At 35.1% G+C, this 72,089-nt stretch overlaps 4 protein-coding genes across 5 annotated transcripts; 1 reads left to right on the top strand and 3 right to left on the bottom strand.

Moving 5' to 3' along the window:
• Positions 1-28,127: 28,127 nt before the first annotated feature.
• On the bottom strand, positions 28,128-29,185 carry LOC145596907 (protein FAR1-RELATED SEQUENCE 5-like). The gene is made up of 2 exons (XM_081653100.1): positions 28,661-29,185; positions 28,128-28,472 (listed from the first exon to the last, which is right to left on the bottom strand). The coding sequence occupies exons 1-2, from the start codon at positions 29,183-29,185 to the stop codon at positions 28,128-28,130; spliced, it is 870 nt and encodes a 289-aa protein (XP_081509226.1).
• A 7,059-nt stretch (positions 29,186-36,244) lies between these two features.
• On the bottom strand, positions 36,245-37,336 carry LOC145596906 (protein FAR-RED IMPAIRED RESPONSE 1-like). The gene has a single exon (XM_081653099.1). It carries the CDS (start codon positions 37,334-37,336, stop codon positions 36,245-36,247), a length of 1,092 nt encoding a protein of 363 aa, XP_081509225.1.
• Positions 36,347-39,019, bottom strand: LOC145598939 (protein FAR1-RELATED SEQUENCE 6-like). The gene is made up of 2 exons (XM_081655339.1): positions 38,312-39,019; positions 36,347-37,480 (listed from the first exon to the last, which is right to left on the bottom strand). The coding sequence occupies exons 1-2, from the start codon at positions 38,956-38,958 to the stop codon at positions 37,360-37,362; spliced, it is 768 nt and encodes a 255-aa protein (XP_081511465.1). The 5' UTR covers positions 38,959-39,019; the 3' UTR covers positions 36,347-37,359.
• A 3,629-nt stretch (positions 39,020-42,648) lies between these two features.
• Positions 42,649-63,908, top strand: LOC145599377 (putative serine/threonine-protein kinase SIS8). 2 transcript variants are annotated; one of them, XM_081655766.1, is made up of 13 exons: positions 42,649-43,702; positions 47,584-48,021; positions 50,558-50,661; positions 51,909-53,230; positions 53,321-53,361; positions 55,509-55,577; positions 56,777-56,877; positions 57,787-57,865; positions 57,956-58,054; positions 58,157-58,225; positions 62,024-62,073; positions 62,342-62,518; positions 63,581-63,908. In XM_081655766.1, exons 1-13 carry the CDS (start codon positions 43,184-43,186, stop codon positions 63,690-63,692), a joined length of 3,180 nt encoding a protein of 1,059 aa, XP_081511892.1. In that variant the 5' UTR covers positions 42,649-43,183; the 3' UTR covers positions 63,693-63,908. The 2 variants fall into 2 exon arrangements, with proteins under 2 accessions (XP_081511892.1, XP_081511893.1); XM_081655767.1 differs by having other exon boundaries at positions 43,598-43,702; positions 47,565-48,021.
• Positions 63,909-72,089: the final 8,181 nt, after the last annotated feature.

The raw sequence follows: 72,089 nt of genomic DNA, 5'->3' as shown, positions 1-72,089 counted from the left end.
ATTTGAAAACTTTGAATTCGCAAGTTTTATTTTTCACATATTTTTTGCTTTGAAATTCTTCTTTCTTTCTTTTTTGAATCAATGTAGGCAATCCCGGATCATGCGGTTCATCACTCACTTAGCATTCATGTTTCTCAGGCATGGTACCAAGCACTCGATGAGAGACGCAATTCGAGACGTGTTCATATCAAAGACAATGGAACACTTGCCTTTAGACATTGTTTTTTTTTTATTTGAACTTGCTTTCTTATTGTTACACAAATTGCACATCTTTCCATCCCTAGGTTAAGTGAATGTGGGTTGAAGAAATAAAGGCCAAACATTAGACGAGGCTCAAAGTGGTTGATGAAAAATGGAAATGTGATTGAAATGGTTTAAGGGGAATGACAGGGTTGCAAAGGTGCCTCAAATCATTGGTGTACCTTGTGTTTAGTTCGGCAATTGTTTTTTTTTATGCTTATTGATGGAACATGACATAGAGACATAAGGATAAGGAGAACCTATGCTAGACTTATTAGGGAAAAAGGGTTGGAACAAAAGATTAAAAAAAAAGCATGAAATCTTGTATGGAAACTTGTCTTGTGCTTCGTCTTCATGGATGCTTATGAATTACTTGCTACTGCCAAGAGAGACAAGAAATTTGTTATTGCTGATGCTTTGATTGGAAGAAAAGAAGGAAGGAATGACGTTCCCCTTATTCTTCCAACTCTTGCCTAGTGAATCTTGAACTCGAGTACTATGGAACAAAATGAGCTCACTTAATGCATTGACTCAATACTCGGATTGGAAAGGAAGAGTATATGAAAGAATTTTCAAAACCAATGGGAAATACTCAACTCATTCCTATTACGACGGAAAACGACGCATGCATGGTCCTAGTATACGATATAAGCAATATATTGCATTACTCGAAGACAAAGTATGTGCAATGACTCAACATGTATGATTAGGTGAGTTTATAAGACTCGTGGTATGATCGTATGGCTAGACATGAGGATGTTGTGAAAAACAAAGGACCTAAGGACCAAATAGCACGGAAGACTAAAAGACAAACTAACTTGATTAATTTTGTCCAATTTTAATGTTTATGCTATTTACTAGGCAAAATGGTCAGTTGGCAATCATTAGTCATAAATAAAGATCAACCACAATCAAAGACAAAGAACACAAGTTAAGATTAGCACAAAAAATCACAAGAAACTAGAAATACGAGTAGAATTCTAGAAGATTTAGGACTCATGGGTATAAAAGAATAAATAAATAAATAAAAATCTATAATACTATGTTCTATGAGTTGACACGGATTAAAGGACTTGGCTAAGACTAGCTTGACACTAAAAGATATTTAAAAAAATAAAAAAAAAAAGAAAGAAAGTTGACGCTAAAAAGACACCTAAAATAGACAGGCTGTAGTATATCAGTTATAACTTTTGATATGTGACTCTGATTGTGGCGACACCAACTCCAAATAAAATATAAAACTCGGGGCTACAGATCCATAGGTAGCACGACACGTAACTCTTTCTAGAACTCCAGCTATGACCAAAACAAGTTGACTCTTATGCAGGATACGGGAATAAAAATTCGGGTTGAATCAAAATAAAAAAAAAATAAAAAAAAATACTATGACTCGACTCTAATAAAAAAAAAAAAAAGAGGGTTAGATAAGAAGGAAAAAAAAAAGAGAGAAAAAAATACATAAAAATATGCACATATAAGCACATTGTCACGATTGATGCAATGAAGTTCGCAACCTAAAGTCAAGATCTATGTTCCACTATGGTCAAGCTTATTCGGGTGTCAAAGGGTACCATGGTTAAGAGTTTGGACGCGTTAACAAGGCAGCCTCCCTTGAGGGTGTATGCCAATGGGCGGCTCCGCGAGTTCGTGATGAAATCGAACTCGACTCCATGGTTTGGGTGGATTTAAAAACTCGGATGAACCCTTATTGCCATGAGCGTTTTTGGGTTGATAGAGCATAAATCCCCCGGGCTAGCCACGTACGTAGAACACGTACTATTGTGGAAAAATAGGTAACCTAATATGCATATGCATATGTGACAATGCCAATTAAATCGCAGGAATACAATTCAAGAATCTTTCAAGTCTCATCCACTCATCTCAATTAAATACCGATCACTCAAATCGATAAATAACCAAGAATCCTCCCCAGTGGAGTCGCCAAATTGTAGGCGTCGTTCGAAGTGCGCCTACTTAAAAGCATGGTGTGAATATGCTTGGCACTCATAGGAAGTGGGAATTGACATATACGATTAGGGACACGATTAGGGACAAAAAAAGTAGGGAGCCGCCAACAAGTTTTTAAGGAACTTGTAAACCGTTCACGGATCATAAAAGGCAACCACGATTAAGGGACAACGATAGGCAACAACGATTGACCCGTGAAGGTTACACCCCATTCATAATCCATGAGATTACTAACTCCATATGGTTTGGAACCACGAAAGGAGGATCGGGGATGATGGTACGAAGTGAGTCATGGAGTCACATTCGCCCGTATTGGCCTCTACTCGATTCTTATTATGAAAAGTATTCCTGCAAACTCAAAGGCATGCAAACAAAGATTCAATTCGCTCCAAACTATTATTAAGCTAAATTGGTTGAATATTAATGCAACATATAATTCTAAAATATTTGTGACCACTTGATTAAATAACAAGATTAAAGGAACCTAAACCAGTTGTCCAAATTATCTTATTAGGCGTGATTTTCAAATGATAATAATAATCATGATATTAGCAATATAAATAATATAAGTAATTAAATTAATTACTCGATCACACTCCGCGCGTTCCTTTAAATTGCTACATCATGAATAAATTGTTAGTAACTTCAATAAAAATATAAATCAAATGGAAATTAAATTAAATAAAAGGTAGAGTTGATTTGGTCCAAATCCTCAGTTAATTATACCTTTCACGCCTTGGTTTAAGGACGGAACCTCGAGTTAAATATGGACTCCTTGGAGTGCTTATGGGAAGAATGATGTAATTAGGAATATAGGTTTGAGGCTTCGAATATAAGAGAAAGAGAAGAGAATGATTTTTGGTAGAAAAGAGAGGAAGAGAGAATGATTAGGTGATCAAGCTTGTTGATGATTGAAAAGGGGGAGATATGACCTCTATTTATAGGGAAAAAAAGAGGGGTTGAATCATGAAAAGATAAGAATTCGAATCGGATAAAACTCTTGCGATAGACAGCAGTTTTTGCGGTTTTTTTTTTATCATATCTTTTGATCCAGAAATTAGAATAAGATGAATAAGATATCGTTGGAAAGCTCTTGAAGTGTACTTTCTAACCCAATTAGAATAATATCTGTCAATCTTTGAACGTTTTTCAATTCGAATCGAATTACTAGAGGAGTTTTATTCCATTTTAAACTCTTTAATCTTATCTTTTCAAAAAGGATAATTAAGATCTTTTAGAAGCTTATAGAAGCTTCCAATTAATCCTAATTGGATTAGGAATGGGATTTAAGACTTTGGACCCTCCACATGATCATTGGGTCGTAGGTAAGGTGGACTTAGGTTCGATTTAGACTCAGATTAGTATTTTGGCCATAACTTATTCGTTTTAACTCGGATTTGGGCTTATAATATATCGTTGGAAAGCTATTTTCAAACCCCATCCAACCATTTAACAATTAGACCCAGAATATGGACCAAAATAAACTGATCTAAAAATTTTTATAAAAAAGGACACGAAATGAATGATTTTAATGGACACGAAATGAATTATTTTGGGTTTAAAGGCACGAAAAAGAGGAAAATAAGTTATGGTTTGGTGAAATGGGTTAGGAATTGGGTTAGTTTATGAAATGTATTAGGATTGAGCATCGATTTAAGCATTCCAAAGATTACATACTCAACCCGACCAATAATGGCGGTGAAAGGTTGTTCATCATCGGGTTTGGTTTTGGGGAGACATTTTTAGGTGTCTACAGTAGTACGTTATTTAGACGATGGCTTAACATATTATTGTCTTTTGTTTTTATCTTGATCGCGCTCTATTACTCGTATGAAATGGAATCTTAAGTTTTTATGGGAGATAATATAGCCTATGTGGCTAGGTTGGAGATGTTGCGTTTAAGTGGCCTCTAAATTCTATCCTATTTGTTGCTTGATCTCGATCACTTAAGGGATATAATTTATATTTTATGAAGATAAATAATCTAATTAATTTTATACATGCTAAGAGTGCAATAAATAAAAAATTAGAAGGAAAAAAAAGAAATTAACTAATGCCTGCCATCAACCTAGAATCACTTTATAAAAAAATAACCATATGTAATAGTAGGAGTTGTGAAACTAGATAAAATGTTTACTAAAAACATGAGAAAGAAAGAATAACTAAAAAACCATATGTTTCGGGGTTTTTTGTGTCCCTCGGGAGAGTTACAATACTAAGACTGGATGCTCAACTTGGATGCCTATACCTGCAAAACAACGGAGCACCGAATGGTCGGTGGTCCGCCTCCGAAGCTTAAGTTAGTAAAGATCCGAAGAGTAAACGTGCGGAATGAAAAGGTTATCTGCTCGGATTCCGAGCTCAGGTGTACTGTTCTCCTGAGAGTGACAGCTAAGACAATGATTGGTATTCAATCACTGAATATTCCTTGAAAAGTGTGCTCGTAAAGAATATCGTACCCCATAAATGAGGGGAATGTTCCCTATTTATAGGGTCCTAGAAAAGTGTGGCCTCCCTAGGGTTTCGTGCCCTAGGGAAGGACACGCAGCTTTTTGAAGGGCCATGGGATTTGGGCCTGAAAGCCGCCAATCCCAGGGTCCTTTATCTGCCTGCCACATGTCGCGCCCTGGAAGGTCCAAAGTGGCGCCCCTTCCAGTGACACGTGGCGGACTCTGATTGGGCCAACTGGCCAGGGTATTTTTACCCAAATCATTTGCCCCTCACAGGTGGCACCCGCTTGCCACGTGTTGCCTGTGACAGGTGTCAGCGTCCAAGTGGACGGATTTCAAAAAGTTACTGTGCAGGGGAAAAATTAGTGTTTTACCCCCCTATAAATAGTAAGTTTTCACCCCCCCCCCTTAGATTCACACCTTTGCGAATATTTGGAGAATCTTGGACTTTTTTACTCAAAGAATCTCAAAATTCCTTAAGTGTTTTGACTTTTACAAGCATCCGACACTCGGCCAACTGTCCGACTGTTCTTCAGCCAACCAAGTGTCTCTCAACCTTCTTCTAAGGTAACGCCTGTTTTCTATTACTTTTCATTTTTCCTTTGTTTTCGAAATAATGGTTTCCCAATCGCATGCGGCACGACATAGGATAGTGATCAGCCGGTCACCGGGGACGGCTGAATCTAGAACTAGCAGTGCCGGATGCATGGTCAAAGATCCTGCTTTAAGAACTTCTCCGAATCTGACCGTTTCCGTGTCTGTGCAAGACACTATGGCCAGAACAAAAAGAACAGCAAGAACATATAACTCAGATGGAACTTTCTACCATTCGGATGGGTCGACTGTTTATTCAGACGGCTCCATAAGGGCGCCTATGAGCGAGGTGTCTGAGCACCCTGACAGCCCTTCCTATCTTCCTCCAACCCCCACTTATTACCATTCGCCCACATCTAGTGGCACTCCCAGTGATGGAATCCTGGGGGAGGCGGATGAACAATATCAACCCGGGCCTTCTAGACAGGCGCCGGAGGAGAGTCTGGGGGAGGACCCCGCTGGCACCAATCGGCGGTCCCCCAGCTCTGATGAGAGCTCTGATGACGAGTCCGCCTCGTCATCTTCTTCAGAAAATGCCTCCATAACTTCGGAGGAGGCAAGAACCAAAATAGATTCTGCCAGGGAGTTCCTGGCAGTGGATAAGGGGGATAGCTGGGCCGAGCCGAGCGCTTCCAGGTGTTCGGAGAAAGCCCCCTACTATCATCATGTTCCGCCCAGCAGGCGGAGCTCCATGGAATCCGGCCTTGCCAATTTTAGGCGCAAGGTCGTTTTGGGCCATGGCTATTCTCTGTCGATCCCTAAAAAGGATGACACCATTACTTGGCCGAGCCTAGCAAGCTACCAGGACAAAGCATTCGGCTGTTATGAAGCGGCCTTCCAGGCAGGCCTTCGTTTCCCTCTCCATCCGGTCATGGAGAGGATCTTGGATGGATACCAACTTGTGCCCAACTCTTGGATAAATATTCTTGGATACGTTGCCGCCTGTGAGATGCTGCAGGTGGAGGCGAGCTTTGAAGCATTCGCCCACTTGCATTATCTGAGCAGGGCGCCTGCTAGAGGAGGTGAGGGCTGGTACACCTTGACCACTTGCAAGGGGTACATGATGGCTGTTGGCAAAGAGAACAAGTGGAAAGATTGGAGGACTAAGTTTTACATAGTCCATTCTGCCGACAGCAACCTGAACCAAAAGTATAACAGGTGGAATAAGAATCCACCTCTCCTAGTAGGCAGGAGTGCGTTACCGCCTCTTCCTAGACGGGCACGGGAGGAAATCATGGACAAGGGGTTGTTTACCGTGTCCATGTGGACGAATGATGAGGGGGACAAGGAGGTCACCCCTCAATGCTATATCCCCTTGTACAAATGGTTCGAAGAGGGAGTGTTCTTAGCCGCCTGTGGGCTAAGCTTTGAAATGCCAAGAGGTAGTCGGCCGTCTGTTTAATAAGCAATTTCATTTTGCTTTTCAATACTTGTTTTGATGGTGCTAACACTTGTTCTTTTTTGCAGACAAAGCAATGGAAAAGCTTTCGGCATCAAGGAAGTCGGCTGTATCTGCTGCTCGATACAGATCAAACGTCCTCAACAAAGCTGAGGCAACCACCCACACCAAGGTGGGGGATGAGCAGAAACTTGTCGGCACCCCCAAGGTAAAGACTTGCTTTACATAGCATTTTTTACTAATGCTGAATTTGTCCAAATGGTTTCTGACTTGTTTTCTCTTTTGTGTTGATGTAGGGTGCCCCTACCAGATCTCCTTCAAAACCATCCAACCCAAAACTCCAAAAGACCAGGGCGGGTGATGTGAACGCATCCGGCAAGGGCGGCCGGAAGCACATAGCTCACAAACCAAAGAAAGGCACAGACGCCCCTCCTCCTGAAGTTGAAAAGGAGATCAACAAACCGGATGTCCAGAGGACATCGAAGGGTGGCTTTAAGCAACCCACCACTGCTGTCGGCTTAGCAGTAGAGAGGAGGAGTCTGGGGAAAGAGGAGGATGCACATGACGAGGGTAAAAACCGCGTCTTTTGTTCTTCCATTTAGATAAACTTGTAATTTTTTCTAACTTCCTTTCCTTTTACTTCTGTGCAGAGGCCGACTGTAATCCAGATGGCCACGTCCATGTTGAAGGCGGTTGATCCTGATGACAAGGCGTCTGTCAAAGGAGTTGGCACCTTGGACTTGGATGGCATCCTGGTGAACCTCTACGAGGTATAAATTTTAACTTAAGAATTTTTTTTTATCCGCCTGGTTTTAACCATTCGGCTCTTTTGCAGGCCATGTTGCGCGTCCATGGGCTCAGGCAACCCCTCAAGGACAAATCCAAAGAGGTAATAGCCGCTAATGTTCGAGCCGAGTCCGCCTTGGATCGAACTCAATTTGATATTGCTCAGAATGAGCTTCTGACGCTTGATATGATGTATTCCCAGGCGGAAGCCAATCTGCAGGTGAAGAAGGACCTGGACTCGGCCCGCCTGCAAATCACTTCCCTTAAGAAAGAAATCAAAAGTCTTAACGAGAAGCTTGAGCCTCTTCAAGAGGCCAAGGAGGAGGCCGAGAGGGCCAAGCAGAGGGTGAGCCGCTGGAGCAGCTCCTCACCAACCAGGAGCATCAGCTGAAGACCAAGTATGAGTCCGTAGCTGAACAAGAGAAAGAAGCTCTCGTTCAGCAAATGATGAGTGACTATGATGCCATCATGCGGGCTACTTGGGCAGTTGTACAGCCGGACTCGGACTATCAGGCTTGGAAATCCAAGTTTGATGAGGCCAGCAAAGCATTCGACGCTCGCCTTCTTGAAGAGGCTGAGAATGCGGCTAAGGCTGCTGCTGAGGCCGAAGAAGGCTCCGGGTCCGACTCTTTTGGGATTCGTCCTCCAGTGGGGAGGAAGGAGATCAGGCGGAGGGAGGAGAGAAAAATGATGAAGAGCAGCCGAAGGACAACAGGCCGGCTGCCAATGATGAGACCCTCCCTTGATCAATTAAGCTTTAAGTTCTTTCTGCGGCCGAATGGCCATGTATTTGCTTTTCCGGCCTGCGTGCCGAGTATTTGTGTATCTTTACCGACCATGGGGTCGGATACTTTAACAATTTCCCTTGCTTTACCAGAAAACAACCTTTAACCAGTCGTCTAATGGCGATTGGTCTTTTTAATTGAAATCATTCGGCCATTTGGCTGAAGTTATTCATATTGTTGTCCTTTGAATTTTGAATTTTTTATTGCATGTTTTTTTGGCTAAGTATTATAACCTGTATACCATGCGAATGTTCTTGCCCTTGGACGGATGTCGAGTGGTTTCGGTTGATAGGATTGATTGACTTAGAAATTATTGATACATAGAAGAGTATGCATGGTTTCTAAGTCAATCAATCACTATGGTGATTGCCCAAAACCACGCGATAGACGGCCATCCAGAATTAGCAAATTTATATTTTCATTCGGCCATTGGCTCAAACGAAACTCAAACTTCTAACTTAGCAAATTTTGCTAAGGGGTAAACCTCCGCCTGTTTTGCCCCATGAGCTAAAAACAGGCGCATCCGCCCATAGGCCTCGATGAGATAAGATGCTAAGTTTATAACTTAGCCAATATTCTTAAAAAGAATTGTCCGCCTGTCTTGCCCCAAGAGCAAGGAACAGGCGTCATCCGGCCAAAAGCCTCATTAGGTGCTAAGTAGTTAACTTAACTCGTAAATTAATAAGAATTTCCGCCCGCTTTGCCCCAGAGCGAAAACAGGCGCATCCGGCTTAATGCCTCAATAGCCTCTACTTATGAAACAATGACCCTTTTCAAACCGTGCTAGAACAGTTAGAAAATTCTAGCCTTTTAGATTTCACTTTCGATTAAAACAAACGACTGCGAATGCTGTCTTAGTGTTCGGTAGGGCCGCTTGATATATTCGTAGAGCAATGTGCCACCCAAATGGGAGATGCTTCTCCTCGACGAATTCGCCCGAATGGACGTCGTCGGTTATCTGACTCATGTTGGAGCAGACGGTCATACTTATGTTGGAGCAGACTATGACCATTCGGTCTCTTTTTGTTTATTAATATCCGGCCATGGGCCTCATCATGATTTTATCTGGCCTTAGGCCTCTTAGGTAATTAAGTAAATATTCGTTAAGTGTCAATATAAACTTAATGGATTTCGTAGGAAAGACTGTTTTTAAACAATCGACTCCTTCAGAAAGATTGGTGCGTCTACTGTTGGGACAGACGCTTTCCAAATGCATCGGCCGTCTTTATTTTGTACAGGCGACACTAAGAAACTTAAATAAAAAAGACAAGTTGGGAAATGAAGGCATATTCTCATTAACAAAACTTGAGATAACAAAATTTGAGGTATTTACATTGCCCCTGCGCTCTAGAAGTGAGTCCAATGCTAGACGCATGGCCTCCCAGTTCACCTCTTCGTCATACAACATGATTCGAAGAGTCTGCTCATAGTGCTCAATGGGCAGGAAAGCTTCTGCACCATACACTATAAGGAATGGGGTTTCTCCAGTTGCCCCTTTAGCAGTCGTTCTGATGGACCAGAGGACGTGTGGTAATTCATCCGCCCAAAGGCCACCAGCCTGTTCAATTTTCTTCTTAATCCCGTTTAAGATTAACTTGTTGAAGGCTTCGACCTGGCCGTTTGCTTGAGGCCGGCCGACTGATACAAAGAAGCTTGAGACCCCTTGGTCTCCCAGCCAAGTCTTGAGTTGAGGCGTCTCAAATTGAGGACCATTGTCAAAAACCATAGACATGGGCACCCCAAAACGAGTGATTATGTTCCTCTAGATGAAGGAAATGACATCTTTTGTCTTGATGTTTTTGACTGGCTCTACCTCTACCCACTTGGTAAAGTAATCCACAGCCACCAATATGTAGCGCTTGCCACCTGGTGCGGCTGTGTATGGCCCCAGAATGTCCATGCCCCATTTGGCAAAGGGTATTGGGATGTGGATCGCCGTCAGGTCTGTAGTCGGACGATGGATGAGCTTGCCAAATTTTTGGCACTTGACACATTTTTTCACCATTTCCATTGCATTCGACTCCAGAGTCAGCCAGAAGTAAAGCCGCCTGGCCTTGGTAGTGAGAGATCTGCCGCCTATATGGGAGGCGTAGAATCCCAAATGCAACTCTTTGAGGACTTCCTTACCCTTCTCAGGGGTAACAGACTTCAACAGGGGTTTCAGAAAACCAGCCTTGAAGAGTTCTCCTTGTCGCAACTCGAAGTTAGCCGCTCGTTTTTTCAGAACAGCCGCCTCTTGTAGTGAGTCAAGAAGCATGTCGTCTGCAAGATAGGCCCGGATGCTGTCCATCCAGGTTGAGCTTCGATCAAGAATTCCAATGGGGTCTTCTTCTGATATGCTTCTTTTTTCCATGACCTCCCAGAAGACTGACCGAGGCGTTTCAGAGGAGGCAGATGATGCCAGCTTGGACAGAGCATCCGCCTGATTGTTTGAAGACCTGGGCACTTGACTTAGGTTGAATTCTTCAAGTGTCCTTACTTCATCCTTGACCGCCTGCAAGTATTTAATCATGGCCGGATGAGTGGCCTCGTACGTTCCATTGACTTGGAGTACGACCAGTTGTGAATCAGAGCATGCGTCAATTTTCTTCGCCTCTGCTGCCTTACAGTACTGAATGCCGGTAAGCAGGGCTTCATACTCGGCCTCATTGTTAGAGACTTGGAACTTTACCGTAGTGCATACTCATACTTGTCTCCTTCAGGAGACTGACAGATAATTCCTGCACCACAGATAATTCCTGCACCACCTCATGAACCTTCTTGATCCTGAGCCAACCATAGACATTGATCACTCTCCTTATAACATCAAAACAGAAACTGAAACCCTTAAACTGTCTATGGCTTCCTACTCCAATGGTTTCCAACTTCTCAAGCTACCCAGAGTTCATCATGTACTTCATATCCAAATATATAGGCAGCTAGCCGAGGTAATTCCCGAACACCTAACCGTTGTTATTAACCCATATAGCAAAAAATATATTCCACAAGTAGCCAACATTCCCCCAGTGCCACCCGGTGCTATTCTCGTGTGCTGGAACGTGTGTGGTGTGGCTAGACACTCTTTTATTATATTATTTAAAGCTTTGTATGAACTCCACAAACCATCAATTAGCGTTCTCCTTGAGATTAGGAACAGTGTTCCTAATTTAAGCGAGATTGTTACTAAACTTCCCGGGAAGTACTCCTTCTTACATTCCCCGGTTGAAAATCACTCAGGTGGAGCTGCGTTGTTATGGGGAATGGAAAGGGTGTATTGTTGCGACAAGGTAGTAGCCTTAGGATCATGGAATGGAAAGGATCATGGACGATATGGTTCAGGTAAGCTGCAATATGGTGTTAGTGACTAATTGATTTCTCTGACCCTTTTTTATTTTAATGTAAAATTGCTGTTGTATTGCACTAAGTATGTGTTGATCTTTGCCATCGCCTAGGGTCGTCCTCATGGTCAGAGGGGTAGAAACAGACGAGCTTGAAGGTTGCAAGGTGTGCTTGTTGCGGATTATGGCTACTTTATCAGCGCTAGTTGTCCTTTTGGTTGCAGTTGGAGTACGAACTAACTATGTGTTTCTAAGTGTTTTAAGTTGGTTGGTAAACACTTTTGTATGACCTTGATGAATTAAAATGTACTAGGTTTTTAATTAGGTTAATACTAGTTGGTCATATATGCGTAGCTTGTGGTAATCTATCATCGTGTAGTTTTTATTTTGTTGTTATGTAAGTGTTGTTATTGTGATCATGTTAATTTGACGCTCTTAATCCCTCTATTTTGAAATATGCTCTCTAGTTATCTTTCGTTATTTACCTGTAATTAGGTGAATGATGCATTCTTAGTCTTTTGTGTTGTTTGACCTTTAAAAAATCAGGCACATTAATTTGTTTCGCGAAAAAAATTTTCCTTGTCTATGCTGACGATGAAGTATATTTCATATAAAATTTTGTGTAAATATTTCGTCTATCTCAATTTATTTTATTCTTTGGGAAAACATAACAATAGGTCGAGGGAAAAATCCACATAAAGTTAGAGGAACTCAACTCCCATTATGTGGCTTAACATAAATAAATCGAGAATGTTGTACATATAATGAGTCATTTGTATGTTGAATTAAAACTCCTAATTATGATGACATATAATAATGAAGTCTAAATCCCATAGGTTTTTGGATGACATTATAAAATTTAAATAAAAAATGAGGACACCAACTCCAACTGTGTGGCTGAGCTAGGAAAAATATCAACACTCGAGTGCATGAAAAATTAATAGGACCTTATATCATAGAATTGTTACCATATTGTATTGTTACTCTAGGAAGATATACTGTAAGCCGTGAAAGAATGTATTCGGATATTCATGAGTCATTTGTATCTTTAATTATAACGCCTAAATATGTTGAATTAATAAAACCGGATAAAACTGTAAATCCTACAAATTAATGGTAGACTTAATAAGACATAGTAATGAAGTATAAATCCTATAAATCTTTTGTTGAATTAATAACACTGAATATAAATATTTAAGACACTATATCCTAGTGTAGTTACAAAATTATATTCTCATCATATATTGAATTAAAACTCCTAATTATGATGACATATAATAATGAAGTGTACATCCCATAGGTTTTTGGATGAAATTATGAAACTGAATAAAAATTGAGGACACCAACTACAACTATGTGGGTGAGCTGAAAAAATATCAACACTCAAGTTCATGAAAATTAATAGTACATTATATCATAGTATTTTTACCATATTGTATTGTTATTCTAGGAAGATATAGTGTAACCGTGAAAGATTGTATTCGGATATTCATGAGTCATTTGTATCTTTAATTACAACGCCTAAATATGTTGAACGAATAAAACTTAATAAAAATATAAATCCTATAATTTTATTGATGACTTATTAAGACATATTGTAATGAAGTATAAATCCTATAAATATTATGTTGAATTAATAACACTAAATAAAAATATTTAAGACACGATATCCCAGTGTAGTTACAAAATTATATTGTTAGGCGAAAAAGAAGTAATGAAAGATTGGTTTCGTATATTTTCTATCATTTCTTTGGAAGTATAAGTGAGTGTCCTAAAGGGTTTTAGTTGGTAAATATCTTCTTTGGCTTCTAGAGGAGGAATTGTATGAATACATATGATCTTAGTGTAATATGATAGAATCCCTTTTGTAAAAAAATGTAGCTTAATGCATTAGAGCGTTTGATTAAAATGGAGGACACATTAAATTTTTAAACTCAATTTGTAGCGCTTTCATAGATGCTATTGTTAAGGTTCAATTCAGTGATGATAAATATTATATTTGATTTCCATATTACTAATGTATATGTATTTCAATTTTTGTTCTTGGAGTAGTTTCTGTAAAGATAGTTGTTAATTGTTACATTAATTTATGTGCGCAGGTTAAAGTGACATGTAACTAGTTAGGGTTAGGGCACCTTTTCAAGGAAGCACATCTTCAAATAAACAAAGTAATACTTCGAGTAACAGCGTAGGGTTCGTCTACTTTGTTGTATTTACCACGTTCCTCAAATAGCTAGGAAGTCTATAGTTAATGTGTCATATATCCTATTGACATTTGACATAAGTACATCAAAATATTTGCAAATCTTATTGGATATATGTACAATTTGACATCATGTTATTTCATTATGCACTGTACAGTTCGTTTTTGGGCGCAAATAACTATTGACACTTGATTTCCTGACTTTGGTTAACGTATAATCCATTCTGAAAAATACAATTATCCACCATATCCGAGTAATGTACTTTTATTCAGAAAAGTACGGGACTTAATCTAAAATGAAAGCCATGAGATACATCCTTTAAATCTGCCCGAACATTGGATTAGTCATGGTCTCTTTGTTATCAAAATTGTAAAATATGTGTAGTTGATGGTCTCTTACTTTGGATAATTAAATTGAAATGCATTTTAGAAAGGGATTATTTGAGGTATCAAATGTATGACAAACTTTTAATAAGACCGGGTTTTCACTAATTTACTGAAAATCACAACAAGGAAGTGCAAATTGGGTTGCCCAATTTAGGCTCACACGTGTAAAAGAAAAAAGAACAAAAAAAACTTTCTTATTTTCTCTTTCCTCTTCATTCTACTTCTCTTTCTCTGATCTTTTTCTCTCTCTTCTACTTCTCTTCTTCTCTTGCTTTTGGCGATTTGCAGAAATTCGTTGTTGCTACTTCAATTTCTCTCTCTTCGATCTTTAATTTCTTCACTTTGAAGTTGATTGTTGCTGATTTCAGGTTTGTTTACTCAATTTTATTTCATTTTATATAGTTTTAAGTGTTTTGATTTTTAGGTTTTCGTTGTTTTGGATTTTTTTGTAGTTTTTTCAATGGTGAAGAAGAAGAGTTTGGTTTCTGGTGATGATAATGTTGCTCTAGGTTAGTATTTGTTCTCCTTTTTGCATTTTTTTTTTGTTCAGTTTGTGCTATGTTTGTTTGATTGTGCGTTTTGATTGCTACTAGGTGTTTGTAAAAATGTCCAAATGAAAAACGGCATGTTCATAGTAGTACAATTAGTCATTTATTGTGAGGGCTTGAAGAATCATGTTGAAATGTGAGGGCTCGTTAGTACTCTTATGTTGCTGTGTTGCTAGCTATTTAGCCTTTTGAGCTATCTTGTAGGCTATTTACTGATTTGGTAGTAGACAACCTTAATCATTTTGAGCTACTCGTATAGATTGTAAAGAGTAGCATTTATTGTGATGAAACACAGATTCAAGAGTCATGGCCCATGAACTCCCTTATTGTGTTCACATCTCAGACTTTAGAGTGAAATATTAGTAAGTGTATCCATATAATATGGCTTCTTTGTTATAGAGTTTATGTTGGGTATCTCTCCCCACTCTACATCCCCTGACACATCCATTATTTACCCTAAAACCTTTCTCTCAGCCGGATTAGCATTACTTAACTAATAGCTATTTTCTTTGAAGCACTCTCCCTAATTTTTGTGTGTCTATACACATTAGTGTGTCTTACTAATTGTATTATGCCAGATTAAAAAAATTTCTGTTGTGATGTTTTTTTTTAATTAATTGGTAGGATCTATCAAAGGTTTTCGTTATAGTAGAGCTGAGAAAACAGTAAATAAAATGGATGCAGGAGGAAAAAAGAAGTTGAAAGGTGAAGGAAGTACATCCAAGGGTAATATAAGGAAGAGGCATGAAAAAGAGGATGACGAGTAAGATTTTATGTTTTAGAATATTGTATATTTGCTATACTTTTGTAAATGGAATTGTGACTTTTGTAAGAGTATAGGTAACTTTGATTAATTATGTTTTTATGTGATTTTTGTGTCAATATATTAAGTGTTACTTTTGTGAGTATATCTTTCACTTTTGTATGTATCAATGTCACTTTTGTGAGTGCAAGTATCATTTTGTGAAAGTTTTGATAGTAATCACTTTTTTTTAGTATTATATCCCTTTAATGAGTGTCATGAGTATCATTTTTTGTGATTATGATTGTCACTTTTGTGAGAATAAGTATAAAAATTTATATAAATGTTCATAATTCATGTTTAATTTTATATGATAATTTAAATTTCAGTATATAATTATGTTATAATATTTTTTTTTTTTGTTTTTTCAAGCCTGATAGGAAAATTACCTGTCGTTGTAGACCTTCTTCATTAGCTAAGGTTGTAAGTGGGCTTTCTCCGACTCAAAAAAAACATGTAGAAGAGGTTGGATTCGGTGGTTTGTTGTCTTTACGTGTAGAGAGTATGGTTGGAGGTATACTTCCTTGGCTTGTTGAGAATTTTAATGGATATAATTGTATGTTTTGTGTGGCCGAAGGTAAGGAGTTTGTTGTGACTAAGGATGATGTGTGTGATGTTTTTAGTTTGCCTAAGGTAGAAGGTCGTGAGGTTCCTGAAATGAAGGGTAGTTACAAAGGTCAATCTCAAGATGATAGTGCGTTGAAAAATAAATGGAGAGTTGCTTTTGATGTTGGTGTTAAGGAGTTGATACCTTTGGCTAGATTAGAAACTAGGATCAAGGAGTTGGTGAATGGAGGTGATGAATTTAAGAGGTTATTTGTTATGCATGCTCTTAGTAGTATGCTTGTTCCTACCGCTAATAGGACGGTTAATTTTAGGTTAGTTAATGCTGTGGATGATGTTGATCAGATTAAAAATCTTGATTGGTGTTCATTTGTTTTGAGAAAGTTGATGAATTCTGTTGTTAGTTACAAAAATTCTGAGGCTAAAGATAGTATTAGTGGATGTTTGTTGTTGCTTAAGATTATGTATTTTCATCGTTTGAATTTCCAAGGTGTAGTAGAGAACTCCACTATTCCTCTTATCCAACACTGGACAGATAAAAAAGTGAGAAACAGGGTGTCCTTGGAGATGAAGGCCGATGGATTTGGTCAGGGGGTTTTGAATGAATTGACTTATCCAGTTTCTGCTAAGGGTGTTGATTCAAATGTTAACAACTTAAGTAAGGGTGAAGTTGGTGCAGCTCCTATTGATGATGGTAGAAGATGTGTGACTTTCAACTTGCCTGAAGGAGTATTAACTAATTCTGAGATCAAAAGTGCTGCAACTGGTGTATGTTCTTTCTTTTTCTTTTTTTCTTTTTTTTTCTTTCTTTTTTTTTTTTTTTTTTTTTTGTTTTTTGGCAGAACTCTATCTTGCATTTTAGTTTTAATGTACTGTCGGATATGAGAATGAAGCATCGGTCAGTAAGGACAATTTCTGCCAGATGGTAGTCATCGTGTGGAACTTTATAGATGCTCCATTTTGGTGCAGTCTGAGCTGCTGGATCGAACTCAGTGTCGAAGAATTTCACCATCTTATCGATTTGAGAGTGTCTTGTTGACTTATCAATATGTCTTCTTGATGCCTTTCGGTTCAGCATTGTTTTGCTTTTTTCTAAGGAATGAATCACCATTCTTCAACAAAACTTAGCATTTAATTTTTAATTAATTTTTTTTTTGTTCTATTCTGATATAATTGTTTGTTAACGTGTAGGATTTGCATGAGGCGTTTCTTTTTATGAAAAGGAACATGGAGTTGTTTTCATCTGTGAATTCCAATTGTTTTTAGTACTTTGCAACGGTTGGTGCATAGTCGTTTTGTTGAACATTTTGTTGCTTTGGATGCTGATTCTATTGAGTTGTCTCAAACACAACAACTTTTGTAACACCCCAATAATTCTCCCTTTTTCAAACCACTTACTTTAAATAAAATAGTGGAGAACCATTGACATGTTACCGCCACGTATTAAAACGTTAAGGCTTTATCAAAGTATCGCAGCGGAAAAACAAACTTAAGTATTTAAAATAACACAATTTAGAAAACGAATAAGTCAAAGCTTACAAATTGGAACCATATAAGGCCCTTATTTAAAACCAAACCAATATTAAAAATCCAAAACATAAATGAAATTGCAAAGCATAAATAATTTCAAAGAACGAATACACTCAATCACACCATCCCTTGACAATGCGATTGTCAAATCCCGAACTGCACATCATCAAGCTAACCTGTGCAATACTGCTCCCCAATAATACAAGTGTAATAATTGGATCATCACAGGGTCATTGAAAGGCGAAGGCCATGACCAAAAGAAAACACACACAAAAGCACGCAATCAGCAAAGCTGAGTACATACAAGCTACAACATACCAAACCTAGCATGCTCAATTAATTAAAGTAAATAAACATACAACACGAATTCATTAATCAAGACTCCACACTTAGACAATTTAATTGACTCAACATACTTACTAAATTCCAAACACTTGACTCATCATATTCAATTTAATTAATTTAATTTAGTTTGGAGTAAGCAATAGACCAGGTTGTCCAATCCAGGTCCCAAATGACCATTTGAAACAAAAGTTTAGCGCGATGCAAGAATGGGCGCGACTCCATTCTCACAAAGTTAGTCTAGGATCCCATCTAACTTTCATTATAAAATAAAATGTAAATACCAAAAGAGAAGAGGACATGTTGATCAAACAAGCCTCGAAAAGCCACGGGCTACCACCGTGTACCCCAACCCATAATTGTCAATACTCTAGAAGTGCACGCTTTCCAGAGTTTTATTGCTCATCCATGTTTCACTTTACGTGATTACAATTTTAATTAATAGCCGACTCAATCAAGAAGACCATACATAACAATCATACATCAATTCGTTTTTAATCTTATTTAAGACAATGGTGATCACATCACAAATTAACCTTTAATTCCATTAAACTTCCAAATTATCCAAAATTGTTGAACATACTCAACTCACCTAGCCATTTCGGCTTAATCCACCTTTACTCAACATACTAACAAGTTATGATTGAGTAATAAATAAATAATAATAACCTTGTGGAATAATTAATAAATTCATTCCACTTAAATCATTCAATTCCAATCCTTTAATAAATCAAATGTGGTTGACAAACCAATCCAATAAAATTATGCTTGTATCAACATTCCATACAAACATTTTATCCAATATAATTCAACATGTTTGCATCCATGATTCCATACAAACATAATCAATTCACCAAAACATGTTTCATAAACATAAGCACATGAATTAAATCAATGCGTAACCAAACAATTTTCATCCAAATGTTCCCTAATCATGAAACTAAGTTCTTTCCTTTTTGGTACCTAACACGATACTACTTATAACGAAGTAGACATGTACGTACCTCGTACAAACAATCCTTTGAGCCACTTTTAATCACTTAAAATTCTCCTAGGGAATAATCATCACTTCCTAGAAAACAACCAACAATTAATATTACTATCCCAAGTAATTTCCAACAATATAATATGATGAAAAACTTATTAAAATAAAAAAACACATATTTATATGCTTAATTAACTTTAAACATAATTAATTTTATTAATCAAACTCAAGGATAAAATTTTAAAAATAAAAACTTCGTTAAAAATGAAAAACTGCCCGAAAATCATATTTAGAGGCAGAATTTGGCCACGAGAGGGTGGTGCTCACTACCAAAGGTAGTGAGTCTTTCTTAAAACATCGTTTCCACATGGAAAACACTACTTTTTTTGTCAAAATCGGATGAGTTCAGAACCTAACCGGGATTAAAACGGGATTAATATTAACGAACCGAAATCTAAACATTAAAACACGAATTTACGTGTTCAAAATAATCTGGAAACTAATTAGTAGTATAATCACCAAAATTTCAAAACATCATTACTATAAAAGCCCTAAATCAATTGTTCATAAAAACCCTAAAATCATGATTTTCAATAATTAAAAACCCTAGGTTATTAAATTTACAAAATCTGAAAATTATAACATTTATAAAATCTGAAATTATAAAGTTGAATCATCAAAATACAATTTGATACCAATTAAATTGATTCAAACAATAAAATCAAAACCCATAAATAATTATAATTACACAAATTAATAAAACAAAAGAGAAAGGAAATAAAACTAACCTTTTGTGTGGGGAAATTTTGGGGATGTATGGGGTATTTATAGGAGAGAGAGTGGTGTAGGGTTAGTTTTAAGATTGGGCCTCATAAAATTAATGGGCCAATTAAGAAAAGAAAGTGGGTTTGGTTTGTTTGCTGGATATAAATTAGTGAAGAAAGGTTCATAAAAAGTTCTTTGTAATAAAATCGTTCATCAAACCCAAAAATAATTTGAAACTTTTGAAATTAAATCCGAAAAAAATACAAATAAATATTATGAATAAAATATAATTTCATTAATAATATATTTAAAAATACGGGGGATTACAATCTACCCCTCTTAAAAGAAGTTTCGTCCCGAAACTTAGCACAAAATCCCATAAATTGCAAAACTTTTGCATAAAGCCATTTCAAAAATTACAAAATTATATCCCAATTGTGTCATAATATCGACACTAATACTTTATCACCATTCCAATTTACGCACTTCACTAGATGCGTAAACAAATAAAATCGCTATGAAAAGCATGAAAACACCATAAAATAGCATAAAATAGGGTAAAAAGCGTGAAATTATACGCATTCTACCCCCCTTAAAGAACAAGAGTTACGCCCTCGTAACTCACCTCATTAAACAACTTAGGTTATCTCTTTCTCATATCATCCTCGGCCTCCCAATGGCTCATGTTTTCCTCACTTTTCGAGTACACCAAAATATCATCAATAAAAACAACTACAAACTTGTTCATGGAATACTCGATTCATCAAGTCTATAAAAATTGCAAGTGCATTGGTCAACTCAAAAGACAAAACTGTAAACTCGTAGTGCCCATATCTAATCCTAAAAGCAGTCTTAGGTATATCCTTATCAGCCACTCTTAATTGATGATACCCCGAACGTAAATCAATCTTGAAAAACACACTAGCTCCCTTCAATTGATCAAACAAATCATCGATCTTGGGTAGTGGGTACTTATTCTTTATTGTGACATTATTTCAACTCTCTATAATCGATCCACAATCTCATGCTACCATATTTCTTCTTCACAAAATACATCCAAAACTCATTCACAATTGGCACATCTTCCACATTCACTTACTACTCATTTCCAAGTCTTGCACACAACAAATGAACAAAGGATGCCCCTTACGTACAAGTTTTGACAACTTTAACGCAGAAATAATCCCAATACCATTTGGTTTCCCAAAACGTCTGTAATACACAATCTCCCCCAAAGAACTCCTTAAGTAAACATTCTTTATCTCACAATCAATCTTATATTAGCTTATAAGTGGCTAACCAATCTATTCCCAAAATGACATCAAGGTCATCCAACTCAAATTCTATAAGATCAGATGGAAAATCAGTCTCTCCAATCCTCAAAGGTAAACCCTTATGTATCTTGGTGCACCTCACAACCTCACTAGTAGGCAAACTAATAAGCAAGTCAATCGAATTTGGTTCAACTAGTCCTAATAGCAGCAGCTAAAGCATCATTGTTAGCCATCCTCCTTCTCTACCTAGAAAGGTAACACACTCTTAGGCTGACATCAGCGCGAAAAAAAACTCTTCTTGCTTAATAAATCACATTCATAATCATCAAATATATATATTAAGGTAGAAAGGTGGACATGGCCACACAATCGCCCCTAATAAGTCACTTTCAAAGGAAATGATTATTTATTTTTAATCATTCCTACGCACACGAAAATTAAATAAAATAATTCCCTTGATTCAATTCCACCAAAATTCATGCATCAAGTGCATAACATCATTAAATTAACACACATTAGTAGACACATAATTACATGCTTCACACAAATAAATTAAATCATTTAAACATTTCACATTACACAAAGAATCTCATTCCATTCCATTCCATATGACATGCTTTAATCCTTAAACATGATACTAAGTGATCACTCAAGTTTGCACCATTACATGAACATACACAATTAAATAACTTGCATGATCACTTCATACAATATAAAAGCATTAAGTAATTAATTACAATGCATAAAGAAATAAATAATCTATTCTATACGCCCTTTCTAATGCTACCCAAATCTCACCAATAAGCAAAATAAGCACACAAGTTAGGAATAAAAATAAATAATTAAATTCATTTTATTTCAAAATAACAAAAATACTTTGAAAATATATAAAACAAATAAATAAACTTTTTTTATTAAATGCCGAAATAAATATATTAGAATAGAATAATTTTTGAAAATCTAAGTTAACTTTAAATAAGGTAGTCGAATAAACTCATTAGATTTAAAACGTTAGGCGCCTAAAAACTTTAAATTAATTTTAGTGGTAATTAAATCGAACCTAAGCTCACAGATACCACTTTGTAACACCCCAATAATTCTCCCTTTTTCAAACCACTTACTTTAAATAAAATAGTGGAGAACCATTGACATGTTACCGCCACGTATTAAAACGTTAAGGCTTTATCAAAGTATCGCAGCGGAAAAACAAACTTAAGTATTTAAAATAACACAATTTAGAAAACGAATAAGTCAAAGCTTACAAATTGGAACCATATAAGGCCCTTATTTAAAACCAAACCAATATTAAAAATCCAAAACATAAATGAAATTGCAAAGCATAAATAATTTCAAAGAACGAATACACTCAATCACACCATCCCTTGACAATGCGATTGTCAAATCCCGAACTGCACATCATCAAGCTAACCTGTGCAATACTGCTCCCCAATAATACAAGTGTAATAATTGGATCATCACAGGGTCATTGAAAGGCGAAGGCCATGACCAAAAGAAAACACACACAAAAGCACGCAATCAGCAAAGCTGAGTACATACAAGCTACAACATACCAAACCTAGCATGCTCAATTAATTAAAGTAAATAAACATACAACACGAATTCATTAATCAAGACTCCACACTTAGACAATTTAATTGACTCAACATACTTACTAAATTCCAAACACTTGACTCATCATATTCAATTTAATTAATTTAATTTAGTTTGGAGTAAGCAATAGACCAGGTTGTCCAATCCAGGTCCCAAATGACCATTTGAAACAAAAGTTTAGCGCGATGCAAGAATGGGCGCGACTCCATTCTCACAAAGTTAGTCTAGGATCCCATCTAACTTTCATTATAAAATAAAATGTAAATACCAAAAGAGAAGAGGACATGTTGATCAAACAAGCCTCGAAAAGCCACGGGCTACCACCGTGTACCCCAACCCATAATTGTCAATACTCTAGAAGTGCACGCTTTCCAGAGTTTTATTGCTCATCCATGTTTCACTTTACGTGATTACAATTTTAATTAATAGCCGACTCAATCAAGAAGACCATACATAACAATCATACATCAATTCGTTTTTAATCTTATTTAAGACAATGGTGATCACATCACAAATTAACCTTTAATTCCATTAAACTTCCAAATTATCCAAAATTGTTGAACATACTCAACTCACCTAGCCATTTCGGCTTAATCCACCTTTACTCAACATACTAACAAGTTATGATTGAGTAATAAATAAATAATAATAACCTTGTGGAATAATTAATAAATTCATTCCACTTAAATCATTCAATTCCAATCCTTTAATAAATCAAATGTGGTTGACAAACCAATCCAATAAAATTATGCTTGTATCAACATTCCATACAAACATTTTATCCAATATAATTCAACATGTTTGCATCCATGATTCCATACAAACATAATCAATTCACCAAAACATGTTTCATAAACATAAGCACATGAATTAAATCAATGCGTAACCAAACAATTTTCATCCAAATGTTCCCTAATCATGAAACTAAGTTCTTTCCTTTTTGGTACCTAACACGATACTACTTATAACGAAGTAGACATGTACGTACCTCGTACAAACAATCCTTTGAGCCACTTTTAATCACTTAAAATTCTCCTAGGGAATAATCATCACTTCCTAGAAAACAACCAACAATTAATATTACTATCCCAAGTAATTTCCAACAATATAATATGATGAAAAACTTATTAAAATAAAAAAACACATATTTATATGCTTAATTAACTTTAAACATAATTAATTTTATTAATCAAACTCAAGGATAAAATTTTAAAAATAAAAACTTCGTTAAAAATGAAAAACTGCCCGAAAATCATATTTAGAGGCAGAATTTGGCCACGAGAGGGTGGTGCTCACTACCAAAGGTAGTGAGTCTTTCTTAAAACATCGTTTCCACATGGAAAACACTACTTTTTTTGTCAAAATCGGATGAGTTCAGAACCTAACCGGGATTAAAACGGGATTAATATTAACGAACCGAAATCTAAACATTAAAACACGAATTTACGTGTTCAAAATAATCTGGAAACTAATTAGTAGTATAATCACCAAAATTTCAAAACATCATTACTATAAAAGCCCTAAATCAATTGTTCATAAAAACCCTAAAATCATGATTTTCAATAATTAAAAACCCTAGGTTATTAAATTTACAAAATCTGAAAATTATAACATTTATAAAATCTGAAATTATAAAGTTGAATCATCAAAATACAATTTGATACCAATTAAATTGATTCAAACAATAAAATCAAAACCCATAAATAATTATAATTACACAAATTAATAAAACAAAAGAGAAAGGAAATAAAACTAACCTTTTGTGTGGGGAAATTTTGGGGATGTATGGGGTATTTATAGGAGAGAGAGTGGTGTAGGGTTAGTTTTAAGATTGGGCCTCATAAAATTAATGGGCCAATTAAGAAAAGAAAGTGGGTTTGGTTTGTTTGCTGGATATAAATTAGTGAAGAAAGGTTCATAAAAAGTTCTTTGTAATAAAATCGTTCATCAAACCCAAAAATAATTTGAAACTTTTGAAATTAAATCCGAAAAAAATACAAATAAATATTATGAATAAAATATAATTTCATTAATAATATATTTAAAAATACGGGGGATTACAACTTTTGTCTAACCCGTATTATCATAAGCTTCTTGATGGCTTAATTGATGAGTTTATAAAAATGAAGTCAGTGGATGAGTTGTTTAAAGTTGATGCAAGTACTTCATCAAAGTCTACCCTACAAGATGATGGAGATGGTAGAGGTGGAGGAGATGGTGGTGGTGGTGGTGGTGGTGGAGATGGTGGTGGTGGCAGAGGTCGTGGTCCAGTCATGAGAACAAATAAAAGTTTGTGTTCTTTGTACTGTGGTGAAATTGGTGGTCAGAGTGTAGTGTTTGTTACGCCATTTATGAAAAGTAATTCTCGTGCTTTTAGTGAAAAATTACCTCGATTATATTTAGAAGCTCTTGATATTGTCTGGTGGATCACTTATTTAATAATAAGTAAGTTCTTTTTTAATTGTCATATTTTTTGAAACTTTTTTTTTCTTTTTCTTTTTGTTTTTATATTAATAATATTGTTTGACCTTGCAGTGAGAATCTTGTTACTTATGGATTGCATTTTCTCATTCCAAGAGAGGATATGGTGTCTTTGGTGCATCCTAATTTGGTTCGTTGGTCAGTAGTTGATTGCTACTGCATTTATCTAAATGAATCGTGTTTTTATGATACTTGTGGTCCTCACAGATTCTTTTTTGGTGCAAGGCAAAGTGTAAGAAACTTTCTGTTTTGAGTTATTTGTTTTCTTACACTTTTCATTTATTTATTTTTTCCTTTTAGTTTGCTTTTTTGCATGTATCGGAGGGGAACGAAGATAGTTCTGCTAGTTCTGCTGTCTCCGATTTGCACGAAATTTGGGATGAATGGCTTACATATGAAAATTCTGGTTGTGATGTTATTGGTGCAGACTTGGTATATATCTTAATTTTTTATATATATTAACTGTTTGATGGTTGTGCTTTATGCTTACTTTTGTTCTATTTTTTCAGGTTTATTTTCCTGTTCTTGTTGATGAACATTATGTGCTGTTGTTATTGATCATGGCAATGAATTGGTTCGTTATGTTGATAATATCATTTGGAGTGATGAGACGATTACATATTTTCAAAATTTGACTTTTTATCTGGTATGTTATTGTCTATTTTAAAGCATGTTTCTATTTTAATCTGATTTTTTTTATTGTTTTCAATATTCTGTTTTTTTTTTCAGTGTTCGGAATTTGGTGATTTTCTTGCACGAAGAAATCATCCAAAGAGTGAAAAAGTCCCTTTTTACAAGTTCAAAATTGTCGATTTAGTGTGGCGGAAGAGTAAGGTTGATAATAATGACTGTGGTGTGTTTATGATGTGTCATATGGAGCATTTTGTTGGTGATACATCGTTTTTTGTAGATGAACTTAGAACAGTGAGTGATCTTGAAACTGATCTGAATTAATTCATTTGTTATTGTTTATGCTAATGTTTTATACATATTAATGCGCCTTTTATTTTCTTGTTGTGAGGTTGCTGGGAGGAAATTTTTACGTGCTAAGATTTGTGCGAAACTTGTGTTGTGTGACATGAACGAATCAAGATCTGAAGTCTTAGCAGAAGTTGAAAAATTTAATGAGAAGAAGAGCGATCTTGCGTATGTTGCTGAAATTGAAGAAAGGAGGAAGGCTGCAGCAGCGGAGAAGAAAAAGAAGAAATCTGAAACTGCTCCTGCCGTTGACACTGCTCCGAAAGCAAAACGGACTACAAAGGCTACACAGAAGTACACTCCTTCTAAATTTTAGCTAATTTTGGAAGTTGTTATTAGTTAACTACTTTTGGAAGTTGTCATTAGTTAACTACTTTTGGAAGTTGAAACTAGTGATAAATCTTGACACTTAAACTAGTGTTTATATTTTCAAAATGTTTGTACAAATTTTATATATATATATATATATATATATATATATATATATATATATATATATATATATATATATATATATATATATATATGTGATTAAATGTTGGTAATATATTGTTCTTATTTTTATTTATTTATATTTCTAATTATAATTTTATAAGTGTATCATATATCATCATTCAAAAATATTGTTGATTCAAATGAAAATTTAAAGTTTATCATATATATTTATTACCATTTTATTCATTTTAAAAACAGACACTTTTGTGATTATTATTGTCACTTTTGTGAATATAAATATCACTTTTGTGAGTGACATATTTCTTTTGTGAGTAAAAAGTATCACTTTCGTGAGCAGATGCATCACTTTTGTGAGTATTATTGTTACTTTTGCGAGTATTAGTGTTACTTTTCTGTAAATGCATCACTTTTGTAAGTGTTAGTGTCACTTTTGTTAGTAAATTCATCACTTTTGCCAGTATATGCATCACTTTTGCGAGTATATGCATTACTTTTTCAAGTATCAGTGTAACATTATATAAATGCTCATAATTCATGAGCAATTCCATATCACAAAAATAAACTCACTACAAAATATTCTGTATGAAAGTCAATAGTAGCATAAAACAAAAATAAACTCACTACAAAAAAGTTTGCAATTGTGTTTCATCCAAACTCACTACAAGTTCAAAAAAGTCGCACATTAGGTGTCTTCAATCCAAACTCTGAATTTGGATCTGGTAATGGTTTTTGCTTTGATTTCTTCCATTTTTCAAGTGTTCCTTTTGCTCTCTTGCTTCTCCCCTTTGTTACAGCTCTCTTAGGGTCTAATATAGTGGGTATGGTTGTACTTGTTGATGAAGAAGCAGTAGTATTATTGTTACTCTGAGCACTCTCTGCCACATTAGAATTGTCATCACTTGCAGCAACCTCCTCTGTAAAAGCATCAGCCGCAAGTAAGTCTTCCACCATTTTCATACAGCTTTTGAAGTTTTCCTTCATGAATGCTCTTGCCTTTTCATTTTCTTGACTCTTTAAGATTAAGTTATAATATTTTCTCATCATTGTATGTCTCCATGGTGTATATGGGAGTTTTGGATCCTTTTTTTCCATTCTATTCCATACTTTAGACTTTGCAAGCTTTGTCCATCTTTTGCTAATGTACTTCTCTGGAATTTTTGTAATAGAATGTAGATGTAAAATTCTGAGGCAGTGATAGCATAGCCAACCAGAAGCTTCAAAATTCCTGCAAGTGCACCATATAGTTTGGCTCTCATGTATGTAACTTACCTGTTGGGAAGACCATGGCTTTTCTTCTAGAGATACTTCATAAAGAATAATGTTTTCTTCAGTTCTCCCTAGAATTTGGACTGTGGTCGCCATTGAGTATCCAAATTCCTCTTCGAAGTCTCTAAACAGAGACAATGTGTAAACTTGTACATTAGAGCAATAACTTACTACCAGTCATGTTCTTTTACATGTATCATTTTTATATTTGCTTATGTTTTTTGTTTTCAGGTCTTAGATATATGTAATAAAGGAATATAGAAGTACCTGTGCAGCATGCTTTAGCATTCCGGATAGTGGCAATGAAGTAAAGGCTATTGATTTGCTGCAGGTAAACTCATTATACTTCTCATCACTTCTCCATCTTTTTATGGTTCTTACAAAGATGCCATAGAATTATGTCAGTGTTGTTGATTTATTAGCTCTGAATCCTACTGCATGGTTCGTACTTTCACTTTTTTGTGATGAAAGAATTCCTGCCGAGAAGAAATCTTTACTGAGTGCTGGACACCACTTTTCCTTTAGATCATACACCCTTTGGTACCATGCATGATTAACCAAATCAAATTTTTGTATCATTTCTTTCCATCTTTCTTCAAATTCTGTTTCTGTCACACATCCCTTCAAGCATTTGTTGAATATTTTTTTGAACTCATTATCTCTTTTAAGGGCTCCAAAGCGTGTTATTGCATTTTGTTCTAAGTGCCATATGCATAGCCTATGCCTTGTGTCTGGCAATACCTGCATTCAGAATGTGTATGTCATTAAACTTGAACACTTATTCTCACAACAGTGATATTTTTACTCACAAAAGTAACGTTTATACTCACATAAGTGATACTTATATTCATAAAAGTTATGAACACAAAAATGACTCAAAATGAGACTGGAATCAGTGAATATGATATTCAAATAGAAAAAAGTAGTACCTGCTCAATTGCAAGAGCCATAGCCTGGTCTTGGTCAGTGAATATGGAGGTTGGAATTTTATTCTCCATAGATTTTTTAAAGGTTTCAAGCAACCACACAAACGACTCTGTTTTTTCATTGCATATGAATGCACATGCAAACATACAATTTTTCCAATGGTTATCTATTCCAACAAAAGGAGCACATATAAGGTTATACCAATTTGTTCTGTATGTTGTATCAAATACAAGAACATCTCCGTATATTTTGTAATCCTCTAACATCATTGCATCTCTCCAAAAAATGTTGGAAATTCTACCTTCTGTGTCGAATTTCACTCTAAAATAGAAGTTAGGATCTTCTTTTTGTTCTTCGATCAGAATGTTCACTAATGTCTGAGCATCTCCGGCCTCTATTTGTTCCATTCTTAGTCTTGAGCAGAAATTGAGGTGATCTACAACATTATGCCCCAAGTTTTCTTCTCCATTAGCTTCTGTACACATGTAATTATATGTGTCCATTGTTGAAAGTCCAGCAGATTTCATTGTTTTAATTGCTTCTGCCTTTTCTATTGTTACTTCTCTCTCAGATCGATGCAAATAATGCCACTACTTTCTTGTTAGTTCATGATTATGTTGTAACACATGTGACACCACCTTAAATTTTCCATCATCATTCATTTTTGCTCTTAGGCTTGCCTTGCAGTTAGTTCTTGTAATGGAGACTTGTCGTGGTTTTCTTTGTTTTAAATCCTTGTTATCTTCATCAACCATTAGAACCATATTTGTCTTCTTTGCAGCAGTATGTCTTTTTCCTTCCCCAGAACACACATAGTATTTCTCTGTGACTATACGTGTGTGTAAGCGGTACCTTGTTGTATGCTTTCTTATTGAAAATCCCACTGTAGAAGCATGTAGACTGTACAAGTCATAAATTTCTTGATAAGTGTCTCTTTCCACTCCAACTAATGATCCTTCCATATCTAAACCAGTGGTATCTATTGGTTTTGGATTTGTATCTGTGCATTAGTAGAATAAGAGATATTTAGCATTTTCTAGTAACAATTGTAACCAAAATCACAATTACAGCATGAACAAAATCGCAAACAAGTACCTAGAGGCATGAGAACATGGGAGCATAGTGTTATAAATATAGGTTATGCACTTAAGCATATGCATAAAGAATAAGTTATTTAGTACAGGGGTACATACTCAAAAATTGGTGTAACATTTCTTATATACTACCAACTTTCGTAATTAACCATCTAGAAGCTAAATTTTTACTGTTTGATAAATTGTACTTCGTATATTACAGGATTCTTCATCTTGCTATGTTTATAACAATTAATAAGGCCTTCAAATTACTGCAAAATCAGGGAGCAATATTGTTCAGCCTATACAGAATCCTAGTTTTACCTCTGCTTTCTGGTATTCCACTGCCAAAGCTGGTATTCCACTGCCAAAGCATAGGTCAGACTGCCAGACACACTACTAATCTAAGGACCCTACTAACTTGCATCATTTAAAGATCCCCTCAACTTTTGAATATCTCATCAAAAATGTTTTGGACCTCCACTAAACATTTGGTTGCGCTTTCAATCACCTCACAGAGCAGTAGCAATCGGTACAAAAATTGACTCGTAAATGATAAAATTGGTAATATCCATCTCATTGTCCAGTGTCCACAGGCCACGGTAGGGCTAAAGCCTCCAAATTGAATGCACTACTAGAAGGTTGAACAAGTGTTTGTAAGACCATCTAGAGCATTGGCCTTCACCCTGCTCCTGCTCACGATACATTCACTTGTACGATAGGTTCTATTTCAAAGCTGCAAGGTTAGCCACCCTTTACTGAAGAAAAAAGGAAATGTCCTTATTACTCTGGTTAACTACCTCCTGACTCTGTTCCAATAAGATTTCTACTCCCACTCTCTTCTATTTCTGCTCTTCTCATAAAAAGCACAATAAATCTTAGAGGATCGATAGATCAATCTAAGCTTTTAATGCCAAGTATAACCAAAGCCATTTTAATTACCCCCACAACATGTAGGCACACACTCACACAGACATCCCCTTTTTACTCGCTACGTTAAGCAAGTCTATCATACCTTCTTCCCATTTCAATAAAACTACGCTTCATGTAACTTATACAAAGTACAGTATAAAATTTTGCCAACTTTTAGCAGTCTTAACACGATATCCTTCGACAAACAGCCAAATGATTCTTTCTAATAAATCAGGACAATATACTACACGATTAGGTAAATCAAGTAGGGCAAAGACTAGCATGTTTCTGCTTTTCAACTCACCTATACTTGTTCATAAATATAGTCAATGTAACTTTTGCCATAATATATGTAACTTTTGCCATAATATATGTAACTTTTATAGAATTTTACCTTCGTCTTCATCTACTGGTTGTCCTTCTTCATCTAATGTGTTCGGAATAACTTGATCTTCATCGTCTAATGTATTTGAAACACCTTGATTTTCAATATCTGCATTAATTATTGAAAATTAAATCAAAAATTTAAGCAAAAACAAACAATAGGTTAGTATTTGTTTAGATTTTTACATGTATTTGAATTTCTGGAACTTTTGAGTTTTGAATGTTATCATCATTAAACTGATCGAGATCATCAACGAAATTCTCTGCTTCACCTTCTCTGAATGTTTGATTGAGGTCGAAACTCCATGTTTTCTCTGGATGTTGCGTTAATGGTGGTTGATTTTCTCTTTGTAATTGCAGAAATTCGCGCATAAGGTTTTCGTAATTGGACGATCAGGAGGTTTCCGGCATTGTTGATCGAAAATTGGAGTTTTTTCTCTCCTCCATGGTTGCTTGGTGAAGGAGTTTTGAATCTGGAAAATTGGAGTTTTCTCTCTCCTCCATTGTTGCTTGCTGAAGGAGTTTTGAAGGAGATGTCGTTATTTTGGAAAAAGGAAAAAAAAAAAAAACACTGTTCACACGTGCGAAAATCCGTTGTTCAGTATTTTACTGCACACCGGTTGTATGTAAAAGTTTTTGCAAATGTATTTAGGACTTATGCTAATGAGGAATGTTAAACCCTGTTGCTCGATCATTTGATCTGTATCAAGCTCAGTGGCTTTAAATTATGGTAGTATTACATAAAAAACGTGCAGTTATATTATTATAGTTATATCAATATAGTAAATCAACTTGTCTGATTTAATTTGTCACATCATCTTATAATTTTTTAATCAATGTATGGCACATGAAGTGTCAAAGTTTTAGTAGTATTTGTTGTTATTTTTCATCGTTAATTAAAGAATTATGGTAGTTAGTAGAGTTTTGTGTTGACAATGTATTAGTAACACTTTATATTTAACGTTTGTAGTAGTGATCCTTCCGTTAATGATAGTGAATGATATATTATAGGAGTAATGGGTTTTATCGTTATAGTTTCAATGTTTTCCTTTCTAGCAAAATGTTCAACCAAACCTTTTCACTTTGGGAATTTTTATGTTGTTTTTGCATTGTCTTATTTGCTTCACAGTATTAACTACTTTTTTAGGGTAGTAGCTTTATCACGTATAAGTTTTATATTAATAGATAAAATGAGTACCTACTAATTAAGTACAAATTACCCCTTTAGTAGAGCACATACAGATGGATTGTGAGATAAGTTTATGATAATATTTTTATTTAAAATTAGTTTGAACCTAATCAAAGACTCTTCAATACAAGGATTTTTTAATTCAATTGCATGTATTTAATATTATCATGTTTGAATACTTAGTAAGTCCTAATCTATTCATCACGGTTATTATAATGTATTGTACTTAAGAGTACGATAATTAAGAAAACTGTCTACAAATTCATCATATCTTTAACGCTTTGTTTAGTAATTTTTTTAAAAAATGATTGACTTACTATGATCATGGAATTATGTTCATGAGAAAGAAAAAATTATACAGATATTTGGAATTACTAGGACTTCAGTTTTGATGAATACTCCGGAAATTATTTTGTATTCTAACCCGGAGTGAATTACGACTTATTTTGTAAATTGTACAGATTTCATGAGTAATAATTAATTTTGCAAATACTTAAACGAGTTAAGTTTTATAAATTTTGAATCGAAAAATTATGGCAACGTGGTTATTGTTATTGACGCAACAATCTGAATATAAGTGCTTGAAATTGTTTGTAAGAAGTTTAAATTTTTGAAGGATACGCAAGGTACGTATGTATAATAATTGTTGGGGGAAACGATTATATTTCAGTATTATGTGATCCTCCTTAAAAATCATACTATTCCTAAGGTCTTGTCATTTTTGATGTTATGATAGATGTATTAGGTTTAAATAGTTTAAATATCTATAGATATTGGATGTGGTGAGAAATTGACAAGATTTCAAAGGGGCGTGGTTGGATTTGATAAGCTTCGGTGCACGTGATTCCCTTACAATAAGGAGTGTTTGGAAAACCATTTTCCAAGGTAAAAATTTTTGTAGAGTTGGTATCAGGTATAGCTTTCTTAATATCTTCAGTGTACTTTTGATTTGATGCAGTGGGATTTTTATTTTTCACCAAAAAAACAACAAAATGATATGGATTAATTAGTTCATTATCTCTTTTTGACGTAATTGGTCATCGGTATTCATATCTATACTAAGCACTTCTTGTTGTCAGCAAGTAATAATTTTAATTATGTTACGAAATGGTGTAACTAGGATATTCACTAATAGTTAGCTTGTCATGATGGTCGAACCCCAAACAATTCATTCACTTACTTGAAATATGTGATTATCATTAAGAACGGTTGGTAGAACAAGTAATTGATTTTCTTTAGTGAAATTTAGAAAGTAGAAAATTATAACTAGTTATAACATTCAAAGAGTTGATGTAATTACGTTGGTACTGCGATAATTAAAATGGGTGATTTAACTTTGAACTTGCATCCTACGTATGGTTTGATTTTTAATTGTTGGAATGTACTAAAAATATATGTGTATAATTGTGTAATTACACGTGCTTAATTTAAGCCCACAACGGAAACTAAGTGATAACCTAGGATGAGTAGATGTCTCATTTCCATGTTTATAGGATTTTCTACATATCTTTTGCAGTACGGTCTACAATAGGGCCTAGTGAATTCCATTATTTAAGGATATGTGTAGTTTAATATTGCCTCCTATAATTATGGGATATGTTTATAAACTCGCAGTAATTCTAATATGACATATTAGGATAAGACTAAAGATTGGTATCTATGAATGTATATTGTGAGGGACCAATGGTTTATTGAAGCCGTGGATTCTTTTCGAATAATAGTATGCATAGGTTTTGTTCCAAATGAAATCCGCCTGATTTATTAATCTTGTTAACTAGAGTTAATTTTTTAAAAAAATGGAAAGCTAACTGCATGTTTGTTTTGTTAACAATGAGTTAATAGCTAAAAACTGAACCTAGGTTTAATCATAAACTTACATTGTGGGAATGGGTCTTATTTGTGTATCAGATGAAATGTGAATACCATAAGGTGTGGATTTGTACATGTAACCTAGTATTAGGAAATGTGAATATCATGGTCTAGATTTATGTATGCTAATATGAATTGATGTAGATTTGTAAACGAACCTAATTGGCAAATGGAGTCCATTTAATATGAAAAGGTGTAGATTAGTTGAAGTACCCTAATATGAAATTTCGTGGATATGTAAGTGTAATCTAGTATTATAAGTAACGAATGACTACTTTGACTTAAATGTGGGCCGGAAGAAGTATTAGTGTTTCGTTAATTTGTGTGACATGTTAAGGTATGCCATGTTAAAATAATTATGGAATGAATTTTATTGTCAGTGTAATTGGGATATTTGTTTACGTTGCAACATAAATGATCAATGAAGTGCTTCTAAGTTACTCTTATTAATTACAATTTTTAGTATTAAATATTATTATTTTAAAAATTATGGATGTTGTAATATTAAAAAGTATGTGATCGTGTGGGTAATTCATATTTTATATTTGTTGTTACATTATATTTGTAAAAGCTATTGAAACCTAAAACATTCGACAATTTGGCGCCAAGGTAGTCGTACATAGGTATGGTGCGAAATACTCCTTGGCACCTATAAAAGGGTGGTAAAAAAAATGTGAGACACAACAACATAGCTACAACCCTAAAGAACCAGAGCAAATTCCTTTCTTAAAAATATTCTTCGGGATTCACGATTTGCTAAAGAAAATGACTTACCCAAACAAGCCTCCACACACTCCTACCAACAATGCCCATGAGAAAGCCAAGAAGATAATTAAAAAATACCAGAAATCCTAGTCCTTACTCATCAATACTCTACTAAAGAAAGCTGAGGCCTCAATCTCATTTCCTGATCATAGTCATGAGGTACTATTGATGAAGCCTAAGGTTGAAGAGTTTGGTGAGTGCTTTTCCAACCGGGATGTTGGTGAAGGGATACCTACTGATGTGAAGCTCAATCTTGAGCCGTTCTGTGCAGCTACAACCAACATGGTTGTTGAGCCCAAGGAAGTTCCTGTTATGATGCCCACAGTCGGACCGTTTGCTTGCCCCTCTCTTCTCGTGAAGGATGAAGCGGTGGATGGGAAAGTCCATGGGACCAATCTCAGCGGTATTCCTAAGGAAGATTTGAGATTTGTCCCTGTGGACATCGATCTCGATGTTGCCAATCCTCCTGTGACCGAGGAGGGTTATACTAATTTTTCTGTGGTTGTTAGGAGCCTTCGCCCCGGTGACGTTGGTGTTATGTACACAATCGATGGCAACGAAACTTTTGACACAATCTACTGCGACTACGCCCACCATATTGACGTGTCACCCAGTGAAATAAGGTTGATGATGTGGAAGGACGACCGTAGTGTTTTGAGGTCCAATAAGCCGGAAGACGTCAACTTGAAATCGGGTGATGTTATGTACGTCATAGGCAAGGTATATAATTTAATTTGAGTACTTCGGAAATGGTGTTGTTAATTATTGCTTGTTGCTGGGTTTTTGCGAAGTTGTAGTTTTGTTCTGTTGGAAAAAAATTTATGACTGATTTTGTTAATTATTTTGCAGCCGCATGTTCTAAACGTTACTACAAGAGTGAAGGTGTTTTACATTACCGAAGTTGCTAGGGACCCAATCAAGGTAAAAGTTTCGGGTACCAAAAAACCCCTTCAAGTTGGGCTGTTTCACAAGTGGGCTGAGGCCGCAAATGCTGATCCAAGTAAAGTCCTTTTCATCCACGAAAGGAAGTCTTTGGCAACTGTTGACACTATCGGAAGTGCAAAGATAGAGAACGGTGATGAGATCGTGGTTGTGGTGTTAAATCAGTAGCTGTTGTGGGAACGAGGCTGTCCGGGCATCTAAAAATGTCCTTTTGTGGTGGGTTTGTTGTGGTTGCTAGTGTCATGATGTTTTGGGTTTGTGTCCGTTAGTACTTAGTAGCAGCCACCTTTTGTGTTATGAAGTGATTAAGTTGGTTATTAATAGTCATGTTTTCGTGCTTACTTATTTTAAGTATCCTAAATTATGCTTCTGATGTACTTTTGCTAAGTCTGAGTATTATGCATCGGTTTGGACTTAGTAGTCCACATTAAATAACTACTTTAATTGTTGTTTTAGTAGTCCACTAATGTACTAGCCGGCCCAATATGTTGTAAAAACGAAGCAGTTTTAGGAGTATTCTTCTCATTCTCAGTTTTTTTGAATCCCATCTCGGCAAAAGTCTTGTATTGGGTAGTCTTAGGATGACCACGGGGTTTTTTCTTAGTCTTAGGATCCATAATTGTTTCATTGATGGTAACCTTATCAACTACTCCTGCTTTTTTAACAGATGGGGGGGTTAAATCCGCACGCGCGGTATTAGACCCGATTTCAGAGAGAGGTATGTTGGTGTTGGGGAGGGATGCGGGGTTCTTATGGTTTTTCATTGCAGCCCTAGCCTTCGAAACTTCATCAGAAAGCTGTGCTAGCCTTTCCATAACCATATCAATAGTTCGATCATCGATAGTGGAAGCTTCTTCACAGATAGACTCAAACTTCATCATCATTTTGTTAAATCGTTTCACTTCTAGTGTATCACAAGGGTCGTAGTACATCACCTTCACTCTTGTGTGCCTCCTGACGATATCCTTTCTCCACCTATCAAGTATGTACTTTTGTGGAATATCGAATACCAGATCTTGGTCTAGAACACGGATGCAGTGTTTGCACAGAATCCCAAACGTTTCGAATTTCCCACAGTCGCAACACACTTCCTTTGTGTCTGCGTTGAAGGTAACACGTAACAGTCTACGGCGGTCTGTTATCTTTTCCCACTTTGAACCTTCAGGAATAATCCATACCCGATCCTCCAACAAGTACTCGATAACATTTTCTTGCAAGACCCGCTCACCTCGGGGGTAAACATACATCATACGTGCACACTCCTTTTGAATTTCTTGAAATTTTCTGTCCGTATATATCTTTTGAAACATCTTCTCCAGCTTAAACCCACTAACCAAACGACGTTCGTACTTGGAACACCTAGAATCCGCATCGGTTTCATCACTGACACGCTTCGTCATGGCCCTATTATACTTCATAGGGAACTCATGCAACATCGTGTTCCTGTTGACATAACCGTCAAAGAAGCTGTTAATGCTCTCTACACGTTGAGTTGTCTTCATTCCAGCCCAGAAGTGTTCTTTCATGAATGCAGGAACCCACATGTGCCTCTCCTCGTACTGATCAGTTAACCAGTCATTTCCCCTAGGTTGTGTTCACTAATGAGGGAGGTCCATCTGCTCTCAAATTCTTCCTTACAAAAACTCTCGTAAATGACTTTCTTCAGTGGGCTTTTGAAGTCTAAGTAGCTGCAAATTCACAAGAACAAGAAGATTTGTTCACATCAATATACACTATACACAACAAAGAGTACTGACCATATTCCAGAAAAGTAGGTGAGTAGGGGACTTTTGGAATTCTATCTCTATGTCTACTTATTCACCCTCCCTTAAAAGCAAGTAAAAGATCAAAGAGCCAAGTAATATGGGATGTGAAAGGTATATACTGGAGTGTTTTAAACTATATGTCTGAAGTCATAATTTGACATGAAATTCAGATGACTTGTAAAGTCCTGTCTGTTCTTGGTAGGGTCGATTAATGTAGTCTGATGGAGGTATTTTGTCATACAGTTTATTGAGATAGAAATATGTACTTGCATATAATACGACCTCAGTGGTTTTTCCCTTACATTTTGAATAAAAAAGTGTCCTACAATTAAATTTTGAAAGGGCACAAACTGGGATAAGAGGCAATAAAAAAGAAGTCTAGCTTATACAACAATGTATGGTCTACTTACCAATAGAGACAAATGAAAAAAACTGGGAACAAACATTCTTAAATTATAGGGGAAGTGGAGTTATAAATCTGGAATTTTTGTGCAAATATTAAATTGTTACCATTGTATGAAAGCAAGCAAAAAAAGGGCAGTATTATGTACAATGGAGGAGGTAGGCATCAGAATCAACAATGGTCATAATATTGATGGTATCATTCAACAAGAGTGAAGATAATATACACATACAAGCAACAGACAGACAAAGTGTATGCAGATGTAGGCTGCAAGAAAAAAAAAAGGACAATATTATGTAAAAGGAAGGAGGCATGTCCTTGACAGTAAGAAAGTTGATTAAGAGACTAACCCATCGCACTTCCTAAGCTTTTCTGGAATTTTCCGCATTATGTGCCATATACACCATCGGTGGCGTGCTGTAGGCATCTCTACAGACAGTGCCTTACGAATGCCAGCCGCCTGATCAGTTAAGATTGCATTAGGTGGGTTATTACTCATGCAAGCCAACCATTGACGAATGAACCAAGAATACGTTTCCGTATCTTCATGAGACACGAGAGCACACCCCAGCAATATAGATTGGCCATGATGATTCACACCAACGACATTTATAAAGGGAAGCTCAAACTCGTTTGTGAGATAAGTGGCATCCATGCACACAACATCTCCAAAATACTCAAAGGTCATCCTACTACGAGCATCTACCCACATTACATCTTTCTTGTGTCCATCGTTATCCCGGCGGTGTGTGTGATAGAAATTGGAATTATCAGCTTGCATCTTTTCGAAGTACTCCATCATGGCAGCACAATCACCACCAGCCAAATTCAACCGGGCCATTCTCTCTTTATAGACCTCGTGTTGTAAATCCTTCACTGTAGGAGCGATTTCATCAGTTTTGTCCAAACCCAAGAACCCATGAATCTGAGTTACTGGAAGACCCACATCAAAGTAGTGTAACAAAGTCCTTCGTACATTAGTTGTTAACTTCTTCATACGATATTCCTTCACCAACTTGGACTTGGACGGAGAAACTTTGTGGACATGATCTAGGAAAACTTTTAGATGTCCTTTTACCCCGGGAAAGTTCATCCTCCCCTATGACTCCATCTACTATGCCGGTCCCACTAACATCCATAGACTTAGCCCTCTTGTTTGCTGCCCTCCTAGCCCTCGAATCAGGATGACCCCAACATTCGCACCTTCAAGTGGTGCCCCGCCTCTCCTTATTCTTCTTGGACGTATATCCTTGAGACCTAGTGACGCCAAACCCTTGTTGCTCTGCATACTGTTTGTAGTATGACTCAACCTCCAACATACTTTTAAATACCATACCAACTTTAGGACTTTCAACGGTAGCGTACACAACAACATTATTGGTTGACACAATTGTTTCCACTATTTCTATGGTCTTCATTGGAGACATCATAGTATTAGGAACACACTCATCAGATGGCCCTGCCTCTTTAGCCAATACAAGAACAAGACATTCTGCCATAGGGTCACTGTTGTTTAGATGACCATCATCCTCAATCTGACTTGATCCATTACCATTACTATTATGTTCCATTGTGTTTTTAACTTTATAATCACTGCTGCAAATTACCTATTAATAATTTAATACAAATTACAATAAACTAGTCAGGTGCAACTGATAACAACCTAATCTAACCTCAACAAAATAACAATAACAATATGAACAAAATATAAGGACAAAGTCAACTAATCAATTTAATTAAAATTATTCCTAATATTACCACCACAATAAACTACTGGCACAATCAACTAACAACTTAAATATCTACATACTACTAAGATCATAGTTTTCTAAATCAAACCAAACTAATAATGGCATACTAGTGGCAAAACCAACTAACAAAATTGTTCTCTACATACTCCCACAAAAATGAATCTGCTCTTCCAATTCCAAAATTTCTGCACAAAGAATATATAATCTTAAGTTAATCCATGCCATCCTATGTAACATTATCTACAAGCTAACTATCTCTCATATTACAGGCACAATTGGTAAGACATTCTGCTTAATGGCTCAAATAATGAATCAACTCTGCAAGCATATAGTGAACTTAAATGATCGTAAGTATTCGGATACCAATGTGTTTTTGGTCTTTTAGTTATGTTAGGTAAATCACCAATCCAATTGGAAATTCATAAAACAACTACTATCTCAAAAGTCCTCGCTAGTCTCTAGATCAGAGGCTAATATAAAGCCATATCTCAACTTGTTTCAGAGACTGTATGGTTTGTTATCCCGAAGAACTTGGGGACTTAAAGTTCAATGGGTTCAATAATTGAAACCAGTAATGCTTGACTAGGGCAATCAATGAGCTTTCCACACAGCCAAAATCCCAGCACATTTACATTGGCTCCATTTCACAATGATAAGGGATTCGGGGGACTTCAGTTAGCTGATATATCTTCCTATAAATTCTCACTAATTCATCAATGCTATGCATTCAGTCAGCTTGAGGAGGCGTTGATGTATACAGCATATGCAACGCAAGCTTTGCACAGCATTACAACAGGTTCAACTCAACCTTGAGGTACATCAGCAAGGGTTAATATTTAGAAGAAGTCGAATTTTGTTATGTCAATAGAAAGGTCTAAACAAGTTCAAATGCAACTCCTAAGTCGTTACTGCACTAAGATTATTATCTTGCTTCCTTATAGTCCACAAATAGTATATATATTGCAGTCACCCATAGCACTGGATCTGAATTGAAGTCAGCAAAAATTTACACATTATTCTTATAAGAATTATCCTCAGATAGTCATAAGCACTCAGAGGCTTTCTTTAATAGGCATTCTACAAGAATTAAATTTAGCTCACTCAAGAACCCCTTCCCACAACAATAAGTACATTTCTTCAACAAAATTTTAAATCAATATTCAATCATAAAATCTTTGTTATCAAATAATTAATCAATAATCACACAAACATGCTTTCAATTAATTCCCTTCATCATTAATTCATACTTGAACACCACAGTATATAATGGAAGGCTCGAATTCATACTTTTACAACATTAAGTCATACAAGTTGAATTTATTAAGACGAATTTGCAATGGAAAGCCACTCAAGAACTCCTTCCCACAACAATAAGTACAGTTCTTCAACAAAATTTTAAATCAATATTCAATCATAAAATCTTTGTTATCAAATAATTAATCAATAATCACACAAACATGCTTTCAATTAATTCCCTTCATCATTAATTCATACTTGAACACCACAGTATATAATGGAAGGCTCGAATTCATACTTTTACAACATTAAGTCATACAAGTTGAATTTATTAAGACGAATTTGCAATGGAAGGCTCGAAATACCTGGTATGACTTGATCAAGTAATCTAATTGAAAATTGCGAATTGAACCTCAGATCTGAATAACGTTTGAAGTGAGATAATCCCCTATTTCATCTTCCAAAGTAACTTCAACATCGACTGAGGAACCAAAGCTATGAGATTATGTGAATGATCAGATCCGATCTCAGCCTGATTTTGAATCTCTGCTGAGATGTGAATGCTCAGATCTGATCTCTGCTGGTAAAAATGGGATGACAATGGAGCTAAATCAAAGAAACACGAATTTGAGATTAAAGATAAAATTTGCCATTTGCTTTGGTTTTTTTTTTTTCGAATCTGCTTCTACTTGGAGGAAATGAACTCAGAGAAGAGAGAGTGTAAACAAAAAAAATGAGGTGCTACTAAATGTCCCGTTTTCTCTAATAGTAACGACGTTTGTTGAAAATTAAATGGGCCCACTTAACGCCTATATTTCGTCAGTTAGGATGAGCATTACAATTCAATATAAAACTAATATTTGGTACAGCGTGGGCCCCACAAAGAAGGTTGATTGACAAAATTTTGCCAGTCAGCCTGATTGACTGGGTTTGACTCGTTATTAGAATCATCGTCTTAGACTATTGGTTTTGGAATGTGACAACTATTAAAGACTCTAATAACCCGCGAGTTCTAAATCTTATTATGCTTTCACTAAAGAGGTAAGTATTCTGACTTACCCAATTATTTGTACATGTTATCTCCTATACTTATGAATGTTAATTTTCTCATAACTTACCTGTCAAAAAAAAAAAAAAAAAACAAAAATTTCTCATAACTTAATAAAGTGAATTTACTCTTATGGATCAAACCAAAGTGAAGGGGTGAGAGGTGAGACGATGGAGCAAAGCTCACCTACTCAGCAGCTAAAACCAAAAAAGGTTGCAAGTTGATGATTATATATTCCTTTTAATGGCCCCCCACCTCATACCACTATCCTTGGAAGTTTGCCAATTTCCAGTCCATAAATTAATTTTTTAAAAATAAATTTTAAAAGCAAAGTACAAAAGCTCACCCAATTAAACTTTTCTTTTTAATTACTTTTCTGCTGAGTTTTGGTAGGCAGAATCAACCAATTAAAAACTTCTCTCACCTTATTTAACCGCCTTTTCATTTTCTCACATTAATTAATTTTATGGGTCACTGAAAATTAAAAATAATAATTAATTTATAATAATAATAAAATAAAACATTTATAATAATCCTTTGCACTTGGTGTGCCTTCAACTCTAGTGGGTCACTGGGTCCCTTCCATCCCACTTGTTCGTCTTGAACTTATGTCACCTTCTCCTTTGGCCCTTATCAAAGACTTGTCCTTCAAATTATTTTTTTCCCTTTTTTTTGTTTTTCTCTTCTCTTTTCATTTGAGTATTGTTCTTCATCTTTCTCTTCTCGAAATTCTCAAATTATAAAGGCAAAATCCAAATTGCTTGAGTATAAATTTCAATAAACTTGAAGCCGATTTCATAAAATAAAGGGTACTCCATTATCAAGTTTCAGATTGAGTGATTATATATTTATTTGCTGAATTTGAAGTCAACAAATTTGCTTACTGTTGTGGGTTTTGTAAGTTGTGAGGAAAAGGGTTTGATTGAATCAAGATTTTGGCATCAGAAAATTGTTAATTTTTGAGGAAGAAATAATAGAGCTCTTAGATTCATGGAGTGGTATATAGTTTTTCCTTATTTTCGCGGTATTTTGGAGTGATTATTTGGGTGTATCTTCTTAATCTTTAAATAGAGTTTGAATCAGTGTATTTTCTGGGTAATTGTTGATGCTTGGTCAAAGACAATGGAGGTGTATATGGCCAGATTTCTATATCTTTATCAATAGTTATTGCTGCTCTAGTAAATACTATGAAGAATCTGTTGAAGAAACTGAATATTGTGCCAAAACAAAGTGAAGACATAGAAGGGTCTAACAATAATAGTGCTAGCAATAGTAGTAATTCTTCGAAATCGAGTAAGTTGAATGCTGGACCATCTCCTCATTCACAAGCACACCAACTATTTGAGCATAATAAACCCTTTACTACTTTGGCTGGATGGTTTCATACAGTTACTAATAGGAAGGGTGGTAGTTCCCCGTCTTCGTCGAATGCTAAGGCACAAGATAATATAATGGAGCAACAACACTTAGATTCTGCCAGCAGTTGTGGTTTGAGTATTGGTTCGGATGTGGTTGCAAGGCGCGACTCGGAGTCTAGTAATGCGAAGGATCCTGACATTGAGGAAGAATATCAAATCCAATTAGCTATGGAAATGAGTGCTAGGGAAGATCCTGAGGCTGTTCAGATTGAAGCAGTGAAGCAAATTAGTTTAGGCTCTTTTGCACCAGAGAATACTCCTGCAGAAGTTGTTGCATATAGGTACTGGGTAAGTTTCCAGGCTTCTGTGATTATTTTGAACTATGACTCGCTGTTTCGCTTATTGAGTGTGTGTATGATCAAGTTTTGGAGTTTGCCTTTTTGAAAAAGATTATTTGCTCCTTGATGAAATGACAAATTTGGAATTGGAATTGATGCTGTGTTAATCCCTGATTGAAATGTGGCATATTGTGTTTGCTTCTTGCATGATTTTAGCACTGTTTGATTATGTGGTAATTTGTTTTTATGATTTTGATTTTATTTTATTTTTCTTTATGTCTGCAAACTATTTTTGCGCATCATGCTGTTTGATTGATTTCGTATTGTCTTTATGCTGAACTAGCATATTTCTTGTCTAGAAGCTTAATTGAATGTGTCATTACATTGGCCGGCGTTTACACTATTATGAACCTAAATCTGGAACACTGTCGTTGAACCTTACCACATCAAAGCAAGAAAAGCTAGAAGTTCACTGACATTGTCCATTGGCTTACAACTCTTTTCTCATCTTATAAGATGGTCTTCTTATCACAAGTGTAGTGTTATTGTAATCTTTGAATTTTCTTCTCTCACTTAAGGCCTTGAGGGCTTCACCACTTCATTGAATAAATGACTTGACATAATTCCCTTGTGGCTCAAAACCCTGACCCATGGTTCGAAAATACGGTTTCAGCCGTGATCGCGGGCACGAACATGATTTATTGATTTTGGGACAGTGTCACAATTTTTGTGATGTGAATTACATTTCAAAGTACTTTAAGGATTTGATAGTAGTGGCATGCTGTTAAAAATGTATAGTAGCATAGTTGACATGTGGAGCCACTAGTAGAGAGGCATTTCAGCAACTTTTAAGTGAAACACTAGATTTAATATTCAATACAGGGTTGAAAAGTTTTATCAGACAAGATTGTGGGTTTTTCAATTATGGATGATTTCATATTTTCATTTCAATCAATTGATTTTCTTTTAAAATGAGGCCCATGAAACGATGCAATCGTTTTTTTGTACCATGCCTCCACCGCCTAGATCGAACGTTAATGAGAATGATATCTCATCGTACAATTTTGAATCCATCTAGCATTATCATTTCATCGTATCCTATCATGTAGATTCTCTTCTACATTTTCTTTCATGCACTCAGGAACCCAAATTCTTCATATCATTTTTGAACTATTTCCATCTAAGTCGTCTTCAATCTCCATTGACTTCTGAATTCCCATAAAAGGGTATTTATTAGTCCTTCCCCCTTTATCTCCAAAGTCTGAACCTTTATAAGGATTACCACCTCAACAAACTACTTTATTTAGGTTCATTCATCTCAATGCCCTCTATGCTTCTACTTTAGTTGTTCGTATATATTTGCAGTTTACTTCATGGTTCAATTGGAATGAATCTTGTCACAACCACTTGATTTCCATTGAAAAAGTCATCAAAGTATCCCTTTGAATCCTATGATCTTTATTCTTGTTCCACTTCACCTACAAAGGTCCTCAAGTAACATTTGTCTATCTTATAAATAGCCAAAATTTGAATCTACTTTGTTGTAACTTCTCACCCACCATCACACCCTTCCATTTGCTTGTTGAAGCACTTCTCTAATGTTAGTAATTTAGTATCCTTATATTACAATGCACATGTCATTCTTACATTTTCCCTAAGCCAAATAACTATCTCATTTTTTCTGGTTAACAGCTACTTTTAAGTCCTTATTTCATCATCACCAATGTTATCCTAGAACATCAGCCACTCTAAATTAACTTCTCTTAACCTTCAATTAAGTCTGGTCCACCTTTAACTTTTATTAAGATACACCATCTTGTTGTTGATTCACCTTGAATTTTCCTCCACCTTAAACTTGTGTTCATATGGAAATTGAGACTAAGATTCTATCTTGAGTAGCAACACTCCCAGAAATAACCTCACATCAGCAACACTCCTAGAAATAACCTTACATCAGTATTCTTACAAGGAAAAAGTCTATTTTGATTTCATTTGCTCCACTTTGGAACGTCATTAGATGAGAATCTTGGTTTGCAAACCATATGTTAACTAGAACAAGTCATATGATTGGACTAAAATCCAACATGTTCTCTCCTTTATCACTTCCTTCATAATCAAACTCTCCATGGACACTTTTGAAACTATTATATCTTACCCACATATAGCCATTATGATTTCCACCAATAAATAGTGTCTTTGAATGTGAAATATCATGTACCGCCTCACCAAATTCCTCGCAAGACTAATGTTTCAAGGATACCTTACCATCGTCGGGTGCATTAGCACTTTTAGTAGTCATGATCTCTTTACTCACTTTACTCTCATCAGTCAATTACTCTTTATGTATACCTCAATTACGCCTGTTAATAGTCTATCATCGATGGTAATACAAACGCCTTCATATAAAATCCCCTAGTCCTTCCATATACCACTTTAAATACTAAACTTAGACAACCCAATTTGGTCTTTGTCTACTTCACATTTAGCTTTTGCCTCATGGAACTCCCCTTATAGATACCCCTTTATCTTGATTTAAAGTATTAAGAATTTCTCTTGATTTAACGCTATTAGAATTGTTAGAGTAGATTATTAGAGGCTTACAACCATTATTGCGGGAGACATGGGGGATCTTTAACTATATCTTTTAATAGCAAATAATCTATTGAGTGAAACATGGGATGTAAGTCATGTAACATTCAAAGCCACATGATTTAGAGTAGGGATGTAAAATGATTTTAGGTTTTAATTCCCTATACTGAATTGGATTATTTTTGGTTTGGTCAATAAAAATCCTTTACAATATGGCCTAACCGAAAGGTTGTGGCCGTATTCTTGCACCATGGCTGATGGTTTTGTATGGTTATATTTATTGTAAAGTGATCATTGTAGTTATTGGTTTTTCTAATTTCAGTTGGATGTATGAAAGATCACTATGGAGTGCAGATTGCTCGTACTAGGACAATATTATTGCACAATAGTGATTTAATACGTTATGATTGAATTTTAATTGTTGATGAAATCTCTGTCCAATACATTTTTTTTTCTTTAGCAACTACATGAAAATGAACTCCCCGAAAAGTGTTCATGCATGCTTATTAACTTTATTTGTGGAAGGGATGTTGTACTAGAATTTCATCAGTCAAATTGAGCTATCTCGGTTTCTCAGTTTTGTTATGACAAGCAATAGTGACATGCATATAAATGACATCAAGGGGCGAAGGGAGTGTTACTCATTATCATAAGGGAGAGCTAGTGATAGACAACCACCTTTTAAACTTTTATCAAAAGGATAGAATAACACGATACATCCAGCTTCATTCCCACCTATCTCTCTAGATTTCATAGCAGCTAACTAAATGGAAATAAATTTCCTGGAAAGTGGTCGTGCATGCTTATTATCTTTTTTAGAAGGGATTTTAGTATTAAACTTCATCAGTTGCAAAGGGTTGTCATGGTTTCATAATTTTGAAGACAAGCAATAAAAACATTTATTAAGAAATCAAGTGGGTGTTATTCTGTTATAATCGGAAGGCTAGGAACAAACAACAACCCTTTAACTCAAAGAAAAAGAACAAAAAGACACTTAATAGTGTTAATACATCCGGATGCTATGGGGTGAAGAAAATTCTTGAAAGAATACAAGACAGTGAACACTAATTTAATGCCAGAATTACAATTTTAGTTTGGATTCATTTAACAATTTGTGGTTGGCCATTTTTCGTTATCATGCATCTAAGCGAATTACCAAAATAAATTTGGGTATATGTACTGCATTATAGCAATAACTCAATCTTTTACTACAACAACTTGCTTTACTGTTATGAGGTTGATGTGTCTTCTTGTATTCTTTTCTAACCTGTCTCATATCTTAGATTTGTCCATGCCTGACAGAATTACAATGCTCTTAGCTATAATGACAAGATCTTGGATGGTTTCTATGACTTCTACGGTGTGATCACTGGCTGTGAGTCATCGAGGATGCCTACCCTTGTTGACCTTCAAGCAACACCAGTATCTGAAGGTATTAGTTGGGAAGCAATTTTGGTCAACAGGGCTGATGATGCTAATCTGCTTAAGCTTGAACAGAAGGCCCTTATTTTTGCTGTCAAGGCAAGGTCAGAACCTCTTCTTCTAGGTGATTCTGCACTAGTGCGACAACTTGCGACTATGGTATCTGACTACATGGGTGGACCCGTTGGGGAACCGGAAAACATGTTAAGAGCATGGAAAAGCCTTAGTTATAGTTTGAAGTCAACTCTTAGGAGCATGGTGTTGCCGCTAGGTTCTTTAACAATTGGACTGGCTCGTCATCGTGCTTTACTATTCAAGGTACTTACTTCAATCCCGGCTCTCTTCTATTCAAATTTGCCCCAAAATTAAGCCTAAGTCTAGCTTTATACTTGCTATTGAGGCATTAATTAAAAATTTAAATATGATGATTGTAATCCAATATTCTGCAAAACTTGTACATCAACAATTACAGCCTTATCTTGAATTTTCATGAATATCTTCATAGTTATTTAGTGTTGATCTTTCTTTCATCTTGCCGTTGAACTGGACCACCATGATCTTACATCAATCTGAGAATAATGAACATACGATACCAAAAGGTTTTTTGTTTTTTTTGTGATGTGAATTACTGCATATGAAGTTCTGCAGTCTCTCCCTTGCTTAATTTTTTTTTTTTTTTTTTTTTTTTTTTTTTTTTTTTTTGTGATAAATCATGCTTGTCTGTTAGAGCGCAACAGTGCAAAAGAATTGAAAATTCACGGGGAGTTAATTTTAGGAAATTTTGACATTTGCTACCAGGGAAAACACCTAGCTTCACATTTGCTACCGGTTAAATTTTTTTTTTTCACTTTAGTACCACCTAAATCAGAATTTGTTAAATGTTACTACCCGATGCCTTACACCGTTACTATTTCAGTTAGAGGGGCCCAACCACCGTTCAGCCACCCTTCCATCCCCAGCCACCTTCCCTGCCAGCCCCCCTCCTAGCTCCTGCTGCCGGTGGCCGGCGCCAACCCCCCTCCCTTTTCCCCTCCTTCCCTTTCCCCCACCTATGCAGCCAACCCCCCTCCCTTTTGACCACCGCTGCCACCTGTGCTTGTTGCTGCGGCGGCGCTACTGTTGCCGTTGTTGATTTAGATTCCCAGTTGAAGCCATACCTACCAATTCACAAACACAAACACAAAAAATCCCCCTTAAAATTAAATTAAATAAAAAATTAATTGTAAATTAATTCACAAATTATACAAATGAATAACACAAATTTACTAGAGTATGAGGAGAGAGAAAGCACAAATTACACGAATTAACTAGAGTACAAGGAGAGAGAAAGCACTACTCTACCATGAGCTCCAATAATGGAGGAAAAACAAAGCAGCGAACAAAAGATTTGGGAAGATAAAATCACAATTACTTGCAAAATCAGGCAGCCACGCACCTAACAATTGCAGCAACCGCCACCACCATCACAACCCACCTCAAGCCACCGCGAGCAGCACGCCACCACCATCAATTTATCACAACCCGCAACCAATTTCTGATCACAACCCGCAATTGATAATCGCCTCAAATTTCGCAGCTAATCGATTTGGGAGTATTTCGGTCAAACTGATTTGGGAGTTGTTGTTTGATTTGGGAGTGAATTCGGCAACAGGGGGCGGCGGAGGAAGAGGTGGAAGAGTTGCCTGAAGTTGGTGTTTGGCAACGGCGGACCTCCGTGTAATCGCCATTGTTGGTCACAGGAGAAAACCCAAATTGGGAATCGCTGGCGGGGGGGAGGGGGAGGGGTGGCTTAGTGGTTGTTTCTTTTTTTATTTTTTTTTTCTTTTAATTAACTTAACGGAATCGTAACGGATTCCGTTAAGTGGTAGTGAAATTTAACAAACTCTGATTTAGGTGGTAGCAAAGTAAAAAAAAAAATTAAACCGATAGCAAATATGAAGCGAGGTGTTTTTCCTGGTAGCAAATGTCAAAATTTCCTTAATTTTAAGCCGCGTTTGTATGAATGTTCTCTTAAGAGAATCCAATGAAAGCTTAAGTCTGGTTGCTCTGGGGTTCTTATTCATCTGCAAGGAACCGACTCAACTCTTCTTATCTGGTTACATACAACAGGAAGAATCACAATTGCAGGCTAATAAACCCACAGAAAAGCTAGCTATGATGGCCGTAAGAAGAATATGTCAACTAAGAAAGGGGACTTCAGTTATGCAGAGTTGCAATAATTTGCAAAGCTTATAGAAAGAGAAGTATTGAGAAATTTGTTATGGGATCAATCTTGGGAGAGTATTTCCACCTCTCAAACGTGGGAAGGTTGTTATTGGTTCAATTACACTGATTAAGCTAATGCAGTAATTTTTTCTTGCTTTATATCTACTTAAACAATGCAGAAAAAATCAATAATACGAATTTAATACCTGATTAGATAGTAGTTTCTAGCATCATCTGGTGTTTGACAACTTGTAAATTTAATTTGTAGAGAATCATTAATGTTTTCAGAATCTTGTAGCTGTTGAATAAAAACTCGAGGCATTAGGAAGATAGCCAAAATTTTAAGTTCAATAATTTTTTTTTAGATCCTACACTTTACTGCCAAAACGTAGCAGTCAAAGTCTCATAGAGAATCTGCTTTTAGCCGTCATAGAGAATCTATAGGCAACCGTTAACGCTTATGATCTTGTGGTTGCTGCCTAAATTGATACACATTAGGAAGACAGTCTAAATTAAATTAAACTCTATTTCCTAAGCTTGAGTCGTAGAGATTTTTTTCCTTTTAATTTATTAATTGTTGTTTATTTTGTGTTGCAATTCCTCATTCTTATATCCTTGACATGTCTTTTCGTTTAATCTATTTGTGAAGGTTTTAGCCGACAGTGTGGATATTCCATGTCGTTTAGTTAAAGGCCAGTTATATACAGGCTTTGACGATGTTGCAGTGAGCTTTGTAAGGATTGATGATGGAAGGTAAGGACACTGTGTGTAAGTTTTTTGTACAATGAAAATGTTCAGAAAGCTTGCTTTGTGGCTTTTGTTTGTTCTCCATAGTCCAATAAAGAAGTATTGAAAACTTAATGGAGGTGATGCTTTCCAATTTGAAGTCTGCATAGTTGTTTAATCAGAATTTATCAATGGCATATCATCCTCTGGTGTGGATTTGGCTCTTTTGCAGTAGCTAACTCAAATCAAACTTCATGCTTGTGATTTGTTTGATTGCAATTGTCAGATTCTAGGAAATTATTATCATTTTTGTTCACTACTTTATGGAGGTGATTTAAAGGCTTAAAGAAGTGTACTACTCTATAACTCTTGACATTTGGTAATGAACTTTCTAACATATAGGTTTTATAATTAACTTGCAGAACTTTGGATTATTATTGGGCTGAAATAGGATTTGTTTCGGACTACTTTGGAGGTTGTAATTGAATAAATTATTTAGTGCATTATTTTATTATATATTTTTCTTACTCTTATCTTCTATATATTTTCTCGCGTCATATTTGGTGCACGTTCTCGTACCTCAAGTGGTTTCATAATGAGAATTCTGGTAGTTGGTTTTTAATTTTCTATTATTGCGAATCCTGAGAAATGGGGGAACAAAATCCCTTTTTGGGCGGGGGTGAGGTGGATTAAAGTAGAGAAGTTTGGGCTTTTTAGGATGTATGGTTTACATGCTCTGGTGAACCAAATGTAGCATCTAAGCTGGACTACTTTTTTTTTTTTAAATTTTAATTGATGAAGGGACTGAGGAGTTCTGGATTTTGGTACAAGTCTTTGGGAATAGGTTTGTAATTGATCATTTGCTTATTACTTTGGAGTGTTGTCCAGTTTTATGGGGTCCTACTTTTCATTTTTGAAAAATGTAGGTTGCTCGTATTGTTTGGCATCCAAATGCTCTATGTTGCATATGGTTACACTACAAAAGCACTGCCAATTTTCTCTATTCTCCATGCATTGGGATGGAATGTTGATGACACTTTGGCTAGTGACTTGTGTCCAATGGGTAAATCAAAGCAAGTTAATCCCTTGAGTGTAGTTTTTATTTTTTATTTTTTTATTTTTTTATTTTATTTTTATATTTATTTTATTCTAATAAGGAAATAGAGAAGTGAAGCTACAAAGCTTTTGGTAATATTATTTTTCTTCCAAAAATTTCGTTCTACTTCAAGGTTCACAAAACTTTTAGTAGCCTAACCTTTAATTTTTTATTTCAGGGAATTCATTGTTGATCTAATGTCTGATCCAGGAACACTGATTCCATCCGATATGGCAGTTACCCATGTTGACTATGCGGATTCCCTATCTTCTACTAGTCCTTTGTCCCGGGACATTGAGTCAAATATGGGCACTGGTAGCAGTGAGGCAGTGAGTTCATTTGATGAGCCATCAGATTGTGGTACACTAGATGAGAAGATGTACTTAAAGAAGCAGCCTGTTAGGATAGAAGATCCCAGTGACAGACTTGCTTCCACAGCTTCTGCTAACCTTGTCAGACCAGGATTTAGTGATGACGAAGTGCATACATCTACTAAGTTCAGTCCTAGTGAAGTCAAAAAGCTACCTACAGAGGTGGTTCCGTCTAGAAGTCAATATCCTATTTCACATGCAAGATCCCCTTCCTGGACAGAAGGAGTTAGTTCACCAGCGGCTCGAAAAATGAAGGTGAAGGATGTTTCACAATACATGATTGATGCTGCCAAAGAAAATCCCCAATTAGCTCAAAAACTCCATGACGTGTTGCTCGAAAGTGGAGTTGTTGCTCCACCCAATTTGTTCACTGAAGTTTATTCAGATCATTCAGATGTATCAGTCACTTTTACTAAGACTGAAGGAGAAAGAAGGCAGGAAAATAAAAAGAGGCTGGAAAGCAGAAAGCCTAATAATCTGGATAATTCTGCTCAACCAAAATTCTTGCCTCCTTTGCCTCTCTATAAAGAGCCACCAAGGGCTACTCCTAGCCTGCAATTGGAAAGTTTAAAGCCCGTACAAGATTCCGGGATTGACCACGTAGTAGTAAATGCTGGAAAACGTAGCACAAATCCTTTTGTAATGCAATCTGATGCGACTCCAGTAATTTATGGGAAGAATGTTCCTGTTTCAGCAGCTGCAGCAGCAGCTGCTGCTGTTATTGCCTCATCCATGGTAGTTGCTGTGGCTAAATCGAGCCCTGATCCAAAGTTTGAATTCCCTGCTGCAGCTGCTGCAACTGCTACTGCTGCCGCTGTGGTAGCAACAACTGCTGCTGTTGGTAAGCAGTATGAACATATGGATGCTTCTCCTCGTTCACCGGATGGAGATGTTGGTTTCTTCAATGAAATGGTTGGCTCAAGGATCGGGGAAGGAGATGATGCTAGTGAGGATCTGCGTGGTTCTGGCAAGGAGCGAGACACTTCTGGAGCAAATTCAGAGGACAGAACATCTGATAGGTCAGCAGGGGGAGATAGTGCAAGCAGTGTAAGATCTGAAATGCCAGATGATGTGTCCGATTGTGAGATTTCGTGGGAGGAAATCACCTTGGGTGAGCGTATCGGACTTGGTACTAGACATTACACTTTGTTTTTCAGGAATTCTGTATTCACCTATTTTTAGTTAAATTCATTTTCTCTTCTTTTCTTTGCACTTGTAGGGTCATATGGAGAAGTTTATCGCGGAGATTGGCGTGGAACTGTAAGTAATACTCCCTCCGTTTTTAAATACTTGCTCTATTTCCTTATTTAAAGATTTTACAATATTTAATTAATTTCTCTCACCAAGTGGACCCAACAATTTTAATTTCATATTCTCTCCTTCAATTCTCTTCACTACTTTTGATTTTTACAATTTTTATTTTTCCACCAATCCCACTACCTCAATATTTTATTACTTTCTCCAATATCTCCTAAAACTCCGCGCATGGAGAAATGGGGCAAGTATTTAAAAACGGAGGGAGTATATGCTGATTTTGACATCTAATTGCATCTATACTTGTGTATCAAGGAATCACATTACATACTTTTGTCTCCAGGAGTTCATTTTTTCTTTTGTTTTTTGTTTATAAATGGCTGAAGTAGATTCCTTCAACATTTGACCAGATAATCAACATCTAAAACCTACGAAGGTGTTAAATGTAATTGTTATTGTAAAGGATGGTGCCCATGGTGGTGCTTTAAGATAATTGAAAAGCTGGGTTTGGGAAAGGACTTTCTGATTACTGTTTCCTGCTCTAAAATATACTACCTCCGTTTCTTTTTAGTTGACACGTTTCTTTAGTCACGTTTGCCAATGCACAAATCAAAACGTTAATATCTTTAATTACCGATAAGTAAAAATTATAAAAAGTTGATATTTCGAAAATATATATCGTGACGAATCTAACTAGACCCCACATGACTATATTTTTCATTAAATATAAATCACAAAACATGGTTAAAGGGGAGTGTATGAATAGTGCTAAAGTCAAAACGTGTCAACTAATAAGAAACGGAGGAAGTATGATATTTCAATAGATTGGGGTTTCAAATTACATAATTGGCAATGGCACGGAAGAATAAAGATTTTTGCTGAAATAGAGATGAACAATACAGTGTCGTGGTCCTCTTTAGGGTTGGTCTTTTCACTTAATATTTGGTGCATTTTAATGTTTCCTGTGTATTTTTTGGAGGGAATTAGATGAGGAAGTTTCTTTGGAGGTAAGTCTGCCCAATATTTTATTTGGGTTTAAGACTACTGCCTCATATACAGATTTTTCTTTATAATGTACAGGGTGAGTTTTTTGGGGTAGAGTATTTTTATCAGGTTTTCCTTTGGTGCCGCTTTAAAGAAAATTTCGTCAGGTTTCTCCCGATGACGCTTTGTATGATTGACATGGCATTATATTGTAATAAAATCTCAGAGAGGAGAGTTCACATATCTGCTATGATTTCTACTACTTTACATTCCTTTTGATAAAAAGGTTTATATATTGGAAAAAAAATAAAAATAAAGTACATGCTTATCTCGTGATTAAGAAGAACATTGGAAAAATGAAGAAACAAGATGAGAAATGAAGTCTGCGATTGGGAATGTCAAGTTTAAGTTATTATGGAGATGAGAAACAAGATGAGAATCGAAGTGGCAATTGGAACAGTGAAGCATGTAACTGATTGAAATAAAAATTAAACAGTTTGAAATGTAGAGCTACAAAGTCAGCAAAGGTACATCTCAGTACAGTGGCTGATTTGTACCCGGATATGAAGTAATGACAAACCTAGAGATTTTATTTTTGGCTTTAATCTAGGCTCCTTTTGAAAATTTGCGTTAGTCTCCTGTATGACTTAGGTCATGGACAACTTAAGGGCTTGTTAGTTATCTGTATAGGTTTCTTAGTAACTACATGGTTTTACCATACTCTTAAGGTGTGGTTTAACATGTGGATTTGTCTAATATTATTTGATCAGTTATTTGATGAGCAGCTGTAGTCCTGCAAACATCTTAGTGAAATAAGGGTGTTAAGTACCTTTCCCTTTCCTGACATCTCCATACCAAACAGCCCCATCAAGTTTTGGAAACAAGTTCGATTGTTGGGTCAAATTGGAGGATGTCTCTTATGTCCGAATTCATCGATTTGGTTTTGGTCTAAGCAGCAGTGTTGAATGTCATTTTGATAAAGAAAGCTGTAATGACTTAAAGGAAAATTGCTGTTAAGTTTGTTTGCGCTTCTTGCTGTGGCCTTTATCTTATCTCTTTCAAGCTATTTTGTTGTCTTTATGTTTTCTTTGCATGGTTTATTTGGAATTAATATTTTCCATCTTAATGCATCGTAATCTTTGAAATATTTTCTCAATTTCGAATGTCAGGAAGTAGCTGTTAAGAGGTTCTTAGACCAAGACATTTACGGGGAGTCTCTTGAAGAATTTAAAAGTGAGGTAAATATCCAACCCTTTCACGTTTTAAGTGCATTTGGCAGAGCAATCACAGTATCTTACAAATCTCTAATTTTCATTTCTCCTGACTATGTATCTCTACTCTTGGTACTGTCAAGTTTTGGCTTTGTGTTACATTTTAGCACTATTTTGTGTCATTATTGCAGGTTTATTGTGATTCTCATTCAAATGCTATGCTAGATTTACATGATCAAAACTGGTTTAATAGTCTTAAGCGAGTTTGCTGATGAACAAAAATTTAAAGATTTTTTAGATGAAAATTGAAATCTTATAACCTGGAGTGGGTACACTAATTTACCCAGCTACACCTGTGTCAACAAACAAGACTGGGGTGCAGAAATGGGTTATGGGTCAGATTTGGGAAGGTGAAAATAATCTGAGCAGCTGAATTCACCCTTCAATTCTTTTTTCTTCTTTTCTTCAGTTCCATTTTCTCTTACCTCATATTTTTCCTTTGATATTCTGTTTTTCTTTCTTATCAATGAGGTCACATCCATCTTTGAATAAATAACACATTTTGGGACTTAACTCTTGAGGCTTGAGGGCACTTTGAAATGCTGAATTTCTGAATGGTCAAAATTCAAAATGCTAAGACAAGATAGCTGTTATTTGCTTATACTTGTTATAGGTTAAAATCAGATCAAAAGAAGGGGTCAAAGTTGTCAATTTTCTTAACAGAGTAATACTCAAGTTAACTTCTCTTGTTGTGGAATTGTTTCAAGTATTTTCCGAATGCCATAATTTATACGAAGTATTAAATTTTCATGATCTCATTTTCTTACAAAGAATGAAAGTGTTAATCAATACAATAGACCCAAGTTTCCAAGAGAACCTTATAGAACAATAATTCTGCTACGTGTGCTGTATTTGGAATAACAGTTGAATTTTAATCGAGCTTGAATATTATTGCTTTTCTCACTAGATCTGGCAAATAATATTTGATGAAATTCAGGCTGCAAATTAAGATTCCCTTATACATGTCCTCTAAGATGAGAACTTTACACTCGTTATAGATTCTTATTGTTAAACATATATGATGAAATGTTCAAATTGTCAAGGGTAATGCTGCATATATTTAAGATAAACCTACCTTGCCTCTGATGTAGGGTCATTTAATGATTTTTTTTTTGTTTAATTGGGTCTACATTGTCAGTGGATAATATACACCTTCTCATGACTAGGTTCGTATCATGAAAAGACTAAGACATCCAAATGTTGTTCTGTTCATGGGAGCTATTACTCGTCCACCAAATCTATCCATTGTTACAGAGTTCCTTCATAGGTATGCTCTCTTTCTATTGTGACCTTTAAAAGTGTAATATTTTTCAATTCTGAACGAACCAAATTTTGGTATGCATGTACAAGCTTGGGATTCTTGATTGTATACGTGACTTGGTACTCCCTAATAAAACACTTGAAACTGTTAGCAATAAATTTCATTCAATTGAACATCATGGTGAAGAATTTCATGCTTTGGTTTAGGTAGAAAACTTACCTATTGCAGCCTTATTGTTTACTTGATCTGCTTCAGCATCATCTTCGACATCTTTGTGATGCATGTCTTTTTAGATATCATTCATATTCACTTGGTCTTCGTTTTTCTTAGTGAAGTAAGATATGGTCCCAAATACTGGGTTATCTACCCAAATCAGTCCCTAACCGGATAAAAAGATTTAAATGCCACATGGCAGATTTTATTGGTCAGCTTTTTTTTTTGCTTTTCTATTTTAATCACTTTTTCGAAGGAATAACTTTTTCCCCCCTCTTTCTAGTAACGGAGGCTCCCCTCATCAAACTTTTAAATAATTTTGTGTTTGGAGATTATTATATGGTTGCAAGCTAGTACTAGGCTATGAAGGACACCTGAATTTTCTATGTATTGTGGATGAATTACTACATGATAGTTGTAGGACTTGTTTTTTTCCACAATTTGTCATAAGACCTGAGTGACACCTACTTGGTTTCCTAATATGCTTATGTTTTATTTACAAAAAAGGTTTAAGGTGATGGGGGGAGAAAAACGAATGTATGTTTAAGCCTTTAACTTGTAAAAAAAGCAACTTCATTTTGGGATGTCTCTATAGTTGTAAGGATCTTTATTTTTTGTACAGGACTACCTTTTAATAAATAAAAATTCAAATTCCAGAGATGTGGCTGTATACTTGGTATAATACCCTTTTCTTTTTTGCAGGGGTAGTTTGTACAGATTACTTCACCGACCTAACAATCAATTAGATGAAAGGCGGCGTTTAAGGATGGCATTTGACGCTGTAAGTGTCTTTCCTTCGTCTAGTGTTTGTACAATTTAATCAGCCAATTGTAATAGACACTCAATGACAGTATTTGAAGTTCCATTTCAGGCGAGGGGTATGAATTATCTTCATACATGTTCACCTGTTATTGTTCATCGTGATTTGAAATCTCCAAATCTTCTTGTTGATAAGAATTGGGTGGTAAAGGTTGGGTTCACCTCTTTTGTGTTTTTATTTTAAATTGGGTTCTTATGGTTCGGTTCTCTATGTATGGATTTTTATCTGATGATTTGACACCTTTTTTGTTAGGTCTGTGATTTTGGCTTATCTCGTATGAAGCACAGCACATATCTTTCTTCTCGTTCAACTGCAGGAACGGTAAGTCATTATTCAGTTGTCATAGAGTTGGCATTTAACTCAGCAAATGAATTCATTTGGATAGTTCACCCATCTTATGTGTTTGTTTTTCAGTAAATCAGTTGTCATGCTTTCGAAATATGAATATTGATCTAAATCTCATAAGCAGAGTATCTATAACTCATGTGTCTTTGAGAAATGATTGAATCTTGGAGGATCAAATCTGCGTGAAGTTTAAATTCAAGGGATATGGAGCTATTTTTTATCACATAAAGATAATACTCCCTCTGTTTCAAAAAGTTATTATCACTTGGAATCTTGACACTATTAATAAGATGAAAGAATCTATTAAATTACTTTTAATATATGAAATATAACATAGTCATGTTGGGTGTTGTTTGATTCTTCTCAATGAGTAGTTTATTTAAATCAATTGTTATATATTTTACTATTATGCAATTAAAAAGATTCATGGTCAAAGTACTGCGTTGGAGTAATTAAAAGATTGGAAACCACCCTTCGACCCCCGCTAATACTTAGATTATTCTTCCCGAATTACTAACGCTTTGTTTAAATAGAAAATAAGGAAGGAAAGGAGGGGAGGGAAAGAGAAGGAAGGGAAAGGAGAAGAAAGGGAGGGGGAGGTGAGCTCCATTTTCCCTCCAAATCTCTCCAATTTTGGTGGGATTATACTTATTAAAGAGAAAGGGAAAATGGATCCCTCCCTCTCCTGCCCCTTCCTTCCCCCAATCATTTATCCAAACAAGAGAGTTTGTCTCCCTCCCTTTCTCTTCCCTTCTTTTCCTTCCATTCCTTCTATCCAAACAAAGTGTAAGGTTAAAGGGTGAATGTAGATTTTTGCCTCACTAAGAAAATCGAAATTCACAAAAAAGTCAGAATTTTATAACCACACAGCTTGAAATAGGAGCTTCTTTTGGTATTTCAAGAAAGGGGAAAACAATCAACTGCCTTATTCCCTTTCATGTTATGTTATAAATCAATTTAGTTATTTCCCTACACTTTCCTTTACCATGCAACAAGGCTAATTGCACCCCAAATAAAAAAATTCCCAGCTACCAGTTACTATGCAAACAATGCAAACAGAGAAGCCAAGATCGTACCATATGAATGTCTATGGTAACAACCTAACAAGTGATTAAATACGAAAGGTAAATCAACTAATTAAATCTTATGGCATAGGTTCACTATGAATGTAGGACATACATATCAATAACAATAATCATGATCATACTATCTAGAATTAAAAAACTTTCTCAACTCATTGTTTCATTTAGAACAAAAGATTACTAGGCTTTCAAAATTTACTAGATAATTCTACATATTAGTGTAAGTCTAGATGTGTACTACCTAACCCCTCTAATGATGTTTTTGAAAAACACAAGTTTAGTGTCTTTAAGTTTAGAACCAATCAAATCGATATTACTTCTCGCAAATGTACTCTTGAATTTATGATTCAAATTTCCAAATATTTAACTTGCACTTGGACGTTAGTTATTTGAGACTAAACCCTTAGCATACCTCCTGGACACTAAGGGGGGCTGTTTCGTTGTCTAGAGAGAAAGGTAAAGGGATTAAGAAAGAGATACTTGGGGTCAGGAAAGAAAAAGTCCTGCTTGTTTATTGTTGTTTGTTTTGATTAAAGTAGGGGAATGGGAAACAAAAATACAACAATCTATCCACAATATTACAATCTTTACTACACCAAGAAGACTTCAAACACAATCATTAATCCCAATCTTTTTGGGTCACCAACAACTAACATCAGCCACCGTCATCCCACCTTTTGGTGAGGCGGCGATCACCAATAAGAAGACTGCCACCATCATCCCCCTTTTTATACATCTTTCTTTTCACTCTTCTTCAAATCTTGTCTTCTAGTGGGCAAGGGAAGGGTCCTTTAGGGTTATGTGCGGGTTGGAGTAGGGTTACAAGTGGGTTGGATTGGGGTTTTGTGGGATTATGGGTGGTGGTTGGGTAAATTTCGTGAAGGTCGATGGTGGTGGTTTGGTGGATTTGTGGAGTTTAGGTGGGTTATGTAGTTGGGTGGTGGGATGGTGGTGGTGAGGGTAGGTCAGGAGGATGGAGGTAGAATAGCATTGCTAAAGAAAGGGAATTCAGTTACCTGGAGGGGGGTGGGGAGTCAACCTAGTAGACTTTGGGGGAATGGGAAAGGTAAAGGGAATGACCTAAATGTCATTACAAACATCAGCCTACCTCTCTGTGGATACTCTGAACCAAACGCTCCCTAAGAAATGATCTTAGCGTTAAACTACTCTTGTAATTAAAGATAAGTAAAATAAGCAAGCGACAAAGCTGAAACTCAAATTGAAAACCCTCTCAAGTTGGTTCTATAAACCTAGAAAAACTATGACTTTGAGCAATTTAATTAATTGATGAACCACTGTAACATGATGCATTTATGTATCTGAAATTTATGTTTGACGGATAAAGTTGGACCAAATTTAATTTATATTGTAAATTAACCATGCCCAGAAATGTAAATGTTAATTAAATAATTAATCTTTGATTGACACTTCGATTTTGTATCATTCTTACCTTCTTTGAAAGAAATTGCTGCTTGAATTTTACCTAATCTCAACAGCAAGAATCGATCAAAACCTCAATACTTTGAACCACGATTCACGAATCCCCAAAAAGTATTAAAAATTGGAAATTCAACATTACAATTTTAAATCACAATTTTACCTTCACAACTAGTAACAATATCACTCTTGTCAAGTTGTCAATCCCAAAAGTATTGATCAACTAATCAGGTGTAGGGTCGAATATAGAATCGAAATCATTGACAAACATTTGTTTTTGATGACCTAACAAGGTGTGCTGGCTACTTACTTAAATCCGTTTTAATATTTTAATTATGTTGATCAATTTGCACCACATCTAATTTATCTACCACCATAGGAAGACATGAATTTTCCTCTTTGATTTCCTCCTTGTGAGCATTCGCACTAATTTGAACCACAGCAAAATTTTCTTAATCGCAAGCATCTCGTACAAAAATAGTTGAATTATCATAACTAGGATAATCTCCATCTTTGTTGAATGAAATACTAACTGTCATTCACATACATTATTATTGTGATACTTGAGTAGCTAATGTCCTCTTTAAACCATTGCACCCATTGAACTTGAGTAAAAAGTATAGTGACCAATTCCTAGTACCTATTAATCTTAGGTACAGTACCCTGACTTGCAAAGTTGCAAGCAACCTATTCTTAGGCAAATTGGAAAAGTCGCAAATTTATGAAAAACAGGCTCCTGAAATTTCTCCCGAAGTCTGCTTGAATTGGCACGAATGCAATTCTAGGAGAAATCAGTTAATACTTCAAATACGATTGGTGCAATCCCATTGGGCAGGTTGCCTGATCAGGCGCAAACATCTGGTATCAATTCATGTTGAAATCAACGTTCTGTATCTAGTTTTGGTTACAGTTCAGATGTTGGCTGACTGATTCCATTCAGGTAATCGTGTATGTTAGTTTTTAGGCCTACCTCCTAGGTGCTGCACTTGCCTGTACCTAATATTCTTTGGAAAATGCATTGTTCTTGGACAAAACACATGTGTAATGACTTGTGTGTGGCTATGTATCCTGGCCAGTACCCTTGTTTTTTTGACCTGCCAATGTATATTATCATTCAATATTTCTCTCCGTAATTATTCTCTTTCATTTGTTTGCTGTTTTGGTGTTCTTTATTCATCACATGCATTTGCTGCATCACTCACGCATTCTTTTGAACTTGCTATGCAAAGAACTGAAATGTATTTGCTTGCTGCAGGCTGAATGGATGGCTCCAGAAGTGCTTCGAAATGAACCGTCTGATGAAAAGTATGTCTAGTATCTTAAAAATGTTTGAAAACCTTTAATATGCACCTTTAGTTTAGCACATTGTTTTATCTATCCCAGTCTCAATTCTTAATTTTACTAATCTGTTGATAATTATGTTACTCTTCGTCACTTGGACCTTTTGAGAAAATAATATGCGTAATTTTTAAGAATTCACATACCCTAATTTATATCTTTTTCCTACATTGACAAATTTCTTGAGGGTATAGTACGTATAAGATTTAATCCATCAATGACTTAATACTTGTAGGTGCGATGTATATAGCTTTGGAGTTATACTTTGGGAGCTTTGCACTCTCCAGCAGCCATGGGGAGGCATGAATCCTATGCAGGTGGTTGGTGCCGTTGGCTTTCAGCACCGGCGTTTGGACATTCCAGATGATATTGATCCTGCAATTGCTGATATCATTCGTAAATGTTGGCAAACGTGAGTATATGATTGCAATTATTTTGCTGTTACTGAAGCATCCTTCATTTATTTGGAGGTTTTATACAATTTAGTTATAATTTGTTTATTTATATTTGATTTACTTGCTACTTATTCTGGTTGCGTTATTCCAAAGCTCCAAATCTCCAATTACCACTATTATCTGATTGCATTTGATTACTTGATTAGCTGTCTTTCATTAGCTGTCAAAATTTTCAATAAATATATAAAAGCTGCACTGATTTTCCTCTCTTGTTTATTGAAAAACCTAATACTGCATCCCTAGCTCCCTTGAAATATTTTTGAACAAAAACCTAATACTGAATCTTCAAAGATTAGTCTGTATTTTCTATTATATTTATTAAGATTACCTGCAGATGATGCCCCACAATGAAGAGAGGGACTTCGATTCATGATTTGTTGTTTAAAAACAATATTGTGTGGAAAATATATGTTTGGTCTAAAGAGTTTTTTTACATGGTGGTAGTACTGATATTAGTTTTCTAAAGAGTTATTACATGGTTGTAGTACTGATATTTGTTGTGATGTTTTTGTTTTGGAAATGATAGGGCCCTAGCTAGGAGTGTGTAGGACCTATAATATTTGGAAATGCACTGTTTTTGAACCCTGTTTGGTAGATCATTTTTGTGATCATTTCTCATTCACTTCTCCTATGTTCAAGGTTCATTGCTTTTGCTTCAGCTCTAATACTTTGTCAAATGCACCTTGAAGCGTTTTTAGTTATATACCAACTTTTAGTTCATTTTTCTGTCAAGCCATGGTAAAGTTGGAGAGTGGTATATAGGAATTTTTGTTTATTCATGACATGGATTTCCCCTGGAAATATTTTTGAACAAAATCATAATTTACTTGGGATAAGCTTGAGTGTGTTATCCTTTAATAATGACGATTGAAGTTGATCTGTGGAAGCTCTTCTATAAAAGAAAGAGATGGTTTAACATGAATAATCCGGCTAAAATTCACTTCCAGTTATGCCAATTAATTTTGTTTCCTATTCATTTTGCTATACTAACTAAGATTTCATGTGAACACAATATTCAGAGATCCAAAATTGCGACCTACTTTTACTGAGATCATGGCTGCATTGAAGCCACTACAGAAGCCTATAGGTCCACAGTTGCCAAGACCGAGTTCGTCAAGAAGCGGTGACTAGGAGAAATAGTGATCATGGATCAGCAATGGCTTTTCACTCATGAAATTGCTCTTTCTGATGGAATAGAGTGTGGCAAAATAGCTTGTTGGCTAAAGTTTGAGGCAAATTCCTATCAATCTGGGAAAAAAAAATGTACAAATGAGATTGAATCAAGATCCTGAATGATATATACCCCAAACTTTAGATAAATATGATTCTTTGTACGTTGTCTTCTCATGTGATCCTGATTACTGTTGTGGTTCTCCCTCTCTTTCCTTCTTACTTCCTTCCTCTCTCTCTCTCTCTCTCTCACACACACACACACACGCACACGCACACACACACACACTAGCAGTTAAAAGTTCTTGAATTTTATTGTATATCATTGAATTGGTTTTGATTTTCAAGGGTTGATGTTAATGATTTGCTAATTGGGATGACTTTTGTTGGCCTAAAATAAATATTTAGTTATTATACTAGATCAAATTGCAAATTTTTAAGTAGACCCGAGTCCAGCCGTCACTGGCTGGTCTCTTCACAAAACAACGTCATTTTGTCCTGTTTAGGAAGTTTTGTCAATTAACTGATTTAAAAATGAACATTTGCGGATTCAGAAATGAACATTTACATATTTGGAAACAAATATATTGCGTATATATATGATTTTAAATGTTATTTATACAAATGGGATTTTTTGATTAATACATTTTGATCGATTCATTAACATCTTTTTAATAAGAATTAGAAAAAAATATTATTACATAATATAATTATTTATCAAATATGTAATTGACATATACGAAGTATCTACATAGAACATCTAAGCCTTATAGGCATTGCATTAGTAAATTTTAAAGTGAATTACATTTTGTCATATTGTTTATATCTTCAACCTTGAATTTTCCTTTTGCTATATTAATTTGAGTACAATATTTGATGTTCAATATCGTCATGATTGTAGCAGGCTGCATTATAGTACAATTTGTAAATGTAATATTAGTGATAATGAACAAAATATATATTTATAAACAAACATACATAGTTTAAAAATAGAGAAGCTTTTGTGTGAGATCGGACTCACCGCGAGTACATTATATATATATGACAATAATATTTTAATATATGACATTAATAATCTAATATCTAACATAAGAAATCTAATATATGACATTAATAATCTAATATCTAATAAGAGAAATCTAATATTTGACATTAATAATCTGACATTAACAATTTATATCTAACATCAAAACGTTTTGTGTGAAACTGGACTCACGTGAGACCGGGCTCATAATCAATAAGGCGCGGGCATGATAAACCCGACCAAAGCCCGTGCGCCATTTTATAAAATATCTGAATTTTTTCGTTTTCATCATTTTCCTCAAATTTCGAGCGCCGTCATTTACTCAAAATTTTGAACGCCTTCATTTTGTCGAATTTCAACGACTTAATTTCCTCAAATTTCAAAGCATTCAAATCTTCAAATTTCAAAGAATTCAAATTAAAAAAATGGAGAAATCAAACAACATAATGATAATTGAAGGAGAATCTGATTCACCTATGGAATCAATTTCTAGCTCAATTACTGCTGAAAAAGGTACAATTTAGTTCATAATTTCATATCGTATTTAATTTCAAATCATATTTGATTAAATATCATATTGAATTTGTAATATGAATTTCGACTTATAATTTGCATGCAAGGCCAAATTAATTTCAGATCGTATTTAATTTCGATTTAATTTCAGATCGTATTTAAATTCGAGTTAATTTCGACTTATAATTTGCAATCAAGCTAATTTAATTTTAGACCGCTGTTAATTTCAACTTATAATTTGCAATAAGGCTAATTTAATTTCAAATGGTAGTTAATTTCAACTAATAATTTGCAATTAAGGCTAATTTATATTCCGATCGTATTTAATATCGACTAATGATTTGCAATCAAGGCCAATATATTTTCCGATCGTATTTAATTTCGACTTATAATTTGCATGAAAGGCTATTTTAATTCAGATTATATGTAAGATGTCGCAGAAAATTAATATAAATTTGAATCCAATTTTTTTTTTTTTTTATAATTTTAGGCAGTGAAATATAAATATATATACTAATGATGAATGCAGTAGATAATGTAATTATAGAAGACAACATCAATGAAGAAAGAGATGAAGATGTTGCAAATGTAATAGGTATGCGTGTTTAACAATTATAAAAATTATAAGTATTATACAATGATAATTAAATACTCTGTAATTTAATGATGTAATGGCTGATAATTAATTTAATATAGTCTAATTTCTGATAGAAATAATATAATTCCTGACTAGTAGAACCTTTATCCTAAGAAAAATAATATGGTAATTCCTGATAAAAACTTATTTCTGATTCCTGAAAATAATCAGATTCCTAACAGTTTTAATGTAATTTCTGATTGGATTTAAAAATCTAATTCCTATATGCAATAATCTAACTGACAAAAGACCTAGGTTTGTAAAACATAACAATTCCTCACTATTATTATCTAAATTCCTGACTAATATTATCTTAAACTTGACTAACATAATTTAATTCCTGACTAATATAATGTAATACTTTATCTAAATAATCTAATTCTTGACTAAGACATGCTAATTCCTGAGTATTATAAATTTAAAAAACATTTAATTACTGTCTATAATTGTAATTTCTGACAAAAATACAATATGATATGATTCATGTTTACTTTTGTTACAGATTATTACAAATATGACAAGGATGAAAACATAAGTAGATGTCTAGCAGGTTATACAGTATCAGACTACAATGATGAATATTTTTTTTATACAAAGCTCATTCAAGATCTATTGATTTCAGCGTCAGAAAATCAACAAAGAGAAGAGATACCAATGATAAACTGTATGAGTTTTATTTTAGATGCTCTAAGGAAGGACGGGCGAATGGTAAATTGAAGATAGCAGGTGAACAAAATTCAGTGGAAATACCCATATTGGGTAAAACTGATGAAAAAAAAGAGAAAAGAAAGGGAGGTAAATGAGACAAGAACTGGATGCAAAGCCCATATTCGTTTCAAGAAAAATAAAGAAGGATTTTGTAATTCTTACGCTTGAGTTGGAACATAATCATGAATTGGTAATAACAGTTCAACGACATCATCTAAGATCAGAAAGGCAAATATCAGCTCCAATGGGTGAGCTAATTGAGAGCATGATTGAGAGTGGTATTAAAGCAATGGATGCTAACAATTATATAAGCAATGAAGCTGGAGGAGAAAAATGTGTAGGTCGTACTAAGAGAGACCACCTTAACTATGTATCAAGGGTGAAAATGAGTATTGTTGAAGGTGGAGACATGCAGAATGTATTAGACACCCTTCAAGAAAAAGCAGATAGAGATCCTTCATTCTTTTGTAGACTGAAATTTGGAGAAGAAAATAATATGGTGAGCTATTTTTGGCGTGACTCTCAAATGCTTGAAGATTTCAAAGCCTATGGTGATGTTTTAATCTTTGATACAACATACTGAACAAACAAATATGGGTTGATATGTGCACCATTTGTTGGTATAAACAATCACTGGAGAACAACAATGTTTGGATGTGCATTCATAACTGATGAAAAGACTGAAACATTTGTTTGGCTTCTTTCAATTTTCAAAAAGTCAATGTGTGGAATAGAGCCAAAATCAAATTTCACTGATAAGGATCTTGCATTGAGCAACGCCATACCAGAGGTAAGCAGTTTTATGTTTTAAATTTTCTAAGAACTATTTAATTCCTGACTAATAAAATATGTTTTAGCTTCATAATATATGTATTCTATAATTTAATGTAAGCTAATTCCTAACTAAAATAGTTTAATTCCTGAGAAAAATAATGCAATACCTGACTAAGATATATTAATGATTTCAAATTATTTAATCCTGATTAACAGATTCTTACTCATGATAGCAACATTCTTAATCCTGACATAAGTAATCTAATACCTGAACAAAATTATCTCATTACTAATTAGAAATGTATTTACTTTCATTTTAAGTCAATTTCTGACCAAAATGCTATAATTCCTGAGTAAAGTATTCTTATTCCTTTTTAATTTATCTAATTTTTGACTTGAACAATTATTCCTGATTGAGATAATTTATCTTATTTCTGACAAAAATAAACCATTACTTGACAAATTAAATCTAATTCCTGACTAACATAATTTAATTCCTGACGAAAAACTATTTAAGCTTGAGGAATCATGAGATGCTCACTAGAGGTGGATTTGAAACTAGTAGGGAGAACGCAGTAAGATTAAACAGGATGAAGGTGGATTGTGTCTACTAGTTCTCTATGCTTAGCATATTCTATGTTTCAATCAACCTTAGATATCTTGGAATGTGCATACCTTATTTGTCTAGAAAGTTGTTTATTCATTTGTATTTGGTCACTTGCAAAAGTCCATTTCAAAAGTTTTTTATTTTACTTTTCTTTTTTATATCATTTTTCCTTTTATGATCTGCCTCATTTTTACTTTAAAGAGTTATGGGTCAAACTCTTGGGAACCCTTATGAGACCTCACTCATCCTTATAGGCGACTTTGGGGTTTAAAGGGCTTGTTGTAGCTAAAAACAACTGTGATACCTACAAAGTGAGTCTTAGTGTAGTTTCTTATCTTTAGCTTTCCTTCTTCTTATTTGAATAAGCCTTTCATCCTACTCCTACATGCTTTTGTTTTCCTCGAGCACGAGCAAAAGTTTAGCTTGGGGGAATTTGATAAGTGTCATTTATGGCACTCATTTGACCTCTTTTAGGATGAATTTCATTTGCTTTTCTAGCCCTTTTATCTCTTTTTCCTTAGTTTTATCATTTATTTCTTTAGTTTGTGTTTTCTTTAGTAGTTTTCTCATTATTTTCTTGTTTTTCTTGGTTTATTTTGCCTTTTTCTATTTTATTTGTTTGTTTTCCTTTGTTTTCAGGAGAAGGTCGTCATCCAAGATTCTCCAAGACTTCTTCCCGGGATTTACCAACGCTTAGGATGCATTGTGTCTCTCTTTTGAAGCCCAAGTATAGAGTTGTGCAAGGTTCCAAGTTCCTTAGGTAGTGCACTCGAGCCGTGGGGGCATCAAAATGTGTTGTTGAACCTAGAGTGGATTCCTTAAGAATCTATCAACCTTCGTGTTCATCAAGTGCATCAAGTGGAGCGCATGGGAGCATTGACATAAGCAAGAGGAGGAGCTCACCTGTTCCCACACGCGGGCGCGCATCTTGTAACACCCCAATAATTCTCCCTTTTCCAAACCACTTAATTTAAATAAAATAGTGGAGAACCATTGACGTGCTACCGCCACGTGTTAAAACGTTAAGGCTTTATCAAACTATCGCAGCGGAAAAACAAACTTAAGTCTTTAAAATAACATAGTTTAGAAAATCAATAAGTCAAAGCTTACAAATTGGAACCATATAAGGCCCTTATTTAAAACCATACCAATAATCAAAGTCCAAAACATAAATGAAATAGAAAAGCATAAATAAGTTCAACACAAGAACGAATACGCTCAATCACACCATCCCTTGACAATGCGATTATCAAATCCCTGAACTTCACATCATCAAGCTAACCTGTGTAATACTGCTCCCCAATAATACAAGTGTAATAATTGGATCATCACAGGGTCATTGAAAGGCGAAGGCCATAACCAAAAGAAAACACACACAAAAGCACGCAATCAGCAAAGCTGAGTACATACAAGTTACAACGTACCAAACCTAGCATGCTCAATTAATTAAAGTAAATAACATACAATGTGAATTCAATAATCAAGACTCCACACTTAAACAATTCAATTGACTCAACATACTTATGAACTAATTCTAAACACTTGACTCTTTATATATAATTTAATTAATTTAATTTGGAGTAAGCAATAGACCAGGTTGTCCAATCCACCAAATCATTTTGGTCCCAAATGACCATTTGAAATAAAAGTTTAGCGCGATGCAAGAATGGGCGCGACTCCATTGTCACAAAGTTAGTCTAGGATCCCATCTAACTTTCATTATAAAATAAAATGTAAATACCAAAAGAGAAGAGGACATGTTGATCAAACAAGCCTCGAAAAGCCACGGGCTACCACCGTGTACCCCAACCCATAATTGTCAATACTCTAGAAGTGCACACTTTCCAGAGTTTTATTGCTCATCCATGTTTCACTTTACGTGATTACAATTTTAATTAATGGCCGCCTCAATCAAGAAGACCATACATAAAAATCATACATCAATTCATTTTTAATCTTATTTAGAATGGTGATCACATCACAAATTGACCTTTAATTCCATTAAACTTCCAAATTATTCAAAATTGTTGAACATAGTCAACTCACCTAGCCATTTCGGCTTAATCCACCTTTACTCAACATACTAGAAAGTTATGATCGAGTAATAAATAAATAATAATAACCTTGTGGAATAATAAATAAATTCATTCCACTTAAACCATTCAATTCCAATCCTTTAATAATCCAAATGTGGTTAACAAACCAATCCAATAAAATATGTTTGTATCAACATTCCATACAAACAATTAATCCAATATAATTCAACATGTTTGCATCCATAATTCCATACAAACATAATCAATTCACCAAAACATATCTCATAAACATAAACACATGAATTAAATCAATGTGTAACCAAACAGTTTCCATCCAAGTGTTCCCTAATCATGAAACTAAGTTCTTTCCTTTTGGTACCTAACATGATACTAATTATAACGAAGTAGACATGTACGTACCTCGTACAAACAATCGTTTGAGCCACTTTTAATCACTTAAAATTCTCCTAGGGAATAATCACTTCCTAGAAAACAACCAACAATTAATATTACTATCCCAAGTAATTTCCAACAATATAATATGATGAAAAACTTATTAAAATAAAAAAAAAAACATATTTATATGCTTAATTAACTTTAAACATAATTAATTTTATTAATCAAAATCAAGGATAAAATTTTAAGCATAAAAAAAACTTCGTTAAAAATGAAAAACTGCCCGAAAATCATATTTAGAGGAAGAATTTGGCCACGAAAGGGTGGTGCTCACTACCAAAGGTAGTGAGTCTTTCTTTAAACATTGTTTCCACATGGAAAACACTACTTTTTTGTCAAAATCGAATGAGTTCAGAACCTGATCGGGATTAAAACGGGATTAATATTAACGAACCGAAATCTAAACATTAAAACACGAATTTACGTGTTCAAAATAATCTGGAATTAAGTTAAACTAATTAGTAGTTATAATCACCAAAATTTCAAAACATCATTACTATAAAAGCCCTAAATCAATTGTTCATAAAAACCCTAAAATCATAATTTTCAATAATTAAAAACCCTAGGTTATTAAACTTACAAAATCTGAAAATTATAACATTTATAAAATCGGAAATTATAAAGTTTAATCATCAAAATACAATTTGATACTAATTAAATTAATTTCAAACAAAAAAAATCAAAACCCATAATCAATAATTATAATTACACAAATTAATAAAACAAAAGAGAAAGAAAATAAGACTAACCTTTTGTGTGGGGAAATTTTGGGGATGTATGGGGTATTTATAGGAGAGAGAGTGGTGTAGGGTTAGTTTTAAGATTGGGCCTCATAAAATTAATGGGTCAATTAAGAAAGGAAAGTGGGTTTGGTTTGTTTGTTGGACATAAATTATTGAAGAAAGGATCTTAAAAAGTTCTTTGTAATAAAATCGTTCATTAAACCCAAAAATAATTTGAAACTTTTGAAATTAAATCCGAAAAAAAAATACAAATAAATATTATGAATAAAATATAATTTCATTAATAATATATTTAAAAATACAAGGCATCACACATCTGCCTGGCGCGGGCGCGTAGCCCCTGCTCCTTGTGTCCGTACCCTTTTTTTTGCGGCCATGCATTTTAAGGAGCGGGCGCGCATGTATGGGTTCTTTTCGGACGATTAACTAATTTCTCCTTTGTCAGTTTTACAATATATAGAATTTCTTCATTTTTAGAGAGAGAATAAGCTAATGTTAGAGATTAATTAGAGAAAATCATATTTTAGAGAGAGAATGTTAAAGCTTGAAGTTCTTGTTCTTAGATTCTAGAGAGAGAAACTTGGTAACTTGGTGATTGCTACATTTGATCTTCATTATTTTTTTATTTTGATCAAAGTTTTGTAGGGATTTCTTACTCTTTAATGCAATTTCAATATATTGATTGATCTTTGATATATTGTTGAATCTTTAGTTTAATTGTTGATTTGATTGTTGAAACTTCTAGGATGTTATAGGATCGGATGTTCATTCTCAAAAATTAAATGTTCATTTTCATGCAATATGATGTTCATAATATTGGTTGGTCATTTTCATGTTCATTTGATAGGATGTTCATTATG

This window comes from Chenopodium album, chromosome 20 (genome assembly GCF_948465745.1).
Source record: "Chenopodium album chromosome 20, dcCheAlbu1.1, whole genome shotgun sequence".
Classification (NCBI taxonomy): Eukaryota; Viridiplantae; Streptophyta; class Magnoliopsida; order Caryophyllales; family Amaranthaceae; genus Chenopodium; species Chenopodium album.
Note: the sequence above shows the minus strand (reverse complement) of the source record. Positions and strands in the feature narration are given on the sequence as shown.

Excerpts from the sequence above, each read along its gene's own strand:
- LOC145596907 (XM_081653100.1), bottom strand. The coding sequence starts at position 29,185 with ATGAAATCTGCTGGACTTTCAACAATGGACACATATAATTACATGTGT. Across the intron at positions 28,473-28,660 it reads TGGCTCTTGCAATTGAGCAG|GTATTGCCAGACACAAGGCA; the intron begins GTACTACTTTTT and ends TTCTGAATGCAG.
- LOC145596906 (XM_081653099.1), bottom strand. The coding sequence starts at position 37,336 with ATGTGGGTTCCTGCATTCATGAAAGAACACTTCTGGGCTGGAATGAAG.
- LOC145598939 (XM_081655339.1), bottom strand. The coding sequence starts at position 38,958 with ATGAAGAAGTTAACAACTAATGTACGAAGGACTTTGTTACACTACTTT. Across the intron at positions 37,481-38,311 it reads AAGCTTAGGAAGTGCGATGG|CTACTTAGACTTCAAAAGCC; the intron begins GTTAGTCTCTTA and ends GTGAATTTGCAG.
- LOC145599377 (XM_081655766.1), top strand. The coding sequence starts at position 43,184 with ATGAAGAATCTGTTGAAGAAACTGAATATTGTGCCAAAACAAAGTGAA. Across the intron at positions 55,578-56,776 it reads TTGAAGAATTTAAAAGTGAG|GTTCGTATCATGAAAAGACT; the intron begins GTAAATATCCAA and ends TCTCATGACTAG. Across the intron at positions 62,074-62,341 it reads AATGAACCGTCTGATGAAAA|GTGCGATGTATATAGCTTTG; the intron begins GTATGTCTAGTA and ends TAATACTTGTAG.